General features: G+C 33.0%; 4 protein-coding genes across 7 annotated transcripts; 3 read left to right on the forward strand and 1 right to left on the reverse strand.

Moving 5' to 3' along the window:
- Nucleotides 1-2725: 2725 nt before the first annotated feature.
- On the reverse strand, nt 2726-27699 carry LOC134701012 (dihydrolipoyllysine-residue acetyltransferase component of pyruvate dehydrogenase complex-like). Of its 2 annotated transcripts, XM_063562160.1 has the most exons (12): nt 27518-27699; nt 20407-20480; nt 18986-19212; nt 17797-18087; nt 16639-16865; nt 16088-16228; nt 15013-15056; nt 12248-12285; nt 8161-8241; nt 6721-6795; nt 5026-5090; nt 2726-4480 (listed from the first exon to the last, which is right to left on the reverse strand). In XM_063562160.1, the coding sequence occupies exons 1-12, from the start codon at nt 27625-27627 to the stop codon at nt 4351-4353; spliced, it is 1503 nt and encodes a 500-aa protein (XP_063418230.1). In that variant the 5' UTR covers nt 27628-27699; the 3' UTR covers nt 2726-4350. The 2 variants fall into 2 exon arrangements, with proteins under 2 accessions (XP_063418230.1, XP_063418229.1); XM_063562159.1 differs by lacking the exon at nt 12248-12285 and having other exon boundaries at nt 14975-15056.
- Nucleotides 27700-27807: 108 nt separating this feature from the next.
- Nucleotides 27808-37089, forward strand: LOC134701014 (MORN repeat-containing protein 2-like). 2 transcript variants are annotated; one of them, XM_063562161.1, is made up of 5 exons: nt 27821-27950; nt 33224-33241; nt 35198-35278; nt 35854-36097; nt 36855-37089. In XM_063562161.1, exons 1-5 carry the CDS (start codon nt 27941-27943, stop codon nt 36958-36960), a joined length of 459 nt encoding a protein of 152 aa, XP_063418231.1. In that variant the 5' UTR covers nt 27821-27940; the 3' UTR covers nt 36961-37089. The 2 variants fall into 2 exon arrangements, with proteins under 2 accessions (XP_063418232.1, XP_063418231.1); XM_063562162.1 differs by lacking the exon at nt 33224-33241 and having other exon boundaries at nt 27808-27950.
- A 7835-nt stretch (nt 37090-44924) lies between these two features.
- On the forward strand, nt 44925-49762 carry LOC134700962 (uncharacterized). Of its 2 annotated transcripts, none has more exons than XM_063562106.1 (2): nt 44925-44972; nt 48015-49762. In XM_063562106.1, exon 2 carries the CDS (start codon nt 48105-48107, stop codon nt 49578-49580), a length of 1476 nt encoding a protein of 491 aa, XP_063418176.1. In that variant the 5' UTR covers nt 44925-44972; nt 48015-48104; the 3' UTR covers nt 49581-49762. The 2 variants fall into 2 exon arrangements, with proteins under 2 accessions (XP_063418176.1, XP_063418175.1); XM_063562105.1 differs by having other exon boundaries at nt 44962-45061.
- Nucleotides 49763-56761: 6999 nt separating this feature from the next.
- On the forward strand, nt 56762-71331 carry LOC134700926 (hemicentin-1-like). Its single transcript, XM_063562076.1, has 10 exons — nt 56762-56931; nt 58604-58777; nt 59728-59841; nt 60289-60405; nt 62237-62370; nt 62956-63100; nt 66219-66355; nt 68440-68572; nt 69816-69934; nt 71158-71331. Exons 1-10 carry the CDS (start codon nt 56895-56897, stop codon nt 71329-71331), a joined length of 1284 nt encoding a protein of 427 aa, XP_063418146.1. The 5' UTR covers nt 56762-56894.
- The last annotated feature ends 758 nt before the right edge of the window (nt 71332-72089 follow it).

Consider the following 72089-nt stretch of genomic DNA (forward strand, 5'->3'; position numbering starts at 1 on the left):
TTTATTTTTGTCTAAGTTTTCATTTAACTCCTGTGTAAAATTCAAGTAATTCAACTTTATTTCTATTAAGTTTACAAACAGAAACCCATAAAACATCATATTTTTTATATATTTTCCTGAATGTTACGACTTCCCAGTAGTACAAGTTAACTTTTTTGGTTCCATACCGTGGTACGAGTTAACTTGCTTCCGTATCTTATCACCGTAATTCTAGGAGGAACCCTAAACTGGACCCCTATCATATTGTGTTCACTTATCGCTACACTGACCTTCGGTGCGAAGCTATATATAGAACGGTAGACCAGTTTAGGAGGAACCCCATTTCTTACTCTTTAATTATTGAAGTTCCTTTGGGTCAGAGGGCATGACTCCTTTCCGTACACACTCCTCTGTTTACATTGAGATCGTTCTTAATATAATACGACGTTTACCGGCATTAACGAGTTAATTCTTCTTGACGAATACTTCGAAAAGGGAGACAACTCGAAACGATAACATGGAAGATTCCATTTCTGCTGAAGGGGTGTTATAGGTAATTTTTACGATGAAACATTTATTTTAATTTAAATTATGCATGTGATTTATAATTATGCAACAACAATAGCCCTCCATATGCAGACAGACATAGAAAGAATCCCATGAGTTTCAAATTAATCAATGAAGCGGGGAATCACTCAATCTGATACCCCTTGAAATCAGGAAAACTACACGCATGTGGGGTCTCACTAATTAGCGACAAAAAGCGTCAAGAAGCGACAAGAAGAAAAATAATAAGTGACAAAAAGCAACAAGAAGCTATTTAGCGACAAGAATACATTTTGTTATCACATACATTAAAATATTTTTTAGGATTATATTGAAAGATGAAGAAATAAAAAAAAATCGATGAAGAGATTGTGTACTTTTTATTATCATATTGATAGATGTAGAAATTAAACCTGTGTAAGAGCAAAGGAAATGTAAACGCTATAAAATGAAAATAAAAACAAAGATTTGTCACCTTCCTTTTGAAGGATTTAATATAAACAAAAACATGAAATATTATTTCCTTCCTAACTGTACAATTAATTTTTCCTGATAGGACCAACATTAGCTGTGGCTTCACTCTAAGGTAATACACAATTAAGAGCAACAAATTAGATTAACTAGGTGCGTGTCCTTTGTTTTATTGCAACAATAACATCCATTAACACCTTCATCAATTACACGCACCAGAATATAAAATTATTGTACCGAATAGTGAACACCTGTTGAAAACTCAAGATTGTCATCAGTTTCCTTTAATCTTCAATCTATATGCATAAACATGATAAATATCGTTAAATGAGACAATACACTAAATAAAATGATGAAAAATATTCACATTTTAATTATGTTTTCCTCTTGTTTGATTTCAGTTCTTAATTTGTATTTCACAATTTGTGTATGAATTTTCTGGACAATTATGCACAAATAATGCATTTTGCAAGTTAATTATATATTGTACAAAAATGGTTTTAAAAACAAATAAAAAGACAAAATATACTTCCTGTGATACCTTATAAAATATCATGTAAATAAATGTAGCAACTGAATTAGATTTACAAGTTTCATTTTTCCCCCCTATCAAAATTAACTTTCCTGTTGTGAAATTGTTTTCTTTTGCATATTTTTTTAATATTTATTTCGAATAAGTAATATAAATAAAAAAATGTTTTCTTGTTGCTAAATAGTTTCTTGTTGCTAATATTATTCTTCTTGTCGCTTCTTGACGCTTTTTGTCTCTACAATTCTTTTTGTCTCTAATTAGTGAGACCACGCATGGACATTAATACATAAACAAACCGCGACTTGCGATTTGGAACAAGAACGTTTATTAAATGATATGATGAATGGTTCTCCATTTCTTTATGAGAGTACAGTATCAAATATCAGTTTCATAACGGTAAAATATAGAAATACTCCACTTCAGTTCTTGTGACAGAAATAGAATTATCGATCGGCTTTCAGAGAACTCTCGCAAGTTATCAACATTTGGGAATTCCCTCTGACGTGTTTCTAAATTTATAAAAACACTAAATATACATACTGTTTAATTCTGATTTTCCGTATTGTTAAAAACACGCATATAAGTCAAGGAAAATATCATACATGAAGATTATGAGTAAAACATTACAGGAAAGTTGTTTATGTTCAATTGTTTTGCTTGTTTTTACCTTTTAAAGCAAGACAATCATAAGAATCTGAGATGTTGCCGAATGTTTAGAATAAAACGAATGACGTGAGGGAGTGTGTCATAGGGTCAATGGTAAAAGTCTACAGATTGCTTGACAGCAATCGTATCCCAAAAATCTTTATGTAGTCACTGATAAACCAAACCTGTTCTTTAACATCTGGGAAATAATCTAGAAAATAAGCATCAAACATAATTAACAAGATGTGGTATGATTGCCAATGAGACAACTCTCCACCAGAGACTAAATGACATAGAAGTTTACAACTATAGGTCATGGTACGGCCTTCAACAATGAGAAAAACTAATATACATAGTTTACTATAAAAATTTCAAACGAACTCACTAATGATCTGATTTATGTATAAAACAATGCACTGTAAACAAATTGGACTTACAGAAACAAACGACAAGCACTCAATTACATGGGAGAGGCACCTACAGATTGTGGTGGGTTTAAGCTTCAAACTGATAAGATAAAATATGGTCTTGTAGGCAAACAAAAGACAAATCTTATTATTTATATCACATTTTAATGAACCAATCATTAACTGATAAAATGTCTACTAACAACACCATCAAAACTGATCACGTTTATACTTTTGTTTTACTGACAAGTATTTGACACAAACATGATATATAGATAATTACCACGGAAACTGAACGAACAAAGTATAATTTGTTCAGATTCTCACACTGATTATACAAAAGTTCTGATGAATTAAAAACAGATATTTAGTAATATATAGTAGTATCAAGTGGTGGATCTAACAATCAACCCCTGCACCCCCTCCCCCCTTTCTGGATCCGCCACTGGTGTCACTGTGTGATATAATAAAGAGTCACTGCAGAATATTGGTGACAATTGACCTTAGTAGAATATCATTCTTATTCATTCCAGAATCAATATTCACCAATTTTCAGGCAATAAGTCTAAATTTTCTCTTCTTCTTAGTATTATGCCATCCCTTCAAATGAAAAAGAAATCTTTCTTAATTTGCTTTCCATTCAAATGAAGAAAAAAAACTTTCTAAATTTCTGTATTTACTTTCATAACTACTGTCAAAAACACATGATCTTTTATATTTTTTTTAAATAACCTGATATTTTACAACAAAATATCATGTAATTGATAATGAGCATCGGTGAATCTCAGAATTACTTTGAATGTATTACAGTTCACACAGGCAAAGAAACTTCTAAACATCACAGATGAAAACAGAAATAAAAATGGATTCAAGGGCAAAACAAAAGAAACATTAAAAATCCCATTTACAAAAAAGTTATTATACATTTTTAAGTGAGTCTTCCCAAAAATCGGACAGAGTTTATACATAGGAAAAACATAAAAGGGGAGACAATGCATTCATGTAGTATCAAAAACAAAAAAAGTTCTATTGTATTTTGAGAATGCCCTCAGAACAAAACAGGTCATCAACTTAATTTTGCTGTTCAAAAAGACATGTTCAAGAAATATATGAATACTTTCAAGCAGACAAAATGAGATTCATTAACTTTACATTAAACCGCATTCTACTTTCATATACTTGCAAAGTTAAGTACTTTTAATTATTTTTATTCTGATTCAGAATTTATATTTTAACTGGCTGATGTGATGCATATTTTCATTTGCATGCCTACCATACCTAATATTTTTCAGCATGTTAGCTATAACACAGGATGTATTTGTTTTGCCTAATAGTCAAACATTTATCTGGCAGATTTGTTTTTATCCTATTCTTCAGTACGTTCACATAAAAATTCTTTCTTTCATTATCATGTTAGTAGAATTCTAAATAAAAATCTACTTTTGATCATTCATAGTATAGCACTTTATTATAACTTATAAAATAATTACTTCAAATATAACAATACTGTAACTGCTAAAAATGTGTCCATCTGTCCAGAATAAATATTTTAGATTTCTTAATTACAAATGTTCTTTAATATCCAGACCAATCTATCATATTGTCAGCTGATCAGAGTTTTTAATACATGAACGGTCACTATAAAATGATGAAAATCAATTCAAGTCGAATGTCCATTTCGTTTCAATTTTCACAAGCAGCACTTTTATATCATGATATTCTTAACAGCACTGTCAACACTAAAATTTAAAATCCCTATGATTAACACAGCTATAATAACATGGTCTCTGGACGTTCCATAAATTTCCTAAACTCTGCTAGCCATTGTGCTCCGACTGCCCCGTCCACTACTCGATGGTCACAACTTAATGTCACTGACATCATATTGGCTGAACTATACCTGAAAAAATACAATAAAGAAGTTTTGTTTTAAAGATTTATTGATTGTTCTTTTTTAATGCCACATTTAGCCTTATTGTTAAACTTGGTTTTTATTGGTGAAGCAGCCAGAGTTCCAATTGAAAACCAATGTATTTTGACAGTAAAATGGTGAATCCTAAAAATAACATGCAAGATCCAAGTCATATGCACATGCCATGATGTATTAAGACTCTGATATCATAAACCATAATTTATTTTTTAAACAATATCTACTGCCATCAGCCATTCCAGATATTCAAGAATTTTACTGGACATTTGCTTCAGTAATTTATTCAAATAATGTTTATCAGAGATACCTTTCAATTCTGAAGATGTTCTGAAATTTTTATGAAGAAATGGTCCAGAAGCAACTGTTTCATGATAAACATACTTTGCCCCCTTCCCAGATTTGTAAAAAAAGTGCACTAAAAATCTTATGTTTTTTTACATAATGGCGTAGTTTTGTCAATTTCTTACTGGCCTCCATATTTGGCTCTTTAAAACAGTTTGTACAGAGTTACCTACCCTTTATCACTGTCTTCATCTACCACTAGTCTTTTCTCTGCACCCCCTATTGCTAAAATACAGGCCTGAAAATACATCATAAATTATCATCTTTAAATGCTAGAAGTGCTCAATTTTTGACAGTAAACCCCACATTAATCATACAACCAGGTCAACTCAATTTTTGACAGTAAACCCCACATTAATCATACAACCAGGTAAACTCAATTTTTGACAGTAAACCCAACATTAATCATACAACCAGGTAAACTCAATTTTTGACAGTAAACCCCACATTAATCATACAACCAGGTAAACCCAATTTTTGACAGTAAACCCCACATTAATCATACAACCAGGTAAACTCAATTTTAGGCAGTAAACCCCACATTAATCATACAACCAGGTAAACTCAATTTTAGGCAGTAAACCCCACATTAATCATACAACCAGGTAAACTCAATTTTAGGCATTATATGTAGGTCAACTTAAATACTATATGGTTATGTCTTTTCTATTTAATGTAAAATAAACAAATCAGTCCATTTCATTTATTATTTTGATGTAAAATGTCATAAAATTACATAAAACGTTTAGTTTTAGCTGTTTGACATGGTTTTTCCAGCATTATACCCCCAAAAATTAAATTGTTTAAAATAACCCCGTTAATTTTTATCCTATAGATGTTAATGTCTGTGTCATTTGGTCTCTTGTGGAGAGTTTTCTCATTGGTAATTATACCACATCTTCTTTTTTACATCAATACATCTGTTAACCTATTTCAGTTTTGAATAAACAAGAATGTGTCCACAGTACACGGATGCCCCACTATCATTTTCTTTGTTTTGTGGACCGTGAAATTGGAATAAATTCTCTAATTTGGCATTAAAATTAGAATGATCTTATCAAAGGGAACATGTATACTAAGTTTCAAGTTGATTGGACTTCAACTTCATCAATAAACAGCTGCGTCATGAGCGCATGATACGCCCGTCGTCTTGTAAAAAAACATAAATCTTTTTTGAATAACACAGGGTTGTACAGGATGTCATGCTTAGTATATCCTGACTCATTCCTTATTTTTCGCTCAATAGGAAGATTGTACAAGATGTATTTGGAAACCCAATCTTTAAATTGCTAGAAGTGCATTCTAATATCACTTCCTATATTTTGTTGACCAGTATAGATATCTATCTTAAGTGCAAACCCATTTATACACACATCTGGCTGTTCAGTGTTGGGCCAATCTTATTCATACGACCAGGTAAACTCAATTTTTGACAGTAAACCCCACATTAATCATACAACCAGGTAAACTAAATTTTTAGACATTATATGTAGGTCAACCTTAAATACAATATGGTTATCTCTTTTCTAATGTAAAATAAACAAATCAGTCCATTTCATTTATTATTTTGATGTAAAATGTCATAAAATTACATTAATATATAAAACTTTTAGTTTTAGCTGTTTGACCTGGTTTTTCCAGCATTATACCCCCAAAAAATAAATTGTTTAAAATAACCCTTTAATTTTTTTCTTTGCAACATCATTTTTCACTCATTTCTTCCATCTTGAAATTTAAAAAAGCAATAATCTATTTCAATACAATTTTTTTGACATGCCACAAAAACCAACAATAATTCATAATGTCTCAAACTTAAAAACTAAAAATAAAAAGCTTGAAAAAAAAATAATCTTGAATTATGACTATACCTGAGGGGGGTTGATGACTGCAGAAAATGATTTAATACCAAACATTCCTAAGTTGGAAATTGTGAAGGTTCCTCCCTGAAAAATATAAGAAAAGAGAATTACATATAAACATAAATATATTAGATGATTTGGATAGAAATCCACCTTATCCTATAGATGTTAATGTCTGTGTCATTTGGTCTCTTGTGGAGAGTTTTTTCATTGGTAATTATACCACATCTTCTTTTTTACATCAATACATCTGTTAACCTATTTCAGTTTTGAATAAACAAAATGTGTCCACAGTACACGTATGCCCCACTCGCACTATCATTTTCTTTGTTTAGTGGACCGTGAAATTGGAATAAATTCTCTAATTTGGCATTAAAATTAGAATGATCTTATCAAAAGGAACATGTATACTAGTTTCAAGTTGATTGGACTTCAACTTCATCAAAAACTACCTTGACCAAAAACTTTAATCTGAAGCGGGACAGACGGACAAACGGACAGACGAACAGACGCACAGACCAGAAAACATAATGCCCCTCTACTATTGTAGGTGGGGCATAAAAATGCAACAGGAAGTCTGGGACTAGTTGAATTGTTAATCAAATGCTACAAAGCAGACCAAACTTCATCTTTTGTCTTTTGTTTCGTTGTATTTTGTATGGGAATGTTTCAAAACCAATCCTAGTCTTATTCATATACATATTTATGTACATTTGCATATTAAAGGTAGACTTCCATCTGTCGCAGCTCATATATTAAAGTTTAACAGTAGAACAAAAATAATTAATTCATGTTTTACTTTATGCTCATTTTATATTTCTCAATATAACATCTGCCAAAAATATATTTACAATTATAATATACAGCCTGAAATTAAAGAATTATTTGTGATTTATACCAAGAAATTTTAAACTTATTCACAGTACAGTGTATGTAATATAACTTAATATTTGATTACTTTATTTTGTCAGAGCTTTTCACTTGGAAATACAGTAACCAATAACAGGGATACTAATTAATACTAGATAATAAATTGTGAAAAAAGCAGACATGAAATAAAAGTCATTTACTTTAGAAAAATAAATTTAAGAAAAGAAAGAAAGACAAAATTATTTCATATATACCAATTGAGATATCAATTACAGCCTTGAAGTCGTAATAAACAAGAATGTGTCCTCAGTACACGAATGCCCCACTCGCATTATCATTTTCTATGTTCAGTGGACCGTGAAATTGGGGTAAAATCTCTAATTTGGCATTAAAATTAGAAAGATCATATCATAGGCAAGATGTGTACTAAGTTTGAAGTCGATTGGACTTCAACTTCATTAAAAACTACCTTGACCAAAAACTTTAACTTGAGGTGGGACAGACGGACGGACGAATGAACGGACGCACAGACCAGAAAAAATAATGCCCCTTTACTATCGTAGGTGGGCCTAAAAATACCTGATATTCATGAGGCTGTAATTTTCCTTCTTTTGCTTTTGTTGCTAAAGCTAAAACATCCTGACTAATTTGTGATAGTCCCTGCAAAAAACATTCAAAAGTTATTTCCAACATTATCTTAGTATGTTTAAATATACTTACAATAACTATCATGACTATATGGTTTAAACAAAGCATATGTTCAGTTAATTTCATAGGACTGTTTGTAGTCACTATGACTTTTGACATTTTACTTCAAGGGCTCCTGGTGTATGATTGAGCTGTTTAATCAAATATCCATTGAGGAAGGGTTGAAAATTTACTCTGATATAAAAGTATAAAGAACTTCATTTACATAACATGCATAAAGAGTTATTAAACCAGTTGTCTACTGTTACCCACCTTGATATCTGCCCTTGATACCATGGGAGTTATTAAACCTGTTGTCTACTGTTACCCACCTTGATATCTGCCCTTGATACTATGGGAGTTATTAAACCTGTTGTCTACTGTTAACCACCTTGATATCTGCCCTTGATACCATGGGAGTTATTAAACCTGTTGTTTACAGTTACCCACCGTGATATCTGCCCTTGATACTATAGGAGTTATTAAACCAGTTGCTAACTGTTAACCACCTTGATATCTGCCCTTGATACCATGGGAGTTATTAAACCAGTTGTTTACAGTTACCCACCTTGACATCTGACCTTGATACTACAGGAGTTATTAAACCAGTTGTCTACTGTTACCAACCTTGATACTATAGGAGTTATTAAACCAGTTGTCTACTGTTACCAACCTTGATATGTGCCCTTGATACTATAGAAGTTATTAAACCAGTTGTCTACTGTTACCCACCTTGATATCTGCCCTTGATACCATGGGAGTTATTAAACCTGTTGTCTACTGTTAACCACCTTGATATCTGCCCTTGATACCATGGGAGTTATTAAACCTGTTGTCTACTGTTACCCACCTTGATATCTGCCCTTGATACCATGGGAGTTATTAAACCAGTTGTCTACTGTTACCCACCTTGATATCTGCCCTTGACATACCTGCCAACTTTTGAAAATGCCCATGGGGGTTTTAGCGCGTGACAACAATTTCAAAGGTTACAAATCTTTGCGACGACTATTTTGCATGTGCTGTTTTGTGGTCTAGAAATAGTATCATATTTGTAAGATGAGCTTACATGCCTTTTCTTCAGTTCATTTGCATGATTCTAGTTATTATATCAGCAGAAACTATGAACATGTAGCTGTAAGACCAGGAATTAAATTCATGTGTAAGGATACTAAATAGTTGTTGACTTTTCCAATTTAAAATTATACACAAAGAAGGACCTTTGTCGGGTTGGGAACAACACCTAGGGATATCCCCTCAATGTTAGGACATTAAGAACCACTTTTTAAGTACAAATGAGCACACATTCATATTATTTGAAGAAACTTTTCCCAAAGAACTACATGTATACATCTTATGATCTATTTGGTATCAACACATGACCAAGAATTTTGATATGTTTTTGGCCTTATATCTTCTTTATTATTCAAAGTAATTGGACCCTTCATTTAGAAAAGCTGTTCCAAATATAATGTCAGAATGTCCCATTTTTAAGTTAATAAATCTACATTTTTCTATTTTATTTTTTACAATAGTAAAATGCACCCTAGACTAAGGGGAGTTCCTCATTTAAGGGATTCCTCATATTGATGTTTGGAGGGGGGTGTCCATGTGAACAATAATGAAATTCAGAATAGTACCTTATACTTTAAATGATTTGGTAATTTAATTGAATATATAAATAAAATTATGTTACAGCAAGTTTTATGTCAATAAATTAGTGAATAAACTACTATTCATTATCTTCATTGTAATACTGCATCATTGAAGTTTGTCAATCAGCCATGCTTTTATTCTTATTCTGTGTAAAAACCTCCTTGCAGTTGAAAAATCATTTGCCATGTTCACGATTTTACAATTCTGACCAACAAACAGAGGAAAACAACACAAGTTCAATATCTAGCATGTTAAAATAATCTTGAGAGAAAACGTTTTTGATTGGCTGATTAATTTGATCATGTGAACCATACAATTTGATTGGCTGAACACAATTGTCCTCCATTGGCCACAGCTCAAAATCGGGAACAACAATATTTTTCGAGTAGATTATTACTAAATCGTGTTTTAGAGGGTTTTTCAGGAACACGATCGTGCAATCGTGACAAAGGGTCAAAATCGTGTAGTACACGCCTAAATTGTGAAAGTTGGCAGGTATGCCTTGATACCATGGGAGTTATTAAACCTGTTGTCTACTGTTAACCACCTTGATATCTGCCCTTGATACCATGGGAGTTATTAAACCTGTTGTTTACTGTTACCCACCTTGATATCTGCCCTTGATACCATGGGAGTTATTAAACCTGTTGTCTACTGTTACCCACCTTGATATCTGCCCTTGATACTATGGGAGTTATTAAACCTGTTGTCTACTGTTAACCACCTTGATATCTGCCCTTGATACCATGGGAGTTATTAAACCAGTTGTCTACTGTTAACCACCTTGATATCTGCCCTTGATACCATGGGAGTTATTAAACCTGTTGTCTACTGTTACCCACCTTGATATCTGCCCTTGATACCATGGGAGTTATTAAACCAGTTGTCTACTGTTACCCACCTTGATATCTGCCCTTGATACCATGGGAGTTATTAAACCTGTTGTTTACAGTTACCCACCATGATATCTGCCCTTGATACTATAGGAGTTATTAAACCAGTTGCTAACTGTTAACCACCTTGATATCTGCCCTTGATACCATGGGAGTTATTAAACCAGTTGTTTACAGTTACCCACCTTGACATCTGACCTTGATACTACAGGAGTTATGAAACCAGTTGTCTACTGTTACCAACCTTGATACTATAGGAGTTATTAAACCAGTTGTCTACTGTTACCAACCTTGATATCTGCCCTTGATACTATAGGAGTTATTAAACCTGTTGTTTACAGTTACCCACCGTGATATCTGCCCTTGATACTATAGGAGTTATTAAACCAGTTGCTAACTGTTAACCACCTTGATATCTGCCCTTGATACCATGGGAGTTATTAAACCAGTTGTTTACAGTTACCCACCTTGACATCTGACCTTGATACTACAGGAGTTATTAAACCAGTTGTCTACTGTTACCAACCTTGATACTATAGGAGTTATTAAACCAGTTGTTTACAGTTACCCAGTTGATATCTGCCCTTGATACTATAGAAGTTATTAAACCAGTTGTCTACTGTTACCAACCTTGATACAATAGGAGTAATTAAACCAGTTGTCTACTGTTACCAACCTTGATATCTGGCCTTGATACTATAGGAGTAATTAAACCAGTTGTCTACTGTGACCAACCTTAATATCTGCCCTTGATACTATAGGAGTTATTAAACCAGTTGTCTACTGTGACCAACCTTGATATCTGCCCTTGATACTATAGGAGTAATTAAACCAGTTGTCTACTGTTACCAACCTTGATATCTGCCCTTAATACTATAGGAGTTTTTAAACCAGTTGTCTACTGTTACCAACCTTGATATCTGCCCTTGATACTATAGGAGTTATTAAACCAGTTGTCTACTGTTACCCACCTTGATATCTGCCCTTCATACTATAGGAGTAATTAAACCAGTTGTCTACTGTTAACCACCTTGATATCTGCCCTTGATATTATAGGAGTTATTAAACCAGTTGTCTACTGTTACCCACCTTGATATCTGCCCTTGATATTATAGGAGTTATTAAACCAGTTGTCTACTGTTTCCCACCTTGATATCTGCCCTTGATACTACTGGAGTTATTAAACCTGTTGTTTACAGTTACCCACCGTGATATCTGCCCTTGATACTATAGGAGTTATTAAACCAGTTGCTAACTGTTAACCACCTTGATATCTGCCCTTGATACCATGGGAGTTATTAAACCAGTTGTTTACAGTTACCCACCTTGACATCTGACCTTGATACTACATGAGTTATTAAACCAGTTGTCTACTGTTACCAACCTTGATACTATAGGAGTTATTAAACCAGTTGTCTACTGTTACCAACCTTGATATCTGCCCTTGATACTATAGGAGTTATTAAACCTGTTGTTTACAGTTACCCACCGTGATATCTGCCCTTGATACTATAGGAGTTATTAAACCAGTTGCTAACTGTTAACCACCTTGATATCTGCCCTTGATACCATGGGAGTTATTAAACCAGTTGTTTACAGTAACCCACCTTGACATCTGACCTTGATACTACAGGAGTTATTAAACCAGTTGTCTACTGTTACCAACCTTGATACTATAGGAGTTATTAAACCAGTTGTTTACAGTTACCCAGTTGATATCTGCCCTTGATACTATAGAAGTTATTAAACCAGTTGTCTACTGTTACCAACCTTGATATCTGCCCTTGATACAATAGGAGTAATTAAACCAGTTGTCTACTGTTACCAACCTTGATATCTGGCCTTGATACTATAGGAGTAATTAAACCAGTTGTCTACTGTGACCAACCTTAATATCTGCCCTTGATACTATAGGAGTTATTAAACCAGTTGTCTACTGTGACCAACCTTGATATCTGCCCTTGATACTATAGGAGTAATTAAACCAGTTGTCTACTGTTACCAACCTTGATATCTGCCCTTAATACTATAGGAGTTTTTAAACCAGTTGTCTACTGTTACCAACCTTGATATCTGCCCTTGATACTATAGGAGTTATTAAACCAGTTGTCTACTGTTACCCACCTTGATATCTGCCCTTCATACTATAGGAGTAATTAAACCAGTTGTCTACTGTTAACCACCTTGATATCTGCCCTTGATATTATAGGAGTTATTAAACCAGTTGTCTACTGTTACCCACCTTGATATCTGCCCTTGATATTATAGGAGTTATTAAACCAGTTGTCTACTGTTTCCCACCTTGATATCTGCCCTTGATACTACTGGAGTTATTAAACCAGTTGTCTACTGTTACCCCCCTTGATATCTGTCTTGATACTATAGGAGTTATTAAACCAGTTGTCTACTGTTACCCACCTTGATATCTGCCCTTGATACTATGGGAGTTATTAAACCAGTTGTCTACTGTTACCAACCTTGATACTATAGGTGTTATTAAACCAGTTGTCTACTGTTACCAACCTTGATACTATAGGTGTTATTAAACCAGTTGTCTACTGTTACCCACCTTGATATCTGCCCTTGATACTATAGGAGTTATGAAACCAGTTGTCTACTGTTACAAACCTTGATACTATAGGTGTTATTAAACCAGTTGTCAACTGTTACCCACCTTGATATCTGCCCTTGATACTATAGGAGTTATTAAACCAGTTGTCTACTGTTACCAACCTTGATATCTGCCCTTGATACAATAGGAGTAATTAAACCAGTTGTCTACTGTTACCAACCTTGATATCTGCCCTTGATACTATAGGAGTAATTAAACCAGTTGTCTACTGTGACCAACCTTAATATCTGCCCTTGATACTATAGGAGTTATTAAACCAGTTGTCTACTGTTCCCAACCTTGATATCTGCCCTTGATACTATAGGAGTTATTAAACCAGTTGTCTACTGTTACCCACCTTGATATCTGCCCTTCATACTATAGGAGTAATTAAACCAGTTGTCTACTGTTAACCACCTTGATATCTGCCCTTGATATTATAGGAGTTATTAAACCAGTTGTCTACTGTTACCCACCTTGATATCTGCCCTTGATATTATAGGAGTTATTAAACCAGTTGTCTACTGTTACCCACCTTGATATCTGCCCTTGATACTACTGGAGTTATTAAACCAGTTGTCTACTGTTACCCCCCTTGATATCTGCCCTTGATACTATAGGAGTTATTAAACCAGTTGTCTACTGTTACCAACCTTGATATCTGCCCTTGATACTATAGGAGTTATTAAACCAGTTGTCTACTGTTACCAACCTTGATACTATAGGTGTTATTAAACCAGTTGTCTACTGTTACCAACCTTGATACTATAGGTGTTATTAAACCAGTTGTCTACTGTTACCCACCTTGATATCTGCCCTTGATACTATAGGAGTTATTAAACCAGTTGTCTACTGTTACCAACCTTGATACTATAGGTGTTATTAAACCAGTTGTCTACTGTTACCCACCTTGATATCTGCCCTTGATACTATAGGAGTTATTAAACCAGTTGTCTACTGTTACCCACCTTGATATCTGCCCTTGATACTAGAGGAGTAATTAAAACCAGTTGCTAACTGTTACCCACCTTGATATCTGCCCTTGATACTATAGGAGTAATTAAACCAGTTGTCTACTGTTACCCACCTTGATATCTGCCCTTGATACTATAGGAGTTATTAAACCAGTTGTCTACTGTTACCCACCTTGATATCTGCCCTTGATATTATAGGAGTTATTAAACCAGTTGTCTACTGTTACCCACCTTGATATCTGCCCTTGATACTATTAGAGTTATTAAACCAGTTGTCTACTGTTACCCACCTTGATATCTGCCCTTGATACTATAGGAGTTATTAAACCAGTTGTCTACTGTTACCCACCTTGATATCTGCCCTTGATACTATAGGAGTTATTAAACCAGTTGTCTACTGTTACCCACCTTGATATCTGCCCTTGATACTATTGGAGTTATTAAACCAGTTGTCTACTGTTACCCACCTTGATATCTGCCCTTGATACTATAGGAGTTATTAAACCAGTTGTCTACTGTTACCCACCTTGATACTATTGGAGTTATTAAACCAGTTGTCTACTGTTACCCACCTTGATATCTGCCCTTGATACTATTGGAGTTATTAAACCTGCAGGTGTTGCTACTGCTACATTAACATCAACTATATTATATCTGAAAAAATATAAAACATAATCACATATGTATCTTTTCCATAGGGACATACATGTATATACAAACAGATCATCACAAAATCATTCTATAAAGCATATTGAAATTGCAGTTAAAACTTTAAATACAATTCATTCATCATACGACTTTTTTGAGACCACAGCTTCATTGAAAACTTACTTCATAAAATCTTAAATCTGATATGAGACACAAACAGAAGGGATGAAATGCAGACTGAAAAGCTCAATTCCTTATAAGATGAGGCATAAAGTTAAAAAAAAATTACACTGCTTCTCAATTCATAGGTTTTAATGAGGTAATTTGAGTTGGGACTTATTTCACCTGGCTTCTTTTCTAATTTAGAAAAGCAGCCAAGGGATATAACATATGTGTTTCCGCTTAAGTGGTGATTTTTTTTTAGGGTAGGTCAAAATGACATAAAAAGCGTTAGGATAGGCACTAAAAATTAGGGTAGATAGGATAAGTTAAGTGAAACACATGTATTATTTTTTTTTGGCCTTACCAAGATAACAACAAAGGGGAAATAACTCAAACTTAAACTATGCAAATCAAAATCTATCTTTTAGTTTGTCCACCTAGAGAACATTAATTGTTCTCTCAACACAATGTTGGTTGATTGATAGTTGATTAAAGTCAAGTGGCAAGTATTTCTCATGACTACATAAAGAAGTATGCACTTTTAAGTTTTACTGACTAATGACAAATAAGGTTCTCTGTAAGTGAAATTCTACTACCTTGATTTAAGAGTGCCAATGAGAAAACTCTCCATCCAAGTCTCAATTGCAAAAGTAAAACATTATAGATCAAAATCTTAAAATTTAAGTCTTGGCTCATGCCAAACAGCAAGCTATAAATGGTCCAAAAAAAGACTAGTGAAACACTGTTCAAATAGGAAACCCAATGTTACGGTCTTATTTATATTAAAAACAAGAAACACTATTGAACCACACCAACAATGACACCAGACTCACGACAAGTGCAAATAAACGCAGCTAGCCATTTGTAATACTTACTGTCGTATTGAGTCATCCATCCACGATGAGTTGGCCTCCGGAATCTTTTTACATGATAATGCTGATGCTTTTATGATGAAGTCATTCACAGATAATTTTATGTTGTCTTTTGATAAAATCTCATTCAGTTCTTTACGTAATCTGAAACAAAAAAACATACAAAATTTAGATATAATCAAGAATTTCTCCTGTTGATTGTTTGTTGGTGTTGGACAACACTTCTCTTAGCTATATCATTATGGCAAGTGTTTATGGTAAAGAACTACCACCGTCAAAAAATCTGACTATGATCACTTACTTTTTTTTACTCTTGTTAGTCTTGTAAAACAGATCAAAACCTTATGGATATCTTTTGCAAAACAACAATAATCTAAAGATGACATAAACAATTTATAATTTTTGTATTTTTTAGCACAAGTGTTCATTAGTGTTTTATTAATTGCATTCCTGTAGGCCATTTTGCTAAAGCAGGTTATTTCTACACTTTTCATTATATTTAAAACCTTCAAACTTGTTATTTTTCATGTTTTAAAAATTACAAATGAAATTACCTTAAAACTTTATCTACATTAACATCCACAGTTAAATAATAATGTGGAATAGTCTGTTTTGACTGCACTAATCTCTTTGCTATCACCTTTCTCATGTTGGTCAGAGGTATGTCTACGAAAGCTCCCTCTGGTGCTGATATTGGTACTGATGTAGGGACGGCTGACGGTGAGAAGTTAAGTACATCGTCTGCCCTGATTTCTCCTCCAGGACCAGTGCCCGTTATTTGCTGTAATATTCACAAACAGATCATTTTAGGCCTAAATTAATATATTGTTTGTTTCCCCAAACCCGACCCTGCCAAGCAAGGTGTGGGTAGGTAGGTAGGGAAATAATTTCTTTTTCCAAAAAGCTTGAAAAATATCGTACAATCCGGCAAGCCAGGAAGTTGGAAATGAATAAAATAATATTTGACTTTGTTTTGACAATAAAATTTTATGAGTAGCACTGTTTTTGCAGGGTCAGTTGGGATTGGGGAAACAAACAATATTTTATTTTAGGCCTTATTTCATATATTTTTTTTTGTTATAATTACTTGTAGATAGGTTTCCTAAAACAAAAACCTAGCATTATCTTTTTTAACATCATTTCACATTTGTTTGTAAAATTTTCTGAAATCAAAATTAACTAATTTTACATTTTTATTTATTTGACAATAAAAATTGATTGAAATTCAAACAATACTGGCAAAGTATATATGATAAAAATAATGCAATTTGTTTTTTTACTAGAAAGTTCTTAAAACCAGATTGAAATTCCGATCATAAATGAAATAAAAAATATTAATGAATATTCAATACTGAAATAATCCAAGCAATACTGAAGTACATGTTGCTGTACCTAATATACAATATAACAAGAAACAATAATGTGTCCAAAGTACACGGATGCCCCACTGGCACCATCATTTTCCATGTTCCATGGACCTTAAAATTGGATCAAAAGTCTAATTTGGTTTTAAAATTAAAAAGGTCATATCATAAGCATCAAGTGTACTAAGTTTCAAGTCGATCAGACTTCAGCTTCTTCAAAAACTACCTTGACCAAAATCTTTAACCTGAAACTCCCATTTTCATTTTCTATATTCAGTGGACCTTGAAATTGGGGTCAAAATATGTTAACATATCAATATAAATAAATAGTTCTCTGTAAATACTAACACTAAGATCAATGCCCTTATCAGCTGCCAATTTCTTTGCATATGGTGAGGCAATCACTTTGCCACCAGATGGAGGCACTGACACAGATGCTGCTGGAGGAGGGGCTGCCTTTGATGGAGCAGGAGTTGGTGGTGGAGCCACTGCTGCGGGGGATGGTTTAGGAGGGGGTGGAGGTGGCGGTGCAACAGGCTCTGATGCATCACTGTCAGGAAGTTGATCATCGGCTGCTGTCGGCAGGTAATCTTTGAATGCTGCAACATCTTCTTCATTTTCTACTATTATACAGAGTAACTGTAATATAAAACAACAACCATAAACATGTTATTTATATATTTATTTTGTTCTCACTTTTAAGCAATAGGTTTTGTTCAAAATATGCATGGGAAAAAGGACATTTACTTTGATATCTCCACTATGAGGGCCAGGAGTGTCAAGTACAGTGATAATGTAGGTGAATTTCTAATTTCGTTACCTCTTCTTTTTTTAAAATTCATACTCCTTTGGACTTTGAAGGAATAGTCTCATTGGTGTCCATACACCGTTATATAAACATTTTACATTTGTTTTACTGTTTTATTTTTTTATATGTAATGTATGTGTGTGTAGGGTTTTCTTCCTAATAATTGAAGGGTCAGTAGATACTATTATAATTGATTGTGTTTACTGGTACATCTTAGTTAGCTTTTTTCACTATCTGCAAGTTGCCAATGAAAATTGATTTACAGCCGCGAAAGTAAGCACCAGAAACAAAGATTGGTTTTGCAAATTTCAAATGCATGTATCCTTATAAATCTTTTCTCGCTGAGTTTTGTTTTTGTTCTTGTTTGCAACTATAGAATAGAGAATGGAAATGAGTAATTGGTCAAAGAGACAATTGCAACAAACTGACCAAAGAGCAGAAAAACAACTTAGGACCACCATTGGGTCTTCAATGCAGGAGAAAATCCATATATTAAAGTAGGCAGATATAGGGAAATACAGTGAAACCTGGCATAATCAAATCCTACATAAACCAAAAATATGTATAAACCAAACATGTTATAAAATTGTTTGCATTGTGAAACTGATATTTACCGAACATTGGTAAAAACCGAACAAAATCTTGAGTCCAGAAGAGGTTCGGTTTAAACAGGTTTCACTTTAGTCTACTTATTTTACTTTTATTGGTTGTATCATGTAATTCTCCTACCTTCCCAATGGGTACATCTTTAGACCCTGCTGGATGAAATATCTTGGCCAGGTAACCCTCTTCAGATGACTCGAACCCCATTGTGGCTTTATCTGTTTCTATTTCTGCTAATAAATCCCCCTCAGCGACCTTGTCTCCTTCCTTTTTCTGCCAGGAATTTATTGTCCCCATTTCCATAGTCGGAGATAAGGCTGGTAGCGAAACCTTGGTGTGTGCTGGTAAATCGGCTGAAAAATAAACCAGATAAATTTATTCCATGACCTTACTCATGTTACTCTTTTTAGTACATATAGAGGAACTTGGTTTTTACTCTCTTTAGCAATAAATAGGTTGGTATGTGCAGTGAATAACAATTTGAAGTTTCCTTTAGGTTCAAATCAAATCATTTTCTGGAGTTACTTCCCTTAATTTCCATAGTCTTATTGGTATCCATACTTCATCTTACATATCTATTGTACTAAAGATAAAATGAAAAGCATCTTAGGCTAGCTCATATATCAAAATAATAAAAAAAATATAACAATATTTCAATTTAATTTTAATCAAATTCAAAATGATAAGTGAATTTTTTATAAAAAAAACTAAGCATTTTTTTTTTATCCAAGGAACAGTTTAACTTACAAAATGTAGCCATATTTGGCACAACTTTTTGGAATTTTGGGTCCTCAATGTTCTTCCAACTTTGTACTTGTTTGGCTTTATAACTATTTTGATCTGAGCATCACTGATGAGTCTTTTGTAGACAAAATGCATGTCTGGCGTATTAAATTATAATCCTGGCACCTTTGATAACTATTTCCATAAAATTGGTTGTAAATCCATTTTAATATAAAAAAGAAGATGTGGTAGGATAGCCAATGAGACAACTATCCACAAAAGACCAAAATGACACAGACATTGATTACTATCCCAAGACATTTTCTGTTTATTTTATAAATTTCCACAAATTCAACCATTTAAAACATGCAAATTTTAAGGAAAACAAAGTTACACATAATCACAACAATCAATTTTAACCGATAGGTACTACAGAAGAAGAAATCAAGATTGAAACATTTTCAAAATAGAATTAAAAGCTTTCTTCCACTAATTGAAATATTTCATAAATTTTATCGTTGTTCAAGAAATTTGATCTAGCATGTCCTTCCTTTTGTTTAATAATGTACATGTAACATGACAGACATGACATGACAGAGAGACATTGGTACAATTTGCATATCATAAAATGTGAGAAAATATTTCAACTTCAATGCACCAAGTTAAAATAAATGAAAGTGTATCAGCAAATCTAGGGGGATCCCAGGTCCAGCTTTTGGGCGAAACATTTTGTTGATTATGTAGGGATAACTGAAGCATGACTTATGAAAATATTTGGATCCACCACTGTAGGGTAAATGCTATAATATATAAGCACATAATACCTGAACTATAACATCTGTAACTCTGGACCAATCTGTGAACCTGTAAGAGTTGCTGCACATCTTTTGTTGCATTGCTACAAATCACCGACAAAAAATATGAAAAGAGAAAAAATTAGAAAAGCATGTTTTTAAATGTTTTTTCATCATCAGTACAGTAAGTACTACAATCCTTTAATTATTCTTGTTTAAGTCATTTAATAACATCATCTATCAGTTACAGCTCAAATTATTATTTTCTTTCTGACTCATAATTCTAAGTCAATTCATGTATTTGATAAGTATATAGGGGTTCAAATTAACATTTGGTACTGGAAGGTCCAGGACCTTTGACTCTCCAAACTGAAAGGTCCACAACCTAAACTCCAGCATTTCCAGGTCCTACTTTTACTTAAAATATTTCATAACTCGGTAAGATACAAAATTAATGTGCTTTTGGTATCAGGTTAGCTTATTTCATTGTCAGTTTCACGGTTGTTCATGATAAATGTTTTTATCTTGTATCAAATAAAATCCAGTAATCTTTTGTTTGGTATTTCAGACGGTGTCACTGTGGGTGGGTGTGTGGTCTCAATGATTGGTTTTTAATTAATAATTATGCCATGATTTTCTGAGGGCTCACACTTCTTCACCTCGATTTTAAAAGTTCATCAGAACTTGTGTTGCTTTGCTTACATTGTATCATATATCTAGTACATGTAGTAGCACTATTTGTGAAAATAAAGTAAGAAACTTCCAGCTACATTTATGTATTTACTGGCCCTTCAAAATTGAGAAAAAATTAACCCTTGAAATAACAGTAATATGTTTACACTTTAAAAACATCTACATACATAATCATCATCTATTATCATGATTATTGATAAATAAAACTTCTGTCACATTGTATTGGATTTTGACATTAAAGTAAATTTGTGAATTTTTGTATAAAATATTTTCTGTTTTTTTCTTTCTTTTCCATTTATCTTTTGGTTTTCAATTCTAGTGTTTATATTTCATAATCATGGATGTATTCTGCACCTGTCTGGATTTTTTTTAAGTATTTGATAGCCAAATCCAGGAATTACTCTTATCCGCTTCCGGAATCAGATCCGGTATTGTAATTTGCTTCAATTGTTTTTCAATGTTGTTATTGTCAGTCAGAAACGATTTTACTCAAATTATCACATTACTTTTTGGCGGTTTTCTGTATAAAGCTAGCGGTTGAACAAAATGAACATCGCTGTGATCAATAATAAAGATGAAAATAAGTTTTGAGATCGTTTATTTGAAAATTTTGGTAAAAAGGTTTGCAAAGTTAACTTTTATTTTCTTTCAAGTCGAAGGTCCCTCGAGTGTAGCTAGTAACTAAGACAAAAGTCTGATTGCCAAAGTTGACCACTGCTAATTTGAACCCCTGAGTATATATTCTACCATTGCATCGAGTGTGATATGATATATATGCACTGGAGGTAGTTAAATTTTCAAAATTAAAATGTGAGGCTAGACAAGCATTTTAAATATTTAAAATTTAACTGAAGCGTGAATACATAGCTTATTACACAATATTTGACGGAATAATCTGTTTCTCTTGAATGATTTTTTAATTAATTTGCAGACAAACTTTTACCTTATTTTCAAATTATCTGCAAAAAGGTGTGTTCTTTCTATGTGATGTCATCTGGCATAGTCACCTTTTTACATGGCGTCACAATAGGAAATTTAGTGGAAAGCAAGAAAATTTGACATCATAATCAAATTTTGACTGATACAGAACTGAGATAAACCCAACCACACTTTGATAAATTACAAGGTTGATACCCTGGCATCACTTTAAAACTAAAATTTAAAATGGAAATGGGGAATGTATCAAAGAGACAACAATCCAACCATAGAAAAAAACAACAGCAGAAGGTCACCAACAGGTCTTCTTTGTAACAAGAAATTCAATATTAACGCCAAAATATGCAATCTTTAATGACCTGACAACAGTATCGTAACTATATCCCTCAGTCTGCACGGTTAGCCACTAGTCCGACTAGTTAAATTTCATTTGGGCTAGTAAGTATTTTCAAAACTTTGTTTGGATGAACAAGAAAAATGTCAGAAAATTGGTCTTTGGACTAGTAGTTGAAAAAGTTTTTGGTGCAGACTGATCCCTTCTTAATAAGTCTATAAAGAACCTAGTTTGAATGACATTTTAATATCAATATTATCAGACATAATTAAGATACAAGCGTGTACATTTATTTTTCACACAAAGTCATACATGTACATTTCCATATAGTATCTTTATTACTATAACCATGATGACCCATCAAACAAAAATCAGCTACAACATGTACAATTACTGAAGTCCCGTCAAAACATAATGGTCAGATCATATGTTTTTGTACGTCATACAATGCTTTCTTAATGGAACATAAAACCCATGAGACGAGGATATGTTTCTGATCACGCTGATGGTGTGCCTTCTTTACACCTTATCGCTTGTAATGGCTGACCCAGCCGCTTAAACTTTTGACGTCAACCACAATCACTTTTCCATTATTTTTAAATAACCGTGAAGCAGTAATCAACATCAACAACACAAAAGGAGAACTATTTAAAACACATACAGGATTACCACAAGGTTCAGTCTTATCCCCTATTTTGTTCAACATCTTTATAGCAGATATTTTTCAAACCGTTCTGGCACAGAAATGTAAATTTGCAGATGATGCAACCATATGGCACACAGGTGAGGACATCAATATTCTACAACAAGATCTTCAAACAGATATTGACAAGGTGAATGAATGGAGCAACAAATGGAGGATGAAATTAAGTGTAGAAAAAACAGAATATTGTATTTTCAGTAAAAGTATACAAAATACTACATCCATTCTACTTAAGCTTGGTAATGGAACTTTAAAACACAACAACAATCCTAAAATTCTTGGAGTTACACTTGACCAAAAACTGACTTTCAATACTCATATAGATAATGTACTGAAAACAGCAAAAAGATCATTAGGTATAATTAGAGAAATTAAGGGTATTGCTAATATTCCAACAAAAAGACTAATAGAAATTTACCAAAGTCTTGTTTGTTCATCTATCACACATGCAAGCTGTGTTTGGCAGATTGGAAATTCAACAAACCTACACAAGTTGGATGAGGTTCAAAGACATGGCCTTGCCTTATGCCTTAATATGCCTTCAACTTCCAGCCTTGAAGTTCTTCAGATAATTGGTGGAGTCTTACCTTTAGAACTGAGAAGAGAAGAAATAGCAATTAGAGAATTGGCAAAAATTACCTCATCTTTTACAACAGTCCCAATTAAGAAAAAGCTAGAAAACTGGAAAACAGAATCTAATCCGGAAACTTACATCTCTCCAATTGGAACCAGATGCTCCGCAGGGCGTAGCTTTATACGACCGCAGAGGTTGAACCCTGAACGGTTGGGGCAAGTATGGACACAACATTCAAGCTGGATTCAGCTCTAAATTTGGATTGTGATTAAATAGTTGACACAGCATAGGTTTCTGACACAGAATGAATGCGTTCTAATGAAATTAAAATTTTTGTTTTCTCTTAGAGCAATTCACTATGCTGTTGAATATTATTCCTCTCAAAAAAATGTTTGAAGAAATTTTCTTTTTATTTATGAAATTTCAAATGAGAAAATTGAACCCAATTTTTTTAATCACATCCCCCTTTCCCTTATTCCAAAACTAATCTCAATTAAAATTTCTAATGGAGTTTGCAACAATTACTACTCATTTAAATACATCATAAAATATTAAGATGTAAAAAAAATGCTTGTTATCACTGAATGGTAAAGATTATTTTAATTTATCAGTTGGTAGTAAAAAGTGAAAATACATTGTATATTGTATATATAACAAAGATTTAAGTTGATTCAGGACAAAGAAAGATAACTCCAAATAAAAAAAATTCTTACAATTAGATATTTCTTGCTTACTATTCTGGACAAAGAAAGATAACTCTAATTAAAAACAAAATTGCTATTTCACAATATTTTGCAATAAGATATTTCTTGCCATTGCGCAATACTGTGCAATTGAAAAGACTTGCTATTGCACAAAACTTAATATAATAATTTTAGATCCTGATTTGGACCAACTTGAAAACTGGGCCCAGAATCAAAAATCTAAGTACATGTTTGGATTCAGCATATCAAAGAACCCCAAGATTTCAATTTTTGTTAAAATCAAACTAAGTTTAATTTTGGACCCTTTGGACTTTAATGTAGACCAATTTGAAAACAAGACCAAAAATTAGGAATCTACATACACAGTTAGATTTGGCATATCAAAGAACCCCATTTATTCAATTTTTGATGAAATCAAACAAAGTTTAATTTTGGACCCCGATTTGGACCAACTTGAAAACTGGGCCGATAATCAAGAATATAAGTACATTTTTAGATTCAGCATATCAAAGAACCCAACCGATTAATTTTTTGTCAAAATCAAACGAAGTTTAATTTTGGACCCTTTGGACCTTAATGTAGACCAATTTGAAAACGGGACCAAAAGTTAAAAATCTACATACACAGTTAGATTCAGCATATCAAAGAACCCCAATTATTCAATTTTGATGAAATCAAACAAAGTTTAATTTTGGACCCTTTGGGCCCCTTATTCCTAAACTGTTTGGACCAAAACTCCCAAAATCATTACCAACCTTCCTTTTGTAGTCATAAACCTTGTGTTTAAATTTCATAGATTTCTATTTACTTATACTAAAGTTATGGTGCCAAAACCAAGAAAAATGCTTATTTGGGTCCCTTTTTGGCCCCTAATTCCTAAACTGTTGGGACCTAAACTCCCAAAATCAATACCAACCTTCCTTTTGTGGTCATAAACATTGTGTATAAATTTCATTATTTTCTATTTACTTAAACTAAAGTTATTGTGCGAAAACCAAGAATAATGCTTATTTGGGCCCTTTTTTGGCCCCTAATTCCTACACTATTGAAACCAAAACTCCCAAAATCAATCCCAACCTTTCTTTTGTAGTCATAAACCTTGTGTCAAAATTTCATAGATTTCTATTAACTTAAACTAAAGTTATAGTGCGAAAACCAAGAAAATGCTTATTTGGGCCCTTTTTGGCCCCTAATTCCTAAAATGTTGGGACCAAAACTCCCAAAATCAATACCAACCTTCCTTTTGTGGTCATAAACCTTGTGATAAAATTTTATAGATTTATATTCACTTTTACTAAAGTTAGAGTGCGAAAACTGAAAGTATTCGGACGACGACGACGACGACGACGACGCCAACGTGATAGCAATATACGACGAAAATTTTTTCAAAATTTGCGGTCGTATAAAAATGATACTACAGGCAGATGATATGAAAAAGGAAACATCAATTGAAGTAAATAATATTGAACAGCAATATGAATGTCGTGGCATGTGTGCAATAAGAAGGGCACCGGAGTACTGGACCACATTGGGAAGTTCCAAAACAAGAACCAGTGAACAAGCCATTGAAGGACAAAGACTTATTAAACAACAATTAGAAGAACTTCCTCCAAATACAACAGTGGCATTCACAGATGGCTCATGCATGGGAAATCCTGGGCCTTGTGGTGCAGGAGCCATTATATACAATAATGAAGAGGAGGAAACAATACAGTACCCTGTATCAAACAGAGGATCAATACTACTAGCAGAACTAGTAGCCATTAAACTTGTGCTGGAAAAAATAGACAATTATAATTACCGCAATGTTAAACAACTTAACATATACTCTGACAGCCAATCCGCCATAGGCATTATAACCTTAAATTGGAAATCAGAAAATTATCACAAAACCATACAAGAAATCAAAAACAGGAAAATAAAATTGGAACAAAAGGGTTTTAGTATGAACATCATTTGGACACCGGGCACTCTGATATAGAGGGAAATGAACAGGCTGACCGTCTGGCAAAAGCAGCGACAAAAGAGGCAAATAATAGAGAGGAAATGTCTTCAATCACGACAAAACAAGACATCAAACAAGCGGCGAGAACATCAGTCATTAAAAAATGGAAGACACAATGGGAATCTAGTGAGGTTGGGAGAAGATTTTTTAATCATCACCCAGATGCATCAAAAAGAATCAAACTCGACTTCCCATAAAAAAAACACTTCAATATACTAAACAGTCTCAGATCAGGATACTCCAAACTAAAGGGGTATCAACATTTCATTAACAGACATGTAGAAGACAACAAATGTACTTGCGGAGAAATAGAATCTGTAGAACATTTTTTATTATCTTGTGACAATTACAGTGTGGATAGAGAAAAACTCTGCCAGTCAATATATTTCAAAACAGGAACACTTAATCTAGATCTAGAAGAATTACTTAACACCGAAGCCAGTGCAGACATACAATATGCAGTTTCCGAGTTTATAGATGATACTCGAAGATTTGATCATTTGTTTTTATAAATCAGTATCAACAGCGCCTACCTAAATTAAAGTGAAAGTACAAAGAGAAAATACAAACGTGATTAATGTATTCAAACGCGCAAGTGACCAAAGTACATATGAGAAAATCAGTGTCAAGATGACGCATACTAAAGACTAAAGACCATTATGGCTTCAGATATTTTGTTTTGTGACGTTAAAATTTTACGGGAACCTGTGTGATATCCAGTAATGGCGGACAAATAGCGATAAGGTCTATTGGAAGAAAATATACAGACAGATACAGATGAGGGAGGGTAGCAGGGGTCCTGATCCAGAAATCCAGAGATTAAAAACATGAATTCCCGAAATCCCGGGCTTAAAATACCAATTCCCGAGGTTCTGAAATTCGAAAAAAGAATTCCCAGATCCCGAAAGCATCAATCCCGAAATCCTGGAGTCCCGATAAAGCCAAATAAAGGTCCTACCCCCTCACAGATGGTGTGTCAATGTTGAAAATTGTGATGCTCTTTTATGCAGGACCTTCATGACCTTGTATGTTTTTTTAAGTAATAACAAACAAATTTGCATACAACTGAAAACATGCTTATACAAATGTCATGCAAGTCAAAATCCTTTTCAAGTGAAGATAAATTAATAAAATAAAATAACAGATCAGATGTCATCATGAATGCCGAATGTGAAACATTTGTTGACTGTACCTTGATTTTAAATAAAACTGATTATTTTTGGTAGCAAGTGTTCTTAGATTGTTGCTGTGTTTTCTTTGGAGTCTAAGCAAGACACGTGCAAGTCGTGTTGGACGAAACATTTTGAAATTTGTTGTCTGCAACTTGTTGTCCAATGTCAGCAGCAATGTCACAGGTAGTTTCGTAAATATTATTTAATCATTTGTTTCCGTTTTGTTTTCAAACAGATCAATTATAAATCAAAAATTAAATTCAGTGTTTGAATTGAGAAATATTAATCTTTTTCTGTGAGTTTGCATACTTATCCGAAACTAATTTTGAGTTTAATATCTCGCGTGAGTTCATTTCCATGGTGTTTTGTTTACAAATGTCTGCCTCCATCTATTAATTCACAGATTTAATAATTTACTATTTAACAGATTATCTGATACAGACATGCCTGCAGGTATAAACATTGACCATAAAAACACACCTCTATGGAGGCTAACACTAAAAGGAATTCGCCCAAAATCACATTTGCTCTTATTTTCGTACTTGGCCTTTCGCTCCGTCTTAATTAGTCCGAGATTGCTCTGACGTCTGACGGCTTTTTAGCCAGAAAAGCTGGGGCCGTGGGACCCCAGCTTGTCTGGCTAAACAGCCGTAGGACGTCAGAGTAATCTCGGACTACGTCTTAATATGGACATATCGCTATTTGGAAATTGGAAATCTGCAGTGCTTGAACTTTTTTAAACATCTATTAAATGATTACTTTAATTTGCGTGACTGTCGTCGAACAAAATGAAATTGTTTTTTTAACGACCTTGACTAGCTATACAGCCCTTGCACAGTCGGCTTTGACGTCGAACAGACCTAACACCCACTTTAAAGGAAAATGTACACACTATTAACAGTTGTAACATGATTGCTTCCATCAGCATATGTACAAAAATGTAGTATATACATGTAGTTAACCTAACATAAGCAGTTGGGAAGTACATCTTCAGCTCACTCGGTTAAAGTTTTAATGTAACACATAGGTCGAGGTTCACGCCCTGGAGGAGACAAGATGATTTTGTAAATGCATATAAAAGAATCATGCTCTCAGTTTACACAGTTTAAAGAGAGACAATCAAAACTTTTGTAAAGCAGTGTACACATGCATTGTCTCCCTAGATATTTCATTTAGCATTCTGGTAAACAGGTAAATTTGAAATACCTGTACCATCTTGTTTCTATAAATTATACCATCATATCCATCATATAACCTATATGAAACCACTTCAGATATTGAAAATTAAGTATATTTATATTTAAATTCAAGGGAGTTGTGATAATAAACTGTTAGTTTACAGAACTCTGTGTACTTTTAACATGAATGATCTTCACATCTCATTTGTGTGGTGTAATTACCATATACAGTGTATTAACTTATAATATTGTAATGAATCACATTGTGTTTTTTTATTGTAGCAGCAATTAGTTCTTTTATACTGCTCACATAACTGATAACTGGAGCTCTTTTGATTTAAAATCTATAAAATTCTTAAGCACACTACTTTAGTCTTTAGAAGTGTCAACTTGACACTATAATCTCTCTGTAATTTGAATCACACTGGTAAATTTACGTCACTTTTGTATAAAACTCATTGGTACATTTGTATTTATGATGTGGCACTGCAGAAAAAAATATATAACTAAATAAATAATTAAATAATAAATTACTAAAAAAAAAAAATTAAATTAAAATTTAATAAATAATTAACCCTTATAAAACCTTAACTATCTATTTTGTGAACCTTCCAGTATCTTTAATAAAGACCCCTAACAAATGTTGAATATGGACCATAATTTGCTATTGGGCTCGTTTCCTATAACTATAGAAAAGTTATAAAATTGTGAATTACTGTAAGAAAAGTTGAAACTACATCTAAAGATGCCATTATTTTTTATCAACATACAAGTGTATGCTACTCTTCCCTAGAAAAAAAATTGAAATTAACAAGTTTCAAAGATTATACAACCGTATTTTTGTGTCGTTTCTCGCGTTACTTATCGCATCCTAAGTGCATAACGCTGACTGATTTATAGATAATCGTCACCCGCAAGTTCGTAACTTTTGCTTTCAAATAACAAAGAACATCGACCAATAAGAATAGTGAGAAGAAAATACCAAGAACTATTAGTATTTCTGTAGCAGGTGTAGAAAACACTGTCGTTACTTTGGTTTCCCATTTTGTAACGCAAATTTTAGATGGTGTAATCTACTTTGTTGTAAAAGAATTCTTTGCAACAATATGCAAATATGAACTCTCGCGAGATGTTCAAACAGGTAAATCAGATATGATTTACATTCTTGTTTTGTTCTTCGTAATAATTAAGTTAGAAAATGACGTTATCGTTATGCGTTACATTTCACACGAAACAGAAGTCAAGTTATTTATTAAAATTGTTTTTGTCATTATGTTCTAATCATTTCCTGTCATACGTGAAACATGTGACTAACATGTGATCACACCCTTACAGCCAGATATACAAAAAACTAGGTCTAAACATTGTTTTTGTTTCCAAAGGGGTGATAGCAAACATAATCTGTAGACTTGTTTCGTCTTGTTTAAAAAAGGAAAATACAATTTTCAAAAGATTATGCCGGGGGTCTATTATTTTTCCTATGTGCATAATGTTACATACAATCTTGTGTGAAAATAAATGCCCAATGACTTGACAAAATCGATTTCAGACTTGACCGACATTTTAACACACTTCGTTTCCCAATAACGATGTGAAGGGTCCTTGGAAAATTCAATCAAAATTACGTCTCTTATCATGGTGCTGATGTTCGTTGGATTGATTTTGCTTTAGCAGTAAATATTACTGTATATTTTAGGTGAATAAAGATAATTTAATAAAAAATACATGTTAATATACCGTTACACTTGGAATGTACCAAGTTGGACCAAGTTGGTATCTTTGTCACAATTTTTAATTATTTTTTTTTATTCATGTTCTGCAAACACTTTTCAGAAACGCAATAAACTTGTCAAAGGAAAAGTAATCTTTTACCATGCATGACTTGAAAGGAAGCACTTTATTGATTTTAGCCCACTAAAGTAGGTTCAAATGTGGAAACCATGTAAATGGAATACAGGTCACAAATATCACATGGTGCCTATTTTAAAGATTCTAATTCCAAGTTTAAAGTTTTTTCTTTACTGGATTTTAAGAATTTTACATTGCCAATGATTTGCAGGGGCGTAGCTGCCGTAAGGCACTATAGGCACGTGCCTACACATAATTTTTCACAAATATTTTTTTTTTTTCTGACAAAAAAATGATAAACAACGTTATCTGTCAAAACTCTTTGATTATCGCATGTCATCTGTACACTAGCCTCTCGTTCTTATAGTGAATGAAATATTGCATAGAAATGAATGTCAGTATGATTTTACCTTATATAGAATCTATAAACTTGAACTTTAGTTGGTTCAGATCATTTCACTTCTATTAACAAGAACTTGAATAAACCTCAACATAGACACAGGAGGGTTTTATTTTAATTAGTTGTTGTTAGTTTTCAATTAGCTTTCCACTTTGCCTTCACCCGACTTGCCAATGTTGGTTGTCCGTTTGACTGTGCAGGATGTATAACTACGCAGTCACGTCAGGTCAGAATGAGGACATTAAATCCGATGCCTAGTTATAGAGAGAATGCCTCTCTTTGTGGAGTTCGTAGTTGGTCTACTGAAAGGCAAAATTTCTGCTCCTATCCAATAATCCCTCATTTTCCAATGCATGGCATTTTCAAATTTCCAGACCTTCGTCTTCGACACCTATTACAGGACCTATCTCCCTGTTGTATTTATTGTAAAAAAAATTGTCCAAATTCCTAAGCAGGTAGGGATTTTACAGAAAAGGATGTAAAGAAATACGAATTTCTTGAATTTTTTTACGATGGAATGAACAGAACAGAACTGTGTGTATGTGTTTGTGTGGCTATGGTAAAGGTTTAAGAATAAACAAATATTGATGTTTTTTTTGTCTAGCCAAAAAGATAGTTTTATTATAAAGTAATATCAGTGTTTACGTGGGTGCCTTATTTTTTTTTAATGAAGGATCGTCACAATATTTACTATTAATTTAGTTATACGTAATATATCAATCAGAACGGAATAGATATGAAAATACCAAACAGGGTGTACTGCTTAATTAAAGGGGTACGCTGATCTACGCTGGGCAGTGCATATATATATTGTAATTTTTTCCCCATATTTCCGACTGTGCTGCGTTATCTAATTCACAAGTCAGATAACTCATAATTCTTCGAACTTTTCATCATGTATATTATAATTATCATGAATAAATGACCAGTAAATTTAATATTTTTGTTCATAAAATTATGCAGCTAAAATGCTGAAAACCGTTTTCCGTCGGGGGGCTTCGCCCCTCTGAACCCCCTACCAGGGCTCTGCCCTGGACCTACTGCGGGGCCTTAAGCGGCCCCCAGACCCCCTGCCGATTGGTGCCTACAGTTCGCTGGATATCTAGCTACGCCCCTGATTTGGAATAAATTTTATATAACTGGAATTTCAAAACCAAATATAAATTACATTTTTTTGGCTAAAACATCAAGATACAACAATTATGGTATCCTGTATCAATGAAGAAAATATGGAAATTCCTGAATAAATTGTATTAATTGTTTTCAAAACAAGCACATATTTAAGAGTTTTATAATAAAAAACTTAACATTTGTAGAAAATATATTGTCAAATAATTAGTTTTTTTTGTTTCAACCATAACTTGAACATGTTAAATTTAAGAAACTTTTGCCTGCATAAATTGTTTTTTAACCCTTTCCTCCATAATGACGCCTTTTGACGCCACCCCCTTTACTCCATAATGACGCCTTTTGACGCCTGTGTAGTACCTCAGTTGAAACACTTCGACTACAAAGTGTCTGCAGTTGACTTAATAAAGTTTGTATCCAACATGAAAAGGAATATCATAGGAATATTTGACTTAAATTTATTTGATGAAATAGTTGTTTTTCACAATGCTTTAATACTTCAAATCATAAGTTCAGCATTTTATCAAAAAAATCCTATGCGAAACAAGTATGCAAAAAAAAAATTCAATGGAGGAAAGGGTTAATACAACACATATATTTTTAATTTGATGAAAGTTTTCACTTTTTTATAATTTATTTTGTCCACCGTCAGATACTTGGTCCATCAATTGGATTTATTTTTTTACTTTGTTTTTATACATTAAGGTTAGCAACCCCCCTTTTTTTGGACGATCAATGCATTTGAATTGGGACATGTAATTGGAACCCCCCCCCCCCCCCCCTTTGTCCTTGGTAAGGAACCCCCATTTTTAAAATGGCTGGATCCACCCCTAGCATGTGCAGTGAAACAATTAAAGACAAAAGAATCCATGTATAGGCTACCATATATAAAGTCTGCTACATAGATGACAAAAGGCCATGACATTAAAAAAATGAAACTTTTCAAAAACTAATGGCCTAATTTATTACATACATAAATAATGTGGCTGTGTCAAAAATGTCTGTTAGTGCTTAGCCTCCTCTAAACTGGGACAGTGGTGAACCATACAACAAAAGAAGAAACTGTAACATTCAGTTCAATGAAAAAGATTGAAAATTTTCACCATGATTTAATATCTAGATCTCTGGATTAAGAAATAAAAAAAAAATCTTAAATTTTAAAAATATTTCAGAAAATCAAATAGTTGAAGGTAATTTGTCGTGTTTGTGTGAATCTGAATGTGAATAAAAATGTTGTTGTAAATTATGTTTTATTGTTGTGAAACTACTACTTAGAAAATATTTAAAAAGAAATTGTATTCTTATTTTTTGCTTTATTTTCACATTGAAGACCATATAGTAAAATTCTGTATCCACCTGTTTGAAACTAAAGGCAAGTGAACATTTTGAATTTCAGAATGTAATTTTATAGTAGTAGTTTCCAGCAACTCAAATCAACTAACACTATCTATGTGGATTTTTGTGATTCCAGCTTTTTGTATTAAATTTTAAGACAAAACCGAACTATAAAAAAACAAAAAAAATATTGCTGGTACCAGCCATGCTTGCTTTGCCTTATTAGTGATGTTTTCCAGCAATTATTTTAAGATTCTGAATGTACCATTTTATTAAACAAAGATTTATTAAGTTCATTTAAGGTGGTACCCAACACTTTAACTAAAATTAATTTGGCTCGTTTAATTTTCATGAAATTTTGCTAAAGTATTTACTTTGACCCTTTAACAAAAATATAAAAATTTCAAAAACTTTGAACCAACCGTTTTGTCAGAAAAATTACACTGGTTATATAGCAGTTTGACAAACACCAATTTTGATCATTGAGATGCTTACTATTCCCTTAACAACACAACGTCATTAAAACGTTCTGATGATTTTACAGAGTTATCTCCCTGTAGTGTTAGGTACCACCTTAAGTAAGAAATATGGTGGTTGGTGGGTGTCCTATTGACATTGAGTTTAATTTATCAATAATTATTGTTTTGTCATGTATATTGCGTGTATGCACATAGACTTTGAAAAAGAAAATATTAGCTTTTTTAAATCATATTTTAATTAAATTCAGAGCAATATTTCTTTTAAAATTTACCCCGATAACTATCAGTACATTGTGATGATTAAAATAGACAAATTACATATGATGCTAACTTTGATTTTTGTTTATTTAAATGTAAGTTGTTGATCATCATGATCATGCTGATAGAGTAAATTAAATTCTCAATAAAAATAATAACGTTTCTTTTTTTCTAATCCACATTGCAATATTTAATACATGTATATATCATGTCACAGATTCACAAATTATTTCCCCTTATTTCACCTCCATATTGTTATCCTGAAACAAATCACAACCTTAAATTTAATTCTTTACTAATAATCACATGTATGACAGTATTAAGTTCATCCCTTATCATTTGTTTCTCATTTCTTCCCTCTTCAGGTTACAATTTTCACAAATTTCTGACTTATGAATGTGCTTCACATATGTACATTGTACATGTATCTCTTGTCAATCATACAAAGCCTAATGTTAATCTTTTGCATTGATGCTAACCTAGATTTCTGTGTATTTTCAAGGTATACAGGGCTAATTGTATTAAACACAACTCTCAAAAAATAAATTACACAAATTTATTTTACAGTAATGATTGTTACTGTAAATTTTAGTCATGTTTTTTTAAAGTATCTCACAGAAAATAATAACTCACAATTTAAAATTTGGGTTTCATTATTTGAATGCCGTACTGTATTACATGAAATTAAAGGATCCAATGCCGCAGATTTTTTTTAATTTGCAGTATAACAATGGCCAGTGCAAACAATATTTATACAGTATTTTATTATTATGGCACAGGTTCACTAATTACCTCCCTTTAAATGATTTCAATCATTATCACAGATAAAAGTAGCATAAGATTTCAAAATGTAATGCACATCTGATAAACGGCTTGTGATTTAGATTATAAAATATTAGGTTTTCTAAAATTTGAAGTTTGTAAATATCAATAGATGTGGTAGAACTGGCAATGACACAACTCTCCCTTCAAGTCACAATTTGTAAAAAGTAAACCATTAGAGGCCAAAGTACCACATTGGACACAGAGCCTTACCTTATACTTAACATATTATTTTTTTTTTATATTTTTCAGACAAGAAGGACAAGAAAAAGGAGGAAGCAACACCTACTGTGTTGAAAGGGGTCTATGTTTTCCCAAATGGAGATAAATATGGTAAGACAAGTTTTTGCAAGCAAATTAGAAGTCTTGTATATTGGTATAGAGAAATTGAAAAAAACATCAAGGGGCTATCATAAAGTCTAAGGCAACAAAATTATAGTCCAGACTCTTGTTTTCTGTTTTCTGTTTACTGCCCCCTACTACCATGACTACTTACCTGAGCCATATACTTTAAGAATGTTTTTTGCTTAAGCACTATAAAGTCCAGAGTTTTTCCTATATAATTTATGTATAATTATTTTTGTAAGTACGTACGGTGTACCTACCGAGATCCTATATTATTCTGCCAGGAACCATTCAATGAAGTTAATTAGTCTTGTCAAAGAAGGACCAAAAAAAAACTTTGCCAAAAGAAAGTTAAAAAGAACAATCACTGGCAAAAAAAAATGAGCCAAACATTGAAGGATATAAAAAAGTTTTTAAGTTGTTTGAATGGATTTGATATTCTTGAATTATTTTTCTAACTAGCAGGAGATTAGGTTTTAGATCATTTGAATAATTGGTGAAATGGTAAAATGTAATAAAAATAACAGCAATAGTTAACAATCTCTTTTTAAAACAATTTTCAGAAGGAGATTATTTACATGGTACAGACGGGTCAATGGACCGATCAGGAATGGGAATCCATGTTACTACTGATGGTACAATGTATGAAGGAGAATGGAACCAGGATAAAATGAATGGACAGGGAACCCTGAAACATCCTACTGGTGCCAAGTATGAAGGACAATTTGTTAACAACCAGTTCCATGGTTTAGGGACATATACCTGGCCTAATAACTCAGCTTACACCGGACAGTTTGTTGAAAACAGGTAAGCAATATGATTGTCATAAGCCAAGCTCATGAGAAAAATAAATTTATCTAATGTGTCTTCATGTACACTTGTCTTTGAGTTGCTGGAACAAATTTTCTTAGATTTTTACACTTGATAATAATTAAAGCATGTAAAGAGTCTTTTGTTTGATCGCAGTTCATCATCAGTCTACTGTGAATTCATTATTATTCGTTGGATATTTTTTTTATGGATTTCGTGGGTACAGGTAAACCAGGAAATCAAATGTTCCACGAATAGCTAATTTTCTATAGGCTGGTATGCAGATGTCAGCAATCCACGAAATTAAATATCCACGAAATTAAATATCCACGAACATTTAAGATTTCCTTAATCCACGAAAATTGGTACCCACGAAAATAAATGAATCCACAGTATATTCATTTATAACATCAAAGTTTTTTGCCTTCCTATTATTTTGCTGTTGTGTTTTTTTGAAAAAAAGGTCACCATGCCTAATGAAATTACATAGAAAGAACAAATCTTTTTTATAATTCATTGAAAGATAAAGAAAAAGTTTGACAGCTCGTAACTAAAATTCACCATTTCAGTATCTAACAACTGTGTTTGAAACGTCCTTAAAAAAAATTGATTGGTCTAGGAACAATGTAACCTGATGTTATTGGCCAAAAATCTATTGTTCGTTTACGGAAATTTCAAGAATAATAATTTTACCCATAGGCTATGAGTTTCTGAAACGCAAATCCATTAACTTATGATTTGTTTATATTTGCAGACTTGAAGGAGGTGGAGAGTTTACCGATACAGACGGACAGGTGTGGGAGGGGACATTCAGATACAGAGCTGCTCCAGGACTCAGATTTAAACTCAATCTAGACTAAGATAAAAACAATAACATCACCATGATGGTGATCTATAAGAAGCATTTGGGACAAAGATTGCCTTTATGTCATGGAAGAATTAACATTTGTAAATATTGTACATTGTAAATAAATCATGCAGATCATTAACTTTTGTTTTTACCTGTGTTTTACCTGTTACAGTGTTAGTTTTAGATTACAAATTATTAAGGTGGGCAAGTTTACTTAAAAAACTGCTATCATGTTATTGTCTAGTTAATTTGTTGTGGGAAGTTTAATGGATCTTGCGTGGAACTCTTGATTCCCTTACAGTAAAAACTAGCCCTCAAGGTAAAGGCTAGTGTGCTGAGAGTAAAATACCAACAGTCAATCAAATCTTTTAAATGTCTGTTATTTTTTTAAAATAGTTACGGTGACCTATAGTTGTTAATTTCAGTGTAATTTGGTCTCTTGTGGAGAGTTGTCCCATTGGCAATTATACCACATCTTCTTTTTTATATTAAACAGAATTCTCAACTGTTACCACAGAGGCAAACGATGTTTATTATTAAAATACTGTAAAATCAGAAATTAATGCAAGGTTTTTATTATTGCAAAAATTGCGAGTGAATTGTAATGGCAATAATTTCAATTCGCATTTTGAAATATTTTATATGAATTTAACAGGATTTTTCTCAAAATCGTAAAAATTAAAATCGTATTTAAAAGTCTAAAATGACAAAATCGCAATAATAAATACAGGCAATAATTTCTGAATTTACAGTAATCACATTGAATGAACTAACCTGATAACTATATACTGTATTTAACAACAAAAATCAGTTAACATTGTAATTTATAGTCTGAAACAATTGCTACAGTTTTGGGAAATGATACATTTATGGTAATTTAACAAAAAAAATAAAAAAAAAATATTAAAGTAATGAGATGTGGGTCTATGCCAATAACACACCAACCCAATAACAAAAACATCTAAGAAAACAGTGATCAACACATGCTCTTCAACAATAATGTACAATTGCCCTCACAACATATCAAACTGAGTCTATATACAAGGGAATGGCTGCTAGAACAATGCATATGTACAAGTGACCTTAAAATATATTAGTGTTGTCAAATCGTACACTTTTGCCTAACCGGTTACTCGGATAATCGTTCGACCGATTAACCGGTTAACCGGTAGTTTATAAAGTTGGTGTTTGAAAGCCTTATCTATAGTACTCTACACATAAAAGATATAGTATGAGTGTCAATTTGACAACCTTCCATTCATTTATAAATTTACGCTTTTAGAATCGAAGTTTGTCCTTTGGCATTATAAATATAAGGCTTGTCTGTGAGGATTTCTGGCAAAGTTTGACTTTTAATAATAAAATACACCGTATCAACTATAGCATTTGTACCAATTTAAAAAATAAAACTTCTTGATCTCGTAGATTTGAATATGTCTGAAATTTGATTTTTTCCTTTCCACATGTTGGTCTCCGAAAACAATGTGGAGTGTTTGAAATGATTAGGCATGTTACTTGTACTTGCACGACGGAGGTTGCACATTTAGATGTAGGCCTTATATTTTAAATCAAAAATGAAATAATGAAGTAAATCGTAAATTTCAATCATATTACTGATTTAAAGTTACTGTTAAAAAAACATGTATACTAATTATGTTTCTTTAAGAAATTGCCCTGAGCATAGAGACAACTTTTAATTAATTTTATGTTTTTAGGATAAACAATAGCAATCAATATACTTGACAATTGATCTTTCAAATTAATTACCACGACGACAATTTTTAAATAAAACCTAACCAACTAATGATCTCAATACAAATTTATTTCAAATACATTGAAATTGAAAAAATGTCCGGTTAACCGGTTAGCGTTTTTGGTATTCGGTATTCGGTCGTTCGACCGATTAACCGGTTAACCGGTTAACCGTTGACAACACTAAAATATATAAAACTGAGTCTATAAGGCAAAGGCTACTAAAACAATGAACAAGTGACCGTAAAATATGGCAATTACTGCTAGAACAATAGACATGTGTTCTTACAATATAAAAAGCTGGGTCAATATATATATATACAACAATGGCTACTAGAACAATGGACAAGTGTCCTAACGATAGGTCCACCTGAGTCTATACGACAATAGCTACTAGAACAATGGACAAGTGTCCTAACGATATGTCCAACTGAGCCTATACGACAATTGCTACTAGAACAATGGACAAGTGTCCTAACGATATGTCCACCTGAGACTATACGAACATGGCCACTAGAGCAAGGACAATTGCCCTAACGATATGTCCACCTGAGCCTATAAGACAATGGCTACTAGAACATTGGACAAGTGTCCTAACGATATGTCCACCTGAGCCTATAAGACAATGGCTACTAGAACATTGGACAAGTGTCCTAACGATATGTCCACCTGAGCCTTTACGACAATGACTACTAGAACAATTGACAAGTGTCTTAACGAAAGCTCCAACTGAGCCTATACGACAATTGCTACTAGAACAATGGACAAGTGTCCTAACGATATGTCCACCTGAGACTATACGAACATGGCCACTAGAGCAAGGACAATTGCCCTAACGATATGTCTACCTGAGACTATACGACAATGACTACTAGAACAATGGACAAGTGTCTTAACGAAAGCTCCACCTGAGCCTATACGACAATGACTACTAGAACAATTGACAAGTGTCTTAACGAAAGCTCCACCTGAGCCTTTACGACAATGGCTACTAGAACAATGGACAAGTGTCTTAACGAAAGCTCCACCTGAGCCTTTACGACAATGGCTACTAGAACAATTGACAAGTGTCTTAACGAAAGCTCCACCTGAGCCTTTACGACAATGGCTACTAGAACAATGTGCAGGTGTCCTTACAATATTTCCAACTGAGTCTATACGGCAATGACTGTTAGGAAAATGGCCATGTGTCCTAACAATATTTCCAACTGAGTCTGTACGGCAATGACTGTTAGGACAACGGGCTGAAGTGTCCTTACGATACATAAAACTGAATCTAGACGTCAATGGCTGCGAGTATAATGGGCTGAAGTGTCCTTACAATATGTCAAACTGAGTCTATACGGCGATGGCTGTTAGAACAACGGGATGAAGTGTCCTTACAATATGTCAAACTGAGTCTATACGGTGATGGCTGCTAGAACAATGGGCTGAAGTGTCCTTACAATATATCAAACTGAGTCTAGACGGCAATGGCTGTTAGAACAACGGGCTGAAGTGTCCTTACTATACATAAACCTGAGTCTAGACTTCAATGGCTGCGAGTACAATGGGCTGAAGTGTCCTTACAATATGTCAAACTGAGTCTATACGGTAATGGCTGCTAGAACAATGGGCTGAAGTGTCCTTACAATATATCAAACTGAGTCTAGACGGCAATGGCTGTTAGAACAACGGACTGAAGTGTCCTTACAATACATAAAACTGAGTCTAGACGGTAATGGCTGCTAGAACCATGGGCTGAAGTGTCCTTACAATATGTCAAAATGAGTCTAGACGCCAATGACTGTTAGAACCATGGGCCGAAGTGTCCTTACGATATGTCAAACTGAGTCTAGACGCCAATGGCTGCTAGAACCATGTGCTGAAGTGTCTTTACAATATGTCAAACTGAGTCTAGACGCCAATGGCTGCGAGTACAACGGGCTGAAGTGTTCTTACAATATATAAAACTGAGCCTAGATGCCAATGGCTGTGAGATCAACGGGCTGAAGTGTCCTTACAATATGTCAAACTGAGTCTAGACGCCAATGACTGCTAGAACCATGTGCTGAAGTGTCTTTACAATATGTCAAACTGAGTCTAGACGCCAATAACTGCTAGAACCATGTGCTGAAGTGTCTTTACAATATGTCAAACTGAGTCTAGACGCCAATGGCTGTGAGATCAACGGGCTGAAGTGTCCTTACAATATGTCAAACTGAGTCTAGACGCCAATGACTGCTAGAACCATGTGCTGAAGTGTCTTTACAATATGTCAAACTGAGTCTAGACGCCAATGACTGCTAGAACCATGGGCTGAAGTGTCTATACAATATATCAACTGAGTCTAGACGCCAATGGCTGCGAGTACAACAGGCTGAAGTGTCCTTACAATATATCACACTGAGTGTAGACGTCAATGGCTGCGAGTACAACGGGCTGAAGTGTCCTTACAATATATCAAACTGAGTCTAGACGCCAATGGCTGTGAGATCAACGGGCTGAAGTGTCCTTACAATATGTCAAACTGAGTCTAGACGCCAATGACTGCTAGAACCATGTGCTGAAGTGTCTTTACAATATGTCAAACTGAGTCTAGACGCCAATAACTGCTAGAACCATGTTCTGAAGTGTCTTTACAATATGTCAAACTGAGTCTAGACGCCAATGGCTATGAAATCAACGGGCTGAAGTGTCCTTACAATATGTCAAACTGAGTCTAGACGCCAATAACTGCTAGAACCATGTGCTGAAGTATCCTTACAATATATCAAACTGAGTCTAGACGCCAATGGCTGTGAGATCAACGGGCTGAATTGTCCTAACAATATGTCAAACTGAGTCTAGACGCCAATGGCTGCTAGAACCATGGGCTGAAGTGTCCTTACAAAATGTCAAACTGAGTCTAGACGCCAATGGCTGTTAGAACAATGGGCTGAAGTGTCTTTACAATATATAAAACTGAGTCTAGACTCCAATGACTGCTAGAACCATGTGCTGAAGTGTCCTTACAATATGTCAAACTGAGTCTAGACGCCAATGGCTATGAGATCAACGGGCTGAAGTGTCCTTACAATATGTCAAACTGAGTCTAGACGCCAATGACTGCTAGAACCATGGACTGAAGTGTCCTTACAATTTGTCAAACTGAGTCTATACGGTAATGACTGCTAGAACAATGGGCTGAAGTGTCCTTACAATATGTCGAACAGAGTCTAGACGTCAATGGCTGCTAGAACAATGGGCTGAAGAGTCTTTACAATATGTCAAACTGAGTCTATACGGCAATGACTGCTAGAACAATGGGCTGAAGTGTCCTTACAATATGTCGAACAGAGTCTAGACGTCAATGGCTGCTAGGACAATGGGTTGAAGTGTCCTTACAATATGTCGAACTGAGTTTAGACGTCAATGGCTGCTAGAACAATGGGCTGAAGTGTCCTTACAATATGTCGAACTGAGTCCAGACGTCAATGGCTGCTAGAACAATGGGCTGAAGTGTCCTTACAATATGTCGAACTGAGTCTAGACGCCAATGACTGCTAGAACCATCTGCTGAAGTGTCCTTACAATATGTCAAACTGCGGCTAGACGCCAATGGCTGTGAGATCAACGGGCTGAAGTGTCCTTACAATATGTCAAACTGAGTCTAGACGCCAATGGCTGTTAGAACAATGGGCTGAAGTGTCTTTACAATATATAAAACTGAGTCTAGACGCCAATGACTGCTAGAACCATGTGCTGAAGTGTCCTTACAATATGTCAAACAGAGTCTAGACGTCAATGGTTGCTAGAACAATGGGCTGAAGTGTCCTTACAATATGTCGAACTGAGTCTAGACGTCAATGGCTGCTAGAACAATGGGCTGAAGTGTCCTTACAATATGTCGAACTGAGTCTAGACGTCAATGGCTACTAGAACAATGGGCTGAAGTGTCCTTACAATATGTCGAACTGAGTCTAGACGTCAATGGCTGCTAGAACAATGGGCTGAAGTGTCCTTACAATATGTCGAACTGCGTCCAGACGTCAATGGCTGCAATTTTCAATAGAATATTTTCAAGAGTCCTTACAATAAGGTAAGCTGATTCTATTCGGTAATTGATAGCTGAATTTCTGAAGGAATACTTTCTTAGAGTACGGCATTCCACATTCTTTGTTTTCTGAATATTGGTCTGAGAATATTTTCATATGTCAACCAACAATAAATTAATATTGCTAAAAGTAGGACATGTTTATTGGTGAAATGCAAGTTTTGTCTTATAATGGCCATCAGGACAAGATCTGCCAACCAACATGTAAAATTAAGAAGATGTGGTATGATTGCCAATGAGGAAACTCTCCACAGGAGACCAAATGACATAAAGGTGTAAAATACATTTTTTGTCTCTAAATCTTAATTAATTCCACAGACGGCCTTTAGGAAGGGGAAATCTTGTTATTTTTATATACGGTTTCCCTCATTTGAGTACACAATGATGACGCTGTTATGCCATTATGATTGTTCTCATACTGTAATACTGCGTTTTTTCATTATGTATTTATATTTTACTTATTTTGTACTACGGGAAAGTGTATATGTCTTTATGCTTCACAAAACTGACTGAGCCTAGGCTCCGTGTTGAATACCGTTCATTGACCTATAGTGGTTTATTTTTTATAAATTGTGACTTGTATGGCGAGTGTCTCGTTGGTACTCATACCACATCCACCTATATTTATGTCTATTAACTACACATTTTTTGTTGGCTTCTTCGTTTTATCTAATTGTATAATATGTGTTTGAACTGGGACTTTTATACAATAAACTCATCATAGATACCAGGACTATTTTTTTTATATATACGCCAGACGCGCGTTTCGTCTACAAAAGACTCACCAGTGACGCTCGAATCCAAAAAAAAAATAAAAAGGTCGAAGTTGAAGAGCATTGAGGACCAAAATTCCTAAAAGTTTTGCCAAATCCAGCTAAGGTAATCTATGCCCGATGTAGAAAAGCCTTAGTTTTTAAAAAATCTAAATGTTGTTAACAGTTAATTCATAATTATAACCATATCAATGATAATTCATGTCAGCACAAAAAAGTGCTGACTACTGGGCTAGTGCAAACGGTATAATAGTCCCGACAGGCTTGAACGTTTTATTCAGTTGATGCTATCTGTCTATGGTCTGTATGTTTACACAGATTTCGCTGATGAAACCAAGTTATGGTCATGCACGTTAACGGCATAATTATTTATTACATATGCATAAATTATAGTCCGTACGTAGATCTCGGACTCCAGGGTCGAGTTCAATATCGTAGCAGCTACGTAGTGCTACGTAAATTTTGACTATTGGACGTGTAGCTATAGACTAGTTGTTACATAGATATTGATAGCAGCTACGTAGTGCTACGTAAATTTTGACTATTGAACGTGTAGCTATAGACTAGTTGCTACATATATATTGATAGCAGCTACGTAGCCGCTACGTAGCTGCTATCAATATCTTTGTAACATTCCTTTATACGATTGTTATAAAAATATATTTTTCTTTATCAAACTATTATAATGAGCTGGTCTCTCACTAATAATAACTTTATCATTTGAAAATAATGGTATTATAGATACTATTGTGAATAAAAAATAATGGAAATCAGACGATAGAATTGAGAATGGAAATGGCGAATGTGTCAAAGGCAACCAGACCAAAGAGCAGAAAACTGCCGAAAGCCACCACATGGAAGGAGAGTTTCAGCAGGCCCCTACACACCAACTCATTCAGTGAAAATGGACGTAACACTAAACTTCAAAACAAATAAATGAACTAATGAAAATTAAAAATTTACAATATTAAATATTACAGAAGCCATCTCTCACGATCCGAAATTTATTATAACAAATTTTCACAAATATTAAAATTTTTGCAAAGTTTCTAAAACAAACAGCTTTGATAACCATTTTAAACCGTTAAAAGGAAAGATATTTTTGTTGATGAGAAAAATAGTTTACAATATGAAAAACAAGTCATGTTTGTTCACATTTCTGTTAGAATTGAAGAGCAATCTGCCTTTTGCAGTTTTGTAAAAGATATTTTTCGATATGATTTCCTTCTCGGTCATATATACCAAATCGCCTACGATCCATTCGCAATAATTAATCTCTGTTTCTTATGAATCTTTCAAGATAATTTTTCTCGATATATACCGACTGACTGACAGCCGTGATATCAAATGTACATGGATATTGGTCAGTCGTCCAAACGATTTAAAATACCTGTACATACCCGGAGATCTATTTATAGACCAGTAAGTTATATTTACTTGTTTGGACATTGTTATTCTGTTGCTAGGTTGATTACAACAATTTGTGGTGTTGATAACTTAAAAAATACAAGGTAAATACAAATAATATTCATTCATCATGCCCGTGTATACAAAAACTGATTTTAGCTTTATTGTTATTGTAAGATAAATGTGCATTGATCGGTTGACAAAATCTATAGCTGAATAGTACCAGTTGTATAAATGTAAACAAACATATCGTCGTGTCATATGTTTTCGTATGTCATATGTTTTCGTATCAACCACATTTAGTCGGTTTCGACTATATACGCGTATATTGTGGCGTGTTTTTCGGTTTCTATATTTAGAACAACAACACCACTACAACTTGACATATTTAAAACATATTTAACATCGCTTTTTAAAGACGTTAGAACAAATTAAATAAAATTGACTTATTTAGCCATTTTTATTTAATGTCAAAAATATGCATCACTAGAATAGTTGTAGAAAACAATTCTGAAGTGTTAAAACAAGGTTCAGATATGTTTTTTGCAAGTCAGACACTGGATCTTCAAGACATATGAATGTCATGTTTTTTTTTTGGCCGTTTTAATTACAAACCAGCGAGTTAAAATTAGCAGGGTTCTTATATAAAATGGTTGTTCAAAATCTAATTATTCAATTTTTCATTGACAATTTTTTTTATACATCCTTGATACATGAAGATGAACACAGTCTTAACTTTTTATAATTAATCCTAAATTTTGAAAACTGCATTTTTATTTTAGAAAAAATAATGTATTTTGTACAAACCAGGTGCCAATCTGAAATTAATCAAAATCTAAAAATTTCATCACACGAAACACCAACCTAAAACTATTTACTAGTAATTTTTAGTACTGAAAAGTATTTAATAACTTTTTTTATGATTCAAGCCATCACCAGAACCACGACTTTAGAAAATATTGATTTCCAGATTTTGTAGTCATTTCCTGTCTGTGTACTGATCCAATTTTTATTTCATACGAAAACATATGACGCCGTTTTTTTGACATACAAAAATCGCAAAGTAATCGGAAACAGTAAAAAATCGTAGTAAGCATTGACAAAAAAACTAGATACCTAAAATCAATCTACAGGACATGCTTTTTAAATTTGAGTAAACACCTGAATAAAAACTCAACAGTGAAAACCGTAAGCAGTGAAAATTGTTATTAGTACGAAAACACATTACACGATGATACATATATAAATATATACAAATGGCGAATTCTGTGTTTTGATTTGTTATAATGCGTTGTATATCACAGACATGGATTTGACTGTTCTTAAATATATTTAACAATGGTGTTTACTGGTAGATTTTTTATAAAGAAATGCTGCGTGAATGTCAATGAGACTGCAATAAAGACCAAGGAACAAAGATATATATAACCTGATACTACTATAAGAGTTATAGTAGTCTCAGATATAACGACGAAAAACCACAAGTGACTGTATTGCTGCCTTCAACAATGAGCAACAACCATATAGGGATATAATAAGACAAAATATGAAACAATTTACAAATAAATAATGTATGGAAATGAATATAAAGAAATTTAAGTTCTAAGAAATTCCCAGCAAATTGTAATGACTGTGAAAGAATAACAATAAGAAGGAAGTGTAAAATCAAATATGATGAATTTTAACATATTTATTATGTCAGGGAAGAAGGCAATAGAAAATAAAAAATGTTCATTTTCATGAAATATTGTCTCCTAAGTGGACAGCATTTTACAGCAACAGTTGTGAAATATGGTCAATCTGCAGAACAAATTTTCGTAGTGAATTATATTAAATTGTGTCCGTGTCCTCCAAGGAACATAAAACTGAACAGCATCTGTTACTTATTTGAGTTTAAATTATACATGTATATAATTATATTAAAATATATCGATATGAAGATAACTTTAGAATGGTTTGAGTGCCAATGAGACAATGTTTATGTCAAGGTAACAATTAATTCAAGTTCGTAATCAAAGTTAAAATTCGTCCAGTAATAACAAGGCAGTGGATATCATTTAATACTTAAATCATTTAAAAAAATACCCTGGCGGACACATTGTCCTGTGATAAAAATGTCCACCTAGACAATTTTATGGTAGTAAAAAAATATAATTTCATTCGTTTCAACGGGCAGTGCATTAGAGTGAAATGAATTTCTCCTGGGTGTTTCATCATATGTAGCATAGAGGGCGTAATGTTTTCCCGCTTCAAAATTATTTTCGCGGTATTTTATTGCCTATGTAATCATTCAGCACGACATCGTCAATCTGAGCAGTCGAATTTTCTTGGTAAATTTTGATACTGGTTAAAGTTTATTAAGTTTTTTTATTTGGAGAGTTTTTTTTTAATACTGATGTTGGAGTTATATATTATATATGTGTAGATATATATGTATGAATTGTGTTTATTTCTTTTTATTAAAATAAAAAGCATTGGCGTTGTCGTGCGACTATCCACTTTACAAAGTCTTTGGTATTTATTATAGCCTTTTATGGCGTTAATATATTCAGAGTGTATACATATACTTGGATATTTGGTACACGTACTAGTTATACTTAGATATTCGGTACAAGTATTGATTATACTTGTAATGTTTATTTGGTGCAAGTATTGGTTTTATGTCTACATTGATTGGTGGTTTATACCAGGAGAAAGTTCATGTTCATGGAAACTTTTTCATACACGAGGACATGTTTTCATAGGAAATAGTGCCCAGAACACATTTAAATAAATAAATATTGTCAAAATGTGTCCGGTGGACATTTTTTCATGGAGGACATTATTAAATCCTACATAGTGGTTGCTGTTTGTTGTTGTTTATCATATATGCTTTTCATTCACTGAGTTATTTAACATTTGTCATTTCGGGCCTTTCATAGCTGACACCAGAATGAATTTTGTTCATTGTTGAAGGCCGTACGGTGACCTATAGTTGTGTACCTGTAGATAGATTCTGTTGAAGTCATGTGTGCATAGTTATCTACTTAATTTTAATTTTATCATGATTAATTGCAGGATAAACGCTTGAACAAAAGAAGTGGATATCAACCTCATATATAGTATAAACGTTAAGGAGTTTTATATCAGGCGATTGAACTGGAAAAAATGTCGTCGAAAAAAACGAAGATTGTTAAACCAGTTGGTTCAGAACTAGATCTCTGTACACAACATCGGGAGAAATATATCAAATACTGCTCACAACACGAAAGTCCATGTTGTACTAAATGTACCACAGAGAAACACGTGTCGTGTAAAGAAGTCATATCATTGGATGATGCTATTCATGCTTTTAAAGGGTCCGTCACATTCAAAAAGATTGAGAAGAGTATAGCTGCTACAGCTAAAAATATTAAACAAATCCGGAAAGAAAATGAAACAAGTGTCTCTGGTATTTCCGAGGAGAAAGCGAGAATTGAAAATGAAATTCAGCAGGCTAGAAATAAAATAAATAAACATTTGGATAAAATACAGGACAAAATGTCTAAAGAATTAGTCGAAGCGACGAATAAAGCAAAGAAAAAGAGCAGCGATTTAAACGATTTCATAATTGAAATGGAAAGGAGCATTGTAGAACAACAATTTAAAATTGATAAAGTTAAAAAGGATGCTATAGATCTTCAAAGTTTCTTATCTATGAAGGCAACGGAAACGGAACTTAATAAAATGGATAAAACAGTAAATTCTATCATTAACGATGGTGAAGATGGATTAATAAGTATCAATTTCAATCTCGATCCCGCCATGGAGAATTTGGCGCTAAACGCAAACAGATTCGGTCACGTGACAATGGAGGTTAAACCTTTTCTCAGTAAAAGCATAGAGGAAATCAGTTTGGATTTACTAAAACCAATAAACACACAGGTCAAACAAACAGAAGGGTGTTGTTTACTAGACAACGGAACGTCGGTATTTTCAGACTTTTTGAAGGATCGCGTAACGGTCCTCAGTGAGAATGGAGAAGTCGATGTTCAAATCCCGATCAAATCCTCACTTCATGGTCTCGCAGTTATCGATAGTCAAACAATAGCTGTTTCCCCCGGAGGCTCAGCACCACATGCTATAAATATCGTCGACATTAAAGACAAATCAATCAAGAAGACTATTCCAGTTAATTCCGAAGTTGATGGTATGGTATACATAAAGGATAATCTAATCTTCTGCGCACGGGGAGACGGTATACGGAAAACAAATCTTACAAACGGTGTCACGGCCACAATTCTACAATGTAACCTAGGCCAGTTTGCCAACATTGCCAACTTTAAAGACAAACTTTATGTCACGGACAGAGACGAGCACACAGTGACATGTTGTGATATAAAAGGTTCTGTTCTTTGGACATTCCAGGACACCAAAGTCCTTCAGAGGCCATGGGGTATTACAGTAGACAAGGATGGGAACATTTATGTCGTTGATTGGAAAGATAAATTGATGGTTTTATCTGCTGATGGCAAAAGGTACAAACAATTACTTTCTGCCAAAGATGGTCTGAAAAGTCCGACTACTTTGTTTTACAATAAACGTGGAAATCAGCTGCTGATAGCAAACGAGAAGAACACTGCTCTCTTGTACAAATTAGTGTAAATCAAGGGCATGCTTGACAGTTATGTAAGAAAGCACTTCTAATCAGTGATTTGTATATTGAATAAAGTCAAAAAAAAAAGAATGTTTACACAATGACAACAATATTAGGGAATATTTCGTTGGATAAATTGAATTATTATATTAAAAAAAGGTTTATGTATAAGAAAAAAAAAGTGTTACCGTACTTGCTTTCTTGTCCAAAATGACAATCTAAACATTACTTAATGAATTGTGTACTGTTTGAAGTTATGTCTCCTTAAATGGTTAAGTTGAAAAATTAATTGAATCACAAACAAATATTTGGTACTTTTCTAAATGATGCAATAATTCACTTATTATCCTATATTTTCATTAACAGTATACAAGTTAATTGCCAATCTGTCTCAAAATTCAGCTATTTTTCAATTCAAAACGGTGGTATACAGTTGATCTACTTTTAAAAAGTAAACGTTGCAAAATAATTTCGTTTTGTCTTCTTGGAACCGAACTTTACATATCAAAATTTAGAAACACGATTATGCATGCATTTGACTTATTGAAATTCTGTATTATATGCGAAAACATTAACAGCAAAAAAAAAACGACACAGACAATCAATATTATGTCTATACTAAAATTTGATAAATAGTATATTAAAACGAAAACAGATATAATAAGATGTGTTTAATTACAATGTTGGAAAGCATATGAATCTCCCGAATCTGGTTCTACCTTGATTGGATAATATTCAATATGTCCAGACGAATTTTCGACTCACTCTGCACGGGTTTGTTTCCCGTTTTCAGTAATTACGCCCACTTGCAAAAAATTAAAGATCTGCCCATTAAGGTAGATAAGGACAATGTAGGCCAAATAAATATAGCCAATGAACTTTCTTAAATTTCACATATATATTGTTCATTGAAGTGCACCTAATAAATATCAAAATTTGAGAGTAGGTTTCCAGGCTATTTTTTAGAAATATTCTTTGAAAAAGTTACCTCTTCTTAAAAATGAAATTGTATTTGTTTTGCCTCTTTTAAGCTATATAGGTACCTGCTCTTTAAGAAACTCGAAAAACGCATGCACGATTCGATTTTCATTAGAGTCTGGATGGTTTTTTTAAATTCTGTATTCTGTTTTCTCTATTGTTTATGAAATTAAATTTTGACTGTTAGATATATCTTTCTCAGTCTTATCTTTGTGAATTTATCCCTTTCTGCACCCATTGTATAAATATAGATTCTACCACTGCATCGAGTGTAATACGATATTTATCCACTCGAGACAGTTAAATTTAAAATGTTTAAAATATGTTCTATTAGAATCGAAATAATTCATGGGGCTTGAATATATCTATAATATTATATATATATTGTTTTAAAATTACTTAATTTCATTGAGGTAACTTATAGCAGGTCCTTTGGGCCGGGTGTATTAATATTTATCATATATTGTATACTTATAATCTGAACATTCATTCATTCATTCATATCTTTATTTCCTCTATTAAGAGATTCAATGAACAATCATATATCCAAACAGATCAAATTACAAAAGTTTTCAAAACATGATAATAACATAATATAACATTACAATATGTACATAAAAAAAATAAAGTTCTGTGCGTTCTGTGGTAAAATCACGATATATTCAAACCCCCATGAATTATTTCTCAATTAAAATCAACATGTAGTTCGCTTGATCTCAGTTTATCATTGGTTAAAATCCGATTATGACGTCGAATTTTCTTGCTTTCCTCTGAAATTCCTATTGTGACGGTATGCAAAAAGGCGACCATGCCTGATGACGTCACATAGAAAGAACACATCTTTTTTGCAGATAGTTCGTAAAGAAGGAATGTTTGCCTGCATATTGTTTGAAAATCATTAGAAAAACAGATTCCACCATCAAATTTCGTGTAAAATGATATTTATCCACTCTCGACAGTTAAATTTTAAATATTTAAAACGCTCGGCGCGCCTCGCGTTTTAAGTTTGAAAATTTAACTGTCTCAAGTGGATAAAAACCGTATCACACTGGTAGGATATGTATATATACTCTATATTGTCACAGGCACAAGAAAACATTAGCTGCTACTGTCGTAAACAGAACAAAGAGACTACTTTTACAACAACAAAATTGAATTATCATGTATCAAAAACAAGACCAAGTAATGATGCACCTATACACACTGTGACACAAACTAATATATATCATGATGATAAATTCAGATAAGTGTGAAGTTAGTTTATCTCTAGATTTTAAAAACTGTTAGAATATATAGATAGCAGTTCGAGATTGTAAGCATAAACGGTCATGTCTTCCTTGTTAATCAAATGTCAAAGTTTGTTTTTATTTGGATGCATTTTCTTCTTTTTGGAAAACTACCCTGCTTTAGCTAGTCAGAACATACACGGTAAGATAAATATTATATAAATAACGGTAAAAATGTTTCGATTTACGTATATATGAATCATCGATATACTTTACCAGACTCAAGCTGGCAGACACTTTTAGATGCCATCAAGATAGCAGCCACTCTTTTCATATACTTTTAGCAAGAATGAGTATACTTAAAAAAAACCAACATTTTAACTTTTTAATTTCTTTAAACACATTTAAGTATACTTTTAACAATAATAAGTATACATTGTATCTACAAAAAGCCCTAGGATACATTCACCAAGTATTAATTTACTTGTATGAAGAATCTTTACTTTCATTCTTATAAAATATATTTTACTTTTTGATAATGAATCGGTATACTTTTACATGTAGCAAGTATCAGTAAACTAAGAAAAGGTGTCGGTTTTCTTCAAACAAGTTTCAGTATACATATAAAATATATTAGTATACTCTTAAAAAGAATCGGCATTTTCATATATAAAATGAGAAGATGTGGTATTAATGCGTATGAGACAACTCCCAAAAAGAGACCAAATAACACAGAAATTAACAACCGTAGGTTACCGTTCATAATTCAAAAATGAACAAAGCCCATACCATATAGACAGCTATAAAAGACGATACTGTGACAAGTTCAAAACAATTCATCGCGAAAACTAACGGCCTAGATTTTGTACAAAATAACGACAAGCACATATGTAACACAACAATAAACGGTGTCCACTGAATCACAGGCCCCCGACCTGCAAATTAAAGTAGCATATTTGCGCCGATTTTGAAGATTTTCATTCTTTCATTTGAGCCGATTTCATTTTTTCATTTTCGTCGATTTTATAATTTCTCCTAATTGGACTTAGAAGTAAGTTAATACTTTTACATGAACTATACCTTGAAGGTATATTGGTAAATCTGGTTATAAACGTTGTTCATTTATGTTTAATAGATATAGGTAGATGTGGTATGCGTACCAACGAGACAACTGTCCAAGCCACAATTTATAAAAGAAAACCATTTTAAAGTTTATTTTGATTCATATTGTTCGATGGACATAGTGTACTCTTAAATGAGCCAAGGAGTCAATTCTTTATCGACACCATACATATCGGGAGGTTAGTGTCCTGAAAAATAACATACAGGTATCTAATTCTTACCGATGTACCATCAAATCGTGTAAAGCCAGAGTCCCAAAGGATTCCGATGGGAAGACTATTGTCAAAACACAGAAGGAACATAACCATGTGCCAGTTGACGGAAAGACCGAGGCCAAAACACTATGGGTACGGTCAAGAAAAAAATTATGAAGATGTATCTTCTAGTAGGGCTTTAAAGACCGGGATGAAGAGTTGTCTTATTGGCACTCGTACTACATCTTCTTATATCTATTAACATGTATTTACCTGTAATTTACCTGTAAAAAAATCGGCGCAAATGAAATGCAGATCGGCGCAAATGCAAAAAGCCGATAAGTATCAACAATAAAATATGAAAACACATGTTATGAAATCCTTAAACAAACAGATATAAACTCTTCAACAAACAGATATAATCGTAATTGTATATTATTTTGAATCATGGTCAGCCTTTATGCACCCCTTTATCAAAATCATAAATTCACCACCGCATTCGCATAAATTAATCGGAGAATAGTACTGTGTTTTTATGTTCACCCTACAATTTATGAGTTGGTATAAAGAGTTAATAAATGAACATTGCAAAATTTAGTCAGAATTTTTTGTGCTGACACGAATTGTCATTGATATGGTTATATTTATAAATTAACTGTTTATACCAAAATTTAGATTTTTTTGAAATACTAGGGCTTTCTACCTCAGGCATAGATTACCTTAGCTGTATTTGGCAAAACTTTTAGGAAATTTTGGTCCTCAATGCCCTTCAATTTCCTACTTTATTTGGCCTTTTTAACCTTTTTGGATTCGAGCGTCACTGATGAAACTTTTGAAGACGAAACGCGCGTCTGGCCTATATACAAAATTTAGTCCTGGTATCTTAAATGAGTTTTGTTACACTATGAACGATCTCTCCAAAGAAAGTAAAGATGTTTATATTAATGTAAAACCTATTTGTAGATGTTACCTGCTATTATAAATACAATAAAGGTGTGACATATAATGGAACAGCCAATATAGCAGTCGATGGAACACCTTGCAAAAACTGGAAGACATATAATAGTGTTTATACAGATTATTATCCAGACCATAACTACTGTAGAAATCCAAGGCCAGATACCTTCAATAGACCTTGGTGTTATACTGGAGACGGCTATGCCTATAACTTTTGTAACATTTTGATTTGTGGCAAGTGTTACATACATATATGAATGTATATATATAAATATACCCATAGCCAGGTAACGAATAATCTTCCCTTTCATGAATGTGACCTACCGAATTACACTATTTACCGGATTTGTTATTACATAAGCAACACGCGTACGACGGGTGCCACATGTGGAACAGGATCTGCTTACCCTACCCTTCCAGAGCACCTGACATCACTCCTAGTTTGTGGTGGGATTCGTGCTGCTTATGTTTTAGTTTTCTATGTTGTGTAATGTGTACAATTGTTTGTCTGTTTGTCTTTTTCATTTTTAGCAATGCCGTTGTCAGTTTATATTCGATGAATGAGTTTGATTGTTCCTCTGGTATCTTTCGTCCCTCTTCTATATATAGGTACATACAATGAAATTAAGAGCGATGAGTCGACACCCAACACGTTATGTCATAATATACTAGTGAACAGTTCCATTGACGATCCAATTAAGAACATATTTACGACTCAATTAATCTTTAGACTGTTATATAGATACTAGTAGTTTTTTTGCTGACATACATAATTGTAAAACGCAGTCGTTCAGGTTCAACACAACGACTGATCAAACATAGCCATGTTTACACCTTAGTCATGGCACTCACTCGATGTATACAATTTAAGTGGATATTGTGTTTCAGAAAGATTGTTTTGATTTTAAATGTATTTTGTTTAGTGACTCCTGGTGTAGCGAAAACAAAAACGTATTTCATTTAATACCTAACACTCAGTTAAACTCTTCATCACATCTCAACAAACTTGTTGAGTATATACATATATATATGTGGTTCATCTATTGTCCAAATGTTATCTATACTATTAAACGAGAAGACCTCATTTTGGGTGTCGCTTCTCTTCTTTCCACAATAAATTAATCATCATGCCTCTGTGTCGTATGGGTACAGTGCATAATCGCATTTGTCATCCATTCATATGATTATTCAGATTGAGTTATTTTGGGTGAAAAACGAGAAAAAAGACGTCCGGATATATTTCCGTCATTGGGCGAAATTTTAAGTCGGATTAGACTTCCGGTTTGCGTTTTTCTGTATACTCTAAACATAGATTAATACTACGAATACAGTGTATTTTCTGTCTTATATCCGTCATTGGACGAAATTTAAGTCAGATTAGACCTCCGGTTTGCGTTTTTCTTTTTACCTTAAAACAAATACATATACTACGAATAAAGTGTATTTTCTGTTTGATTGATATCATTTTCAAGTTTACTATCCACGGCAGTGCACAGGGTTTATTTAATAGAGAGGGTCTGAATATATATCAATGACCGCTGTGGATCAATTATTAAACTGAGAATTGACTGTAAAACGAAATACACTTTCGGGACGTCTGGAACAGGTGTTTTTAAGATAGAAATTTCAGGATTGACCATTTCGGGGATGTCGAGATATTTAATTTGTATAATAAATTCAGAACCTCGGGATTTCATGTTTTTAAGCCCGGGATATTAGGATCAGGGCCCCTCCGCAGTGGCGGATCCAGAAATTTTCATACGCAGGGGTCCGTTGACTGCCTAAGAGGGGCCCGCTCCGGTCATACTTCAGTGATTCCCTATATAAGCAACCAATTATTTTCCAGAAAAGGGGGGCGGGCCCCCTCAATCCGCCTCTGCCCCGATCTCCCCTTTAATGAATCTTCATAATATACAGATAAGCGCTATAATTATTCATGTGTCATTAAAATTAATAGAGAACAAACAAAAAAAGATTTTTTTGTGGAAAAAAGGAAGAGCCGGGCTAGAAAAACAATTATGCTGTCCCAAATTACCTATGACTTTTGATACATTTTCTGAAATTCACTAAATGTTTTACAATAAAAGAAGATGTGGTATGAATGCCTATGAGACAGCTCTCCACAAGAGACCAAAATGACACCGAAATTAACATTTAAAGGTCACATTACGGCCTTCAACAATAAGCAAAACCCGATACTGCATAGTCTGATATAAAAGTATAAAGGCCCCAAAATGACAATGTAAAACAATTCAAATGAAAACTAACAGCCTTATTTATGTACAAAAAATGAACGAAAAACAAATATCACTGAACCACTGAAATACAGGCTCCTGGCTGGAATGTTCATAATACATGTACACTAAATGTATGTTCATAATGAACTGATTAATAGAAAACAAAAAATGGGAATTTTACAAAATTCTTCCTACATCACTTTACATCCTTTCAAATACGCTCTGAATGCCCGCGATTTCGCGGGTGTGTTCTAGTCTTTTGTAAAATAACTCCCTAGTTTCATAGCTATAATATTTGTTCAACATGGGACTGATTTCCCAGATCACGAGTTTATAAATATAGCAAACATAACTGCATGTTTTTATTTTTATCCATAAACTGAATGGATAGTGAAATTATAGAATTGTAAATTTTAGAATTCATAGATTGCAGAAATTCAACAAGTGATTTAAATTACAACGGCACTATAAACACATCTATATATGGAGAGACTTGCCTAAGGTGGAATGAATCTAAGTGGTATCCGTACGAACTTGCAAACTACTGTAGAACTCCTCAATTTGATTTTGACAATGCTGGTGGTCCGTGGTGTTATGTAAATGTAAATATGACATGGAAAAGATGTAACGTACCTGTGTGTGGAGGTAAGGGAGCTACCATTTGATTTGACAATTTATGTAAAAAAAGCTCAGGATAAACTAAAAAAAAAAGCAGGACCGGATAGAGCGAAAAATAAAAAGACAGGACAGAGATTACAACTAAAAAAATGCAGGACAATTTTTTTCATCCTAGCCCCCCCCCCATAAAAATCAAATGGTAGCTCTCTAAAACTAACATGTAAATGTTTAATTCTTGTATAAGACAACATAGTGCCTTTCAAACTATTCCCCGTAATTTTGATTTGGGCTCACTTGACCCGAAGTGATGCATTTTAATTACTTGGCGTCTGTTGTCTGTCGTTGTCGTCCGTTGAAGCTAACAGTCAACCCAACGACTACTTAGCCATATCTCTTGCACGTTAAAGACTTGTAGATTTTGAAAAAGAAAAGGCTAATGCCGTTTTATAACGACTTCTAGCAGATACTAGAACTGAGGTTATAACAGCTTTCATTTGAACTTATCTGAATTGTTGTCTCCTTGGTAATGAAACCACATATCACTATTCATTATTCATTATTTGAAATATCAGCAACACCATTAAGGGAATTCTGACATATGCATATATTTTGATTAAAAGAAATCTAAATGACGTTAGCCTGCTTAGTAGGATATTAGAAATGAAAATTATTTAGATTAAAAAAAAAAATACACTTTTCTGGAGTATTGCATTGAACAATAAGTAAATATGCAATTTATCTGGTTGCTTAATAACTACTGATTAAATTTTATAACATGAGTTACGTTTTATGACAGTCGCTATCGAATTTTGTACGATTGTCATACACGTGAGAGGTTTAGCTAAGTTACAACACCATGTTTAATCCACCATTTTCTATTTAAAGAATGACCGTAATATCTTTTCTGTCTATGAAGAAATAACATTAAAATTGTGGTGCACACTGAACAACGCGCGTAGCGGGTTATTTAACAGGGTGCACCACATTTGTTATGTTATTTCGCATAGACTGACAAAATATTACATTTATTTCTTATCATTTAATTTAAATTCCATTTTAAACCGGCGTAAATCATGTAAAAAGTTGATGACGTCATGGTCACACGACAAAATTGTGTCTATGATATGATAAACCAAACGACGTCAGCTAGTCAGAAGACGCGTTACATCCAAAATTAAATTATTAGACATAAGAACATGTTTGTCAGGAATATAATACATGCTATTCAATCGTTTGATAGGCTTGAGCTTTTGATTTTGACATTACATTAGAGACTTTCCGTTTTGAATTTTGCTTGTAGTTCGGTTATTATGTTTTTTTACTTTTTACATATTCTCAGATTTTTTAAAATGCAATATCTGGTCATTTTTCATTTGAGAAAAATATTATTCGGAGGGCTTTTGTTTATCATGTTTGGAAGGCGGAGTGCATACTTTTTAAAAAGCATGGAAATTTCAAACCAAGACATAAATAGGGGAGATGGGCAGGTTCTGTTTCAAAATTGTAAATGATCCATTTCAAGTTGAACAATTGATTCATTCACATTCTATTTCATATTGTATCCAAATATTCACATATTGCTTTCTGTTCACATTTTGACCTTTTCTATGAAATAAAACAAAGAGAGCGATTAACCCAGGCTTTATCTTATTCTACTTATTCTTAGAAATTGAAGTTGATTGACCAATTTACTTACCAGGTGCAGTATGTCCAGCTTTGGTTGGTAATTTGGAAACATTAGACAAGAAAACAAGATACCAATACGGAGAATCTGTGATACTTTCCTGTAAATCCGGTTACAAATTAAGTGGACAACGATATTTAACATGTCTGCAGTCCGGTCAGTGGAATGATACGATCCCTAGATGTGAAGGTTTGTATAGATGCTCATGATCCATGTACGTTTGATCAAAATCATGGTTCACTACCTGAAATTCTCATGTTGTTAGTTTTTTTTATTGTATAACTGTAAATGTTGTTATATTTCAGAACAGATAAATACGATTCATTTTACATTAAATGTTTCCTTTGAAATATCTATGAACGAACGCCTAACCGAGAAATTTTATCATTTCACCAGTGGCCCTATACTATTTTCTCCTTTCTAAAAAGAAAGAGCAAACATCTGGATAAAGCAACGAGGTATTGCAATGCCAGATTATGGACTAAACGAGAAGCAGTTAAAATGAAGACTTTCTTAGAACGGTCCAACACAATAAGATAAAACGTCGCATGCATACGTTGACAAACTGTATGAATGATCGACTGAAGTCCGTTTTCAGAGACAAAGACGCCTCGAAATGTTTATCAAGTCTTCACGATAAGTATGTTGTTGTTCTTGTAAACAAAGCTTGTTTAATATTGTCGTTGTGTGTACATCGTCTCTTATAAACAAATAATGAATAAATAAGTTCTCAGTTAATCCAACATAAAAAAAACCATATGCTTTGATAAACATTATATTTTAGTGAATCGTTAGTGAATCATAAGTGTTACATGGATTCAATGATCATTACACTGAAGATCAAATCAGAGGACTTACCTTGTATGTAGTAGAAAGATTAGCTTAAAAAAGTCTGTACAAGTAACGGTTAATAGCCGGCTCAGGCCGTACGGTGACCTATAGTTGTTAATGTCTATGTCATTTTGGTCTTTTGCGGATAGTTGCGTCGTTGGCAATCATACTGCATCTTCTTTTTTTTTTATATCATCTGCATATTCGACTAAAATAATTATCCATAAGATTGACAAATATTATGTCCAAAGTGAAAAAGGGCCTTTGTTTAGTTGCGTATCGGTAATTGTTTACTTATCTTTTTAAAGATTTAAATAAATGCTCCAGTAGCCCCTGTCAAAACGGAGGAACATGTGCTGATGGAGTTAATGGACACACCTGTACCTGTCGAGACAGTAACTTTGGTTTCAACTGTCAGTATGGTATGTTTTACTCAGGCGCATTTAGTGATTTTTCCAGGGGCCCGGGCCCCCTTTTGATGGAAAAATTTGGTTGATCACTTTAAGAATCACTGAAGCATAACTGAAGCGGACCCTCTATTAAGCATTTAGTGGATCTACTATAAACATTTCTGGATCCACAACTGTCTTGTTATTAGCATCGTTTTTAATAGTATTTGAATACAACGTACAGCTGATTTATAAAAAGAGAACCCCTTCTGAGTGTTCTATACCCGTTTTACAAATAAGATATGTCATTTGCCATGTAATTGAGCTGAACTAACTCAGATTTATGGTGACAACCATAATGCTGTTGATGAAAATTCAGAAATATGTCATAATTGATGATTGTTAATGACCATAGGGGTATATTGTGAGACACATATTTCAATGTGTATACTTTGGATTTAAAAGGATTTTTTATTTCAGATATTAGCAAATGTCACAATGTAACCTGTTTCAATGGCGGCATATGTAAAGAGGAACTAAATGATATCCATGTTTGTATCTGTATTCGTGGATATTCAGGGACACTTTGTGAACAAGGTTTGTAAGAATAGAAATGACCGTTGACATTCTCATTTGAATAATTTCAGTAACGTTAGATACATCTTATCGATACAAAATAGCTTATCAATTATGAAATAACAACCATAGAATTTTATAAACTATATTGATTTGTATTAGCTCTCTGTCATTTGTGAATGAAAATATCACTTTTCAATGGATTGACTAAAATTGAAACCAACACATAAATTACATATTTGAAAGTCAAAAAGACTGTTTTAAAAATCACTTAGCCTATCAATAGGGATTTTTAGAAATATCTGTTATTAATCATACCAGTACTTAAATGAAGAGCACTTCTTGGAATTTCAATGCATAACTATGTAATGCCTGTAAACGCTTCGTAAGATTAAACGTTACAAGGATAGCTCAAAAACCAGTGGTCAGCACCTATATGATGAAATGGAATATTATTGAATTGTCCATCTTCTGTAAATTGACTGTTTGTGTAATGTTGATTTATTATGTTCAATAAGGTCTTTTCGGTCCCCTCGAAACGTTTGTCGTTTATGTTAAAAATTTTCGCAATTTTTGTATTTTAATATTTCCGTATTTCCTTATTGATTTGGTATTTTAACTTTTTTGAATCAACATTGTTTTTTGTCTAGCCTGTAACTTTTGTTGCAGAAAGCTCGACAAAGGGATAGTGATTCGGCGGCGTTGTTAGCTTACTTCTTAAAAGCTTCATATTTTAGAAAGTGGAGGACCTGGATGCTTTAAAATTGTGTATATAGATGCCTCATGTCACGAACTTTCTGTCAGTCACATGTCCAATGTCCTTGACCTCATTTTCATGGTTCAGTGGCTACTTGAAAAAAATTTAAGATTTTTTGAAATGTTAAATTCTCTCTTATTATAAGTAATAGGATTACTATATTTGGTATGTGCGTACCTTGCAAGGAACTCATGCACGTCAGACAGTTTTCAGTTGATCTTGATCTCATTTCATAGATCAGTGAACAAGGTAAAAAGTTGGTGGTCAAATCCATATCTCAGATACTATAAGCAATATGATTAGTAGATTCGGTGTATGGAAGGACTGTAAGGTGTACTTGTCCAACTGGCAGGTGTCATCTGACCTTGACCTAATTTTCATGTTTAAGTGGTTATAGTTAAGTTTTTGTGGTTTGGTCGCTTTTTCTTATACTATATGCAATAGGTCTACTTTATTTGGTTTATGGAATGATTGTAAAGTGTGCATTACTAGCTGACAGTTATCATCTGACCTTCACCTCATTTGCATGGTTCATTGGTCACATTTAAGTTTTTGAGTTTTGGTCTTTTTTTCTAATACTTTACGCAAAAGGCCAACTTTATTTGGTGTATCGAAATATTTTATGATCTGTATGTCAGTCGCGCAGGTTTTATTTGAACTTGACCTCATTTTCACGGTTCATTGCTAGGTGTTAAGTATTTGTTTTTTGGTCTGTTTTTCTTAATTTATAAGCAATAGGTCAATCAATTGTTGTATGGAAGAATTGTTATCTGTACATGTCTGCCTGGCATGGATCATCTGACCTTGACCTCATTTTTATGGTTCACTGATCAATGTTTAGTTTTCTTGGTAAATGCTGAGTTTATGTGACAGTTGTAATAAAGCTTTATAATGAGGACTATCAAAATAAAACCAATGATAAGTAAAGAAGGCGAGACATTTCAGCTTGTGCACTCTTGTCATATATAAGATATGAAACGTCGTGGGCGGCCATTCGATATCAGATGGTGCCATGTGTTAAAATTTTTTTTTCACAATGACATGCTTGATTTGTATTGCATATGTGTTTTTATGTTGTGTTACTCTACAATATAGAACCAACGTTCAAGGTAGCTCCACAAATAATTCTCAAGGACAAAATGACAGTCGATGAAGGGTCAAGCAATAGCCGTATTCCATGTTTTGCGGAAGGAATTCCTCTTCCAATAATCAAATGGCAGTCTATGACCGTATGTATAGCATTGAATATAATGAATTAATCAAAATTGAGGGTTAAGATTTAAAAAAAAATGATAGCATTCGTTATGTACAATGTATACAATTTGCAATAATGAATGTACGCAACCTACTATGAATTTACATTATTATATATATTTCAGGAAATTGACCAATACGTGTTTTTAATAAACAGTAATATGACTAATTATTCAAAATGTGAATACTGTATCAAAACAGACAAGATTTGTAATGATAAAATGAACAAAATGCATCATAACCATGCAAAAAAAACACACTTAATCCAAAGTTGTTAATTTATAAATTCTATTTATAGTAGCAATGATAATGACCTTTGAAAATCTGAACTAAATTGAGTCGAAGTTTTCACTGAGAAGATCAGATTTTCTACCATGATCTTATTTATTGGCAATTTTATGTGGAAGTAAAATAAATGAACTGTCAAGGTAGTATTCTTAGTTTTCGAAATAGTTGTCAATAGACAATTTACTCATCTAATACAGTACCACTAATACTATTGAGAGTTCTCAAACAGCAGACGGTCAGTTAATATTGATATTCTTTCTTTTTTTCTCAAGAAAACAACTTTGCCCTCTAATGCGAGACAGGTAATAGATTTTTTAGTTTTTGAAAATGTTACCACAGCCGATAGTGGAATGTATATATGTACTGCAAGGAATGAAGTTGGAACTGATGTTAAAGTTATACGTTTGATAGTAAAAGGTAATACTTTTTAATATTCTAAGCAAAAGCTAATATCATAAATATGGCAATGAATATAACAAACACGGTAGCGGTGATTGAAAATGCACCTGATTTATTCAAATACTTTTTATCATCTGTTATTTTGTACATGTAGTTCTCTAAAATCTCTGTGCAAACCAAGTATGATCACATTTATAATAATTGTATGCCATATCACAATATAAAATTAAGGGGATGTGGTATGTTAGTCAATCAGAAAGCTACCCCTTGACTACTAGTAGAGGCATTGAACAATGGTAGACAATCGTACAACAGTCATCATAACTGGTGAAAAGTAAATTCACAAAAATACTGAACTTATAATTAGAGGAAAATCTAATCGGAAAGTACATAATCAAATGCCAAAATCAATGACCAAACACATAAAAAAAAATGGACAAGAAATGTAATATTCCTGACTGTGTATATACGTTTTCAAATTTAGAAAATGGTGGATTAAACCTTATTTTATAGCGCTAAACCTCTCACTTTGGTGATAGTCTCATCGAGTTCCGTTATAGTTACAGTGATAGATGAACTAAACAGATAGAAAAAATTAAATAGTCTAAATATGGGTACAGCAGTCATCATCGTGTAACAATTTTAAAAAAGAACGATTCAACAGAACACAAAAACATCTTTCTACAAACACATTCATTGATTCGAGTGTCTGACGTCAGAAAACTTTATACATTACATATATTTGTCGTTCAATGTATATACAAACAATTTTAAAATTTCACATGGACAATGGTAGCATACAGGGTTAAAAAAATCAAAAGTATATAAGAATTCATTTAAAAAATAGACCGAGATTTAAAATAATCTAAAAGTTATATAGAAGTTATAAAAATCTTCAAATAGTTTATTCCACTACGCGATTGAATAATTTTGACGTTTGTGGTTCAACGTATTTTCTTATTCATAATAGAAATAAAGTACAGAGCCATGTATAAGAACCAAAGAAACACAAACAGTCGCATATACAAAACACACCAGCAAAAAATGAACACATTGACGGGATTAAGTACCTAGCCACGTTAAATGGATATCACATAAAACAATCCAACAGTAAAAGTAATATCAATAATTGAACGAAAACAAATAAAAACATTATATATGAAATGTCAATGATTGAGCAAAATTATGTCAATTTTGAATTTAAGATGGCCGCCGTGAAAAAAATCGAAAACATGTTGGCTACCCCTCTAATATGATAACGTACTTCCTAATGAACGTCTATGCCAAATCCCTTGCTTGTATCACCATTTGCATGATTTTGTCAAATTTCGGTACTAAGCCGCCCCACTAATAACACGTTGTTAAGATCATAAACAACATCAGTACGCATAATCTATACATCAAAATTTGATTATTTGTGAAGTTGATACGGAATATTTATCAAAAAGGTCTTGGTACTTTCCGATGAACTTTTTTTAGGAAAAGGACGAGACGTTCTTTGACATACCCCTGGTTCGTCAACTTTCTACTCAGACACTGGCGACGTTTAACAAAGTCTGAGTAGAAGCTGCAAGCTCTTGAATATCGAATAAGTTGGGAAATATATATCCCATATGCAGTTGAAGTTGGTATATTGCTATGAGTTGGGGGAAATTTATAATTTCAAAATTAAAATCGTCTCGTTTGTCATAGACTCTGTTACTGAGGTGACTGTGTAAGTCAAATTCGAGATATAAGTCTAAAAATGAGGAGGGGGAAGCCGTGTCTGTTGTTTCTGTCTAGTTCTGAGGGATACATTAATGGAACCCAATCAGAAAAGTTCGGATTGTTTATGGAAAGACCATCATCAAAATATCTGAAAGTGAAATTAAATAATCTAGCTTCTTTGATCCTTTTGTTTCTGACAAGTGTCTGAAGGAACTCCGATTTATTAGAAAATAATAAAAGGTCGGCAAGACGAGGCGCACCGTTGTTTCGTAAAGGAATGCAGACAAGTTGTTGGAAAAGTCTACCTTAAAACTCAACAAATATGTTGTCGATAAGAAACTCTAGCATACAGACCACTTGTTCTTCTGTTTAGTATGTTTTCCCTTTTTGTTTGTCACTATTAACGAAATATGACTTATGCTATCCAAAAGTAATAAATGTATAGCGTATGCTACCATCTTTATGTTGAAAACCATTGTGGGGAATTTCTTTTATGCAATTTTTCTATTTCACATGGGGAATGGTGGTATACAGGGTTAAAAAAAGTTTTGTTAGAAGTAATACCAGAAAAAGACCGAGATTTAAAATTGTCTAGAATTTCTTCAAATTCACATAAATAGATCATGTAAATCAAACAGAGGGAGGATTTCGTTGGAAACAGTGCGTGATTTGGAAACATGTTCAGACAGAAATGTCAATGAACAGTACTTGTCATTCATTCAAATTTACGGTGGTTCGGGTGTCTTTCGTTGTCCTGGAATGTTAAAAGTTAGCAAAATTTGATGCAGGAATGCAGATAACTAACTTAAGTTTGCATTTAAAAATACAAGTTTGAAAGATTATAACTTATAAATATTAATTTTACTAGTGTAGATTGTTTTTTTTGTTTGATTCTTAATATTTTTAAATTGGCATTTAAAGGAGAAGTTACTATGGAATAGTGCATTTTCTGAAGGAATCTACTTGAAATTTTGTATTTTAGCTTGAAGAAAGGCACGGTGACCGTATCTTTCTTTAGATAATATCAAAGCTATCTTCTCGTATTTTATTTTACAATTCTATCATTTAGCTTCTTATCACATAATGATGTTTTCCCCTAAAAACTCAATACAAAATGTGTCCTTTTTTTCACAACCTGTAGCTTGAGAAAATGTTGGGTGACCTATCATTATTTTTTATTATATTTTTGAACATATATCTATATATGCTTCGGCAAAGTATGAACAAATTCTATAATTTTTAAATTATTACATTAAGGACTGTCCTCCCTTTCTTTAGGAAACTTTTGTTTAGCTCTTGTTTAAATGATGGATTAAATCAATTCGATAAAAAATGTATATATCACGTTGTATTTTAGTTAAACAAGATGTTGGTTCATGAGTTGATGAAACAAAATGAATTAGCTAAGCATTGTGTTATTTTGTTACAGCAAAACCAGGTATACTTCACACGGGTCCAGTCATTCACACTTTATCTACAGTAAAAGTGGACTACTATACTGATGCAGTGTTGGTATGCAATGTCACGGGATTCCCTACCCCTACTGTTACGTGGAAATATGGCAATGTAAATATATAGTGACTTATTGTAATAATTTTAAAAAGTTGAAAAATAACGCCTCTATATTTGGAAACCAGGTGACAGTGATGCGTATAAGCTGCGACATAGCTGTATGTAATATGAATTTTGTACTTATTTAAAAATGTTGAGTTAACTTACTTCCACAGACACTTTCTATATTCCCATGGATATCATTTCATAGTGATTATATGTTTAATAATAGTCATATAAATTGGAAACTCAGTGCCCACGTTTGTTATTACATATTAGAGATTTTTTATATATATAAATTAACGAACGATCGATACGAACGAACGTAAAGGGAGCACGTATAACATTTCCACAATAATAATTTTGATTTATCCGGTAAACAGCATAATTTTCTAAATCAAATTAAGTTAAACACGCTTTTAATGTCTGAAAATAAAGTAAAATAATATGAAATACTCTTAAGTCTGATACGTTAATCATGTTAATCACGATTACACACAAATCCGCGAGAATTGTTTAAGCATCAGTTTTACGATTAGTGTTTAAATGAAACTATTGAAGTAAGTTACTGGAGCAGGATCTGCTTACCCTTCCGGAGCACCTGAGATCACCCCTAGTTTTTGGTGGGGTTCGTGTTGTTTATTTTTTAGTTTTCTATGTTGTGTCATGTGTACTATTGTTTTTCTGTTTGTCTTTTTCATTTTTAGCCATGGCGTTGTCAGTTTATTTTAGATTTACGAGTTTGACTGTCCCTTTGGTATCTTTCGTCCCTCTTTTACTTTGAATTTATCAGCAAATTGTCAACATAGATCACATTGATCATCGTGATTTGAAAGACAAGGATGGTACAATGTTTTGAAAAAGTAACGTGATAGGAAAAACAGACAAGTTATGAAGCAACCGTTAAACTCCACTGAAGGGCAGAGGTTTTTTTTTTGTCGGACTTCTTTTTATATATCCTTAAAATAAATTTATAATTTTGCGTCCTATATATCGTGGATTTTATAATGACGAATAAATAGTAAACAAGCTTGGAAGACAACAGATGCCTCTCAACATCCAGTGGCAGATATTCCATATTCAGAACCAAAACGTAATTATACGTGGATAGAACTCTGGTGTATGGACACATCACCTTACATCAGAAGGCGACAATAAGTATTAAGCAGGGATACTATTTGTTTATTAATTTTCTATTTTTTTATGTGAGGGGAGAAGACAATTTATTTACTTTGTTATTTTATTAGAATAACTTATGCAAAGTTAAATAAATGTTTTTGGCGGGGGATTTGGAGTGCTTTTGGTTTTTTTAGATTTAGGGGTATATCCACCCATTTTGTGGTATTATATTTTTACTTATTGTACGTCCCAAAATACTCTAACTCGCCAACAATATAATTTAACAAGTGTCTTTGCGTGTAATAAAATTGTCCTTTATAGGCTAACCTTAGGTTGAAACTACAATGAAGTTCCATGATGATTATTAAAACATGTAAAAAAAAATAGATCCCTAAAAGGAGACTTATGTACGATTCGTAAAGTTGTATGGAAGTTCTGTTTATACCATGTTACAATAGTTTTTGCCAAACATTAGCATTGGACTCAACATGGAAATGATACAATACAAAATTTGTTCATTTGTATGCATAAATGTGTACTTTAACAATCAGTGAATAAAAGTAACTGTTAGATTTGATTCTCTCTCAATGTGTATTGAATACTATCATTAATGACATTGGTCATTTCTCATTTGGAAAAATTATAAAAAAGAAATGAAAAATTGGAAGTCCATAAAAACTGACCATATTCAAACACTATTTATCAACGGAACAAGTGAAAATGATCCTTTAAACCTGGTAAGAAATAGATAGAAGTGCTTATGAATTAGTTTTTAAAATGTTCCAATTCAACAGTTAAGTATGTGGAGTAAATTTTTCCTAACCTGCATCATTAATATACAAATACACGAATGAATTTGAATAATCAAAACAAAATCTAATTATTTACCTTTGAAAGTAGCATATTGATGACTAAGAAGAAAGAATAATTATTGAACAATGTATTATTAAAAAAAAATTCATGCATTTAACATTTTGCAGAAACTGTTGCTTACTTCTGGAAACATCATGGTTGTGCATAATGTTACTAATACAACAACAGGACAGTACACGTGTATTGCAACGAACGACGTTGGAACAAGTCAAGTTAACATATTTCTTGAGGTCACCTACGGTATATGGCTACTTTAGAAATTAATATCACATTATCGATATACACTAATGGCAATCAAATAAACTTATGTTTTTCTATAATTTAGACATATTTGTCGGAATTTGTTTTATGTTTAATTTGTTATAGTGTTTCCATGTAATGCAATTCTCCTTTCCCATCCCAAATGTTAAGGAGTGAACTAAAGTTATTCACACACCATACCTCTTTGGTTTTAAAGTATGCATGTTTTACTATGATGTTAGCTTTGTTTGTATCGGGTAGTCATGCATGTCAAAGTTTTAATTAAATTTCCGATACGAAAGATTAATAAATTTATTTTTGAATTGAGTTCAGTTCATAAGTGTATGTTTTATAGATTTTGTTAAAGTTTCTATGGACTTTCTTAATCGTTTTTTTGTTGATTATTTTTTTAAAAATAGAAGTATAAAAGTCTACACAAACTATTCGTAGTTGTAGCTTCTTTACTAGGTTTAAGTATTCAATATATGTATGAGTATGAGACATGATTTTCACAACAGGCAACTGTAATATTGTAAATGTGACAGAATTGTACTTGAACAACACTAAATTTACGTTATTAAGATCATAACCTTCGCCAGAGGCTCTAAATCGTCTTTAATAGCAAGTTCTGTGTTTAAGACATTGGATATTCATTAAAATGATATTGACTTTAAAAAAATTATATCTTATTTTGTGGTAATTTGACATGGATTTGTGTATTTTTATCAAACAAGTTTATCTCAAAATTTTAAAGTATCAAGGAAGATTTGATACGATTCAAATTAAGAAACATGTATCCGAATATTTGCTATAAATATATAAAACTATTTAATTACATAAAGTCAATAGATAGATATGATTTTGTGTTGTACTTGCATATCATGATAGCAGTAAACTAAAATATACAATTTCTTAAACTCTTTGTGTATCTATGTCGTAACCTAAAAAAATGCAATTAAAGACGATATAGGGCATTTTGTCTCATCGGCAATCACATCTCAGCTCTCTTATTTCATGTGTATAGCTTTCTTGTTTCCAATTAATTAAATGATAAACAACTATGTTGTTATATATCTAACCAAATAGTTTTGACATTCATTTTGAATACATCTGGTATTGATTTCTTTGTTTAAAAAAAAAAAAAAAAACAACGTTTGAATATCGCAGTTTCATTAATAATATAAAATATTATAGTAAGCAACGATATAAGTTCTAAGAATTGTTTGTTTTTATCATTTTTTAGATACGCCTAAAATTGTTATTCCCCCGAGGACAGCCTTCGTAATGATAGGACAATCTCATAATTTTACATGTGTTGCAACTGGTCATCCTAAACCATCACTTACATGGTCCTATAAAACGGTAAGTTTACTTGTCATTATACGTTATCGTTTTGTTTTGTTTGATGCTGGTTTTGTTGTTGTCATTTGCACCTACCAAAATGAGGTTTACAAATTCGAAGTCTTTATAGGAGATTACAGATACCTTTGAATTTTCAGTTAAGGTGGTACCCAACACCTTCACTAAAATTGATTTGGCCCGTTCAATTTCATAAAACTTTGACAAAGTATTGACTTTGACCATTTGACAAAAGAATAAAAACTCCAAAAATTTTTAACCAAACATTTTATCAGAAAGTGTACACTGGCTATATAGCATTTTGACAAACACTAATTTTGATCTTTAAGAAGCTTAATGTTCCCTTAACAACACAATGTAATTAAACCGATTAGCTGATTTATCTCACTGTAGTGTTAATATGTAGCACATTGAAGAACTACAAACATATGGAGAACAGATAATTAAAGTCCATCGTTGGTCATCTCAGCTACTTTGATATTGTCGTTCAGCCAGTGAGGCGAAAATGAGAAAACGCAATCTAGATGAGATGACCCGGGATAATCTGTTTACAGCTTTTTAACCTATGCCGACGTTGTTTATTTCATGTCAATTTTATTGACAATCGCAATTTCGCCCTTAGTTTCAAGCGAAAATGTTTCATTTCACTCTACTGTGACGAGAAAGGAAATCATCAGTCAGTAAGATCAAAGTAAAAGCTCGTCAAATGGCGACAAAGTAACATATTTACCCTTTAAAGGTTGTGTTTCCCGCGTTCACCTCAAATACATAACTTTTGTCAAACATCATGATATTCCTATTACCACAGTTGATAAATGACTATTTGGTAAATGAAAACAGCTGTTTTGGTCGGTTTTACCATACCTGGTTAGAAGTCACAGCCAGATATTCGACTCACAGGGCTTGCATTTAATATCATTGATACGAAATGTTCTTGTACATTTTCCATTTTTTATATCATTTTTAGATCCTTCGTAACATGAAGGATTTACTACCATACCCCAAACACTCACAACTTGAATTATTTAACGTACAAAACATACCAGTCATGAGAGCAAATATCACAATTTTCGTTAAAATTCAGAATTTATTTACCTATTTGAAAATTGAATTTGTAACAACGTTACGTATTTGAATAGCGATATACAACTGTTGCATTTATTATGTTTGATTTTGGTGACATTGTTACGAATATGACCATTAACAAAAGTAAACTTTTATCTTAGTTTGCACAGGAGTCCGCACTATTGCCTTCCCATCAACTTCATCAAGGAGGACAAGTACTTACTCTTTTTGCACTAAAAACACTTGAATCAGGAACCCTAACGTGTGCGGCAGAGAATGCTTTTGGAGTAGATAGAGCTTCTGTTACAGTGATATTCAAAAGTCGTATGTATTAACAAACACATACTAATAATCAACAAACAAAAGGTTACATAGATGAGAAAAAAAAGATAAAAATATAATTGATATTTAGTATTGGGATAATGAAAATATTTGAAAAGTTAATACTTTTCTTAAAGATGCTGTTTAGTTATACAAAGGAGGTTCTTAAAAACTGATTTATTTAAAAATATTTATCTTCGTTCAGTCATTGTTAATAATAAGGCCTTGGCTACGAAAAATGATTGTTACTACCAAGACTAATATATTTCCGTATGTACAGAGTCAAGTCAAATGAATATTACCAAACATAGACTAAAGTATCAAAGTGATAATATACAAAGACAATTAATATAACTCTATAACACGTAGTCAAGTTAATAAACAACATCATTACCTATTATTTATACTTCAAGACCAATGTGTAGTAGTTGTTAATTTGGTAGGGTACATTTATCAACAAGGTATATTTATCGTCCATTGAAATTTGCTTCCTGTCCGTAAGTTCATTTCGGCAATTAGTCTCGGAAGGTACAATTTCTATTTCTTATAATTACTTTCTGCTCTAACCGGTTATTTTTGCTAGGGTCTTACTATTTACATTTAAATATGATTTTTTAACGTGTTCCTATAGAAATATAAAGATCTAAGGACTGGTGTTGGTTTAGCTATATTTCAATATTCAACTGACATGTTTTTAAGTGATCACTAGAACCATAGTTACTATGTCCAACCAACAGTAAATAACAAAAACACAGAACTCGGATGAAAGTAA

The sequence above is a fragment of the Mytilus trossulus genome, unplaced genomic scaffold (assembly GCF_036588685.1).
Source record: "Mytilus trossulus isolate FHL-02 unplaced genomic scaffold, PNRI_Mtr1.1.1.hap1 h1tg000210l__unscaffolded, whole genome shotgun sequence".
Lineage (NCBI taxonomy): Eukaryota > Metazoa > Mollusca > Bivalvia > Mytilida > Mytilidae > Mytilus > Mytilus trossulus.

What these genes read in the sequence shown, in the direction of transcription:
- LOC134701012 (XM_063562160.1), bottom strand. Translation starts at nt 27,627, where the DNA reads ATGTTTCGTCCAACACGACTTGCACGTGTCTTGCTTAGACTCCAAAGA. An exon ending in AATGTAGATAAAGTTTTAAG is followed by an intron (nt 16,229 to 16,638) that starts GTAATTTCATTT and finishes TTTTTGTTTCAG; the next exon opens with ATTACGTAAAGAACTGAATG. An exon ending in AGCAGTAGCAACACCTGCAG is followed by an intron (nt 12,286 to 15,012) that starts GTTTAATAACTC and finishes TGTAAACAACAG; the next exon opens with GTTTAATAACTCCTATAGTA.
- LOC134701014 (XM_063562161.1), top strand. An exon ending in CCCAAATGGAGATAAATATG is followed by an intron (nt 35,279 to 35,853) that starts GTAAGACAAGTT and finishes AACAATTTTCAG; the next exon opens with AAGGAGATTATTTACATGGT. An exon ending in GGACAGTTTGTTGAAAACAG is followed by an intron (nt 36,098 to 36,854) that starts GTAAGCAATATG and finishes TTATATTTGCAG; the next exon opens with ACTTGAAGGAGGTGGAGAGT.
- LOC134700962 (XM_063562106.1), top strand. Translation starts at nt 48,105, where the DNA reads ATGTCGTCGAAAAAAACGAAGATTGTTAAACCAGTTGGTTCAGAACTA.
- LOC134700926 (XM_063562076.1), top strand. Translation starts at nt 56,895, where the DNA reads ATGACATGGAAAAGATGTAACGTACCTGTGTGTGGAG. An exon ending in TGGTTTCAACTGTCAGTATG is followed by an intron (nt 59,842 to 60,288) that starts GTATGTTTTACT and finishes TTTTTATTTCAG; the next exon opens with ATATTAGCAAATGTCACAAT. An exon ending in TTACGTGGAAATATGGCAAT is followed by an intron (nt 66,356 to 68,439) that starts GTAAATATATAG and finishes AACATTTTGCAG; the next exon opens with AAACTGTTGCTTACTTCTGG.